Genomic DNA, 72,089 nt, shown 5'->3' with positions numbered 1-72,089 from the left:
TATTTTTAATCATTTAGGACCATTCCATTATAAATATAAATATAAAAAATACATATATTTAGGGACCATTGTATTAAATACATTATTATTTTATTACCTTATGAGTCTGTGATATATTTATTTTGTGCTTATAAGAACAAGTTGCACAAGAACATGGAAAAATAATCAAATGGTACTCTTTAATTTGTTGTGGTGAATTAATAATTAATTTGTAGCCTAAAGTTTGTTTGTGATGTTTGATAATCGAGTGAGTTAAGGTTAACGTTTGAATTTGTGTAACTTATGTTTAACGTAATTAGTATTACTATTAGAAAAACTAAACTTGTTGTTTCTAATAGTTATTTAGATCAAAATAACTTCAAAAAAATATTATTAAACACGTTAATTTATAGTTAAAAAGAAGACAGAGAAAATAGTGATATTTGTGATGTAAAAGTTAGGAAAGGGAGATAAAATAAGAATGGTTAGGAGGTGGAAGAAGAGGATTAAGAAGAAAGTGATGGATTAGAAAGGAAATGAAGGGGTAAAAACAAAGAGAAATGGAACAAAGCTGTAGGCTTGGTTATTGAAATTGACAAGAGAGAAGAGAGGAAGGCCCCATGGTTCAAAAAGAGGGAATAATAAATGCAAATGGAGCAGAAGGGAACAGAGTTTTTCTTATTTTTTATATTTATTTTCTTTTTTGGCAGAGAAGATGGGAAGGGATTGATGTGAAAGATGAAGAAATGATTTTGTAATCGATTGCTTTATGATTGAAGAAGAAAATATAAAGAAAAAGTAAAAGTTATACATCGGGAAAAGAGATTGAGAGAAGAAGAAGTAGAAGAAAGAGAGTGTGGGGCACCTTACCCTATAAGCCACAAAACCCTTCCTTTTTGTTTAAAAGTCATTCAATCTTTTACACTTTTTTTCTTCTCTTTATCATATATATATATTATTAAACATGTTGATAAAGTGTTTAATACAAACGTTTTTGGATTTGGTGCTTGTTTCATATGATATTCAATAACGAGTTTTTGTCTAATTTTGACTTCCAATATATCTAATCAACCCATTGTTTATTCCACAACACATTTCAAAAATTCCAAATCTCTCTACTATCCAATATTATTAATTATTATAAACAAAAAACCCTCAAGATATGATGTTTGAAAAAAACAATATAAAATTAACTTCTCTTCATTTAATATTGACAACGGTTGAAACTTCTACAAAACATAAATAATGGGGTGAGATATGAGTATTACACTCCCTTTTTTAGAATATTGAAGGCACCTTCCTTTGTTTTAGTTAATTAGACTTAAAAAGGAAGAAAAAAGAAAAGCAAGTGAGAAAGATGAAATGAATGAAAGGATTTTAAGGTAGCTAAAGGGTAGTGGGAAGGAGTGTGAGCTTTCACATCGTGCCTCGTTATGGGGACTGACCCCATTAGAGGTGTTGACATTGTCCTTCACCAAAGTCTCTGACCCCCCTATTGTCTCCTTCACATTTAATTAATTCAAATTACCCTCTCCCTTCAATCTACATAATATACTTCACATTTATGTCTTCACTCTTTTTTTTCTTTTTTCTTTTTGTTTTATAAAGATGGGTGATGATTCCAATATTTCATCAATACTGTCTTTCTTAACTCAGTTAAATTATGTTTACATTGTTTTTTTATCTCTTCATCTCCACCAATAAGTTACACTTTTTTTCATGTCTCTCTTCTTTTAATTTAAATTGTTTAGTTATACTTACGTTTTACGATAATTTAGTGTTATGTTCGAACCAATATCTTTCATAATTTTAGTATGTTGTCGTAATATTCTTTTGGTTCCAACGTTATGATCCAAGGTATGTATCTAAATTAGTTGAGCTATATTCGAATTGAATAAGTATTCTTGACTACTAACACTCTCATCCTCCATCCAAATGAATTAAACATTTGGGTGGAGACGATAATTCACTGCATACACTATATAAACAAACAGTTATATATTAAGAAGAAATAAACATAGTTGAATAATAAAGTAATGAATGACGTGTTAAATTATAGTCCTATTTGGGAGACACATGATTGAATAGGAAGTTTGTCATATATAATGTCACAAGAATGTTGAAGATTTTTCAGTCCATAAATGGGAAGAGTAGACAAATAGTTCCTTTTTCAAGTGTTGTCTCAGTATTTGAGTAACGAGGGCTTATCACTTTCCTCACTATCCCAAGAAAAAATACTTTTAGTTAAATTCATGATTTACTTATAGGAAAAAATAAAATAATTAATAATGTTTCTTTAAAAAGTAAACCATGGCTACATTTGCAAACATGAGCACTCATACTTTAGCCCAAACATATCCTTTGGATCATGAGCTTAAAGTTTTGAATCTCACTCTTATTCTCAACTTTGTACTTTTAAGAAAAAAATTAACATTATTTTATGGGCAAGAAATGTCACTTTAATGACTACATGTATTAGTGAAAAGATTGAATTATAGAAATGTAGGCTTCTTACTCACATGAAATAAAGCTCTAATTAAAAGTTGATTTACATATAATACTATAACTCTGACCTAAAATATCATTTATAGAAAAAAAAAATCACTTTAACAAATAATATAATATTAGTTTAAGATTCAATGTATATAAAATATTTTTTGAACTATTCGTGGAAAGTAATAACTGATTATAATTGCGAAAATGCACACATAACTTAAGTAGAAATATTCTCCAATGTAAATGGCAGCTGTTTACATCATTTTAAACTTTATTGATAAATGTCAAGAATACAAGCAAAGACAATTCCTTCAATTGATACCAAGTTTCTGAGAGATTATATATCTAAAAGAACAATATCATATATCATAAGTGAGACCCAAAAGAAGAAAAAACCTCTAGGTTTTAAGTTTATCAAATTGCCTATAAGTTGTTCTTCTTTTCACACACACATGGGTTTTCTTCTCTTTTTTTTTTTTTTTATTGTTATCTCTATAAAAATAATCCCTAGTTTTTCTATGGACTCGGAATTGAACACTTAATGTCCATATCACAGTTTCTATGGCTTTGTTGGGCTTATCCAAAAGTGAAAGCTTTGGGCTTATGCTCACCTCTGGGCTTTGTTGGGCTACTCTTTGATTAATGACTTCACTAGAAAATTGGTTTATGGGAACTTCTCGGTATGTCAAGATATATCTGTCTGTCCATATATTTTTAAACCGACCCTTTTCGTATCGATATTAAATGGGTAATTGTAACGGATGACCATTTGAAGAATAATAATTAAGGATATAACAACATTTAGAAAAATTGCAAATATAGCAAAATTATCGCTTATATTTACGTTTTATATATATATATATATATTATTTTAGAATTAAAGGCTACGTGATGTTTTTTTTAACATTTCAATAATTTTATTTCTCCAAAGACTCCAAATGTTAATTTTATTGACAAATTTTAATAATGTCATAAAAATATTTTCTAAGAAAAGAGGAACAAAACGTAACTAAGATAAAACCTTAACTTATATTTTTCTACCCGTTGTTTGTTATCCAACAAATATTTAGAGAAAAAAATGGAACAAAGTCGGTTATCTAAATTTCCACTCCCAACAATATTTCATGAAAAAGGTATTATTATTTATTTTTTCTTTTTTTGATGTCATTTTTAAATTCACATTTACATTGCAAAAAGTAATGTGGAAATTGCTAGTCTTTTCTTTATTGTTACAAATAGAGTGAGTGTTATTGAAGCATCAACGAAATATTCAAATATTTAATAAACATTTTTTAGTATGTTTATTAATTATATAGTGTTCGATACTCTCCTATATAAAATCTCTAGATCCGGTACCGTCTCCAACATCGTTTATAAAGGTTCATAAAACATAAAAAATAGCTATCTATTAAGTCTAGTAGGAATATGATTACTAATAACAATTTCTACCGAATACAATCGCAAATATAGCAATTAGAATCAAAATATTAATATATATACATAGCAATATTTCAAAAAAAATTACAAATATACGTTGTCAGAGTCTACCAATAATAAAAATCTATTACTAATAAACCAATATTACAAATACAAGTTTATCTTTGATAGACTTTTTTATATTTTTAATTGCTTTTAAAATGTTGTTTGTACACTTAATTATTATTCTTAAAATTGTTGTTGTTCATAATATATATAGTTACTCTTGGAGTAACTTAGTTTCGAACTAGAACTAAAATAACTTAATTATTAATCTAAATAAATTTTATATAGATTTGAGAAGTTTACCAATATAATATATTTGTTGATACATCTTTCACCAACATTGATACTGTAATTCTTGGACCAAACTATGTATAATGGTGGAAAATGACAGTACTCAATCTAATTATAGTTTAAAATTTAATTATGATCTTAAGCACTGATAGTTCTATATATTCCACCCTCTATAATGGTTGAACTTGAAATAAGCTCTATATATTATCTTTTCCAACTATAATAACTTTTGTACCTTTTCAATAAACCAAATTGAGAAGGGCACGTTATGAGTATAGATGTTAGATTTATTTTAAATACAATTTTATCAATGTGACTCATATGCATTATATGTTAATTTTATCTCTTTGGAGTCTATTATTTTATTAGGTTCATTAGGTAAAAAGATAATACCCTAATTAAATACCATGTGGTATTTATGTGTCTATAAATAGAATTTTAGGGATTGGTCTGCCCACTACTTCATTCTTCTTTTCAAGAAATCTAATTAAGTTCTAAAAGAAGGGGAAGTGAAAGAAACACAATTCTTCAAGAAAATTATTCATGGATCAATATATGTTATTCTTTAATCAAAGTTAATTTGTAAAATCATCTAGTTCAAAAATCTTGACACTTATTGTTACATAGAATATAGAATGTTGAAAAGAAAAGTTACATTGAATAATTTTATATATCTATGTATATGTATGCAATTTCTTTTATTAATTAAATGGAATGAAGGCAGACTAAAATCTTCAAGACATGTGTCAAGGAAAACATATAATAAATTAAAGCTAATGTCAAATCTGATCATGATAATAGATATGGCTAAACTGATGAAGGTGTTATAACATTGATTAATGGTAGTTAGATAAATTGGTCTCTTAAGGACTCATTTCAAGTTTTGAATAATGTGGTGTCAATTGATTGATTGTCACTAGGACAGCAAAGTATTCATTTATGCATGGAAAGTGTCACCAAAAAAGGCCTATTATAAATAGCTGATCAATTTCAACCAATTTTTAAGTTGTTTTTTCCTTGTGTTCACTTAAGAAAGATGTCCCGACGTGATCGCTACGCGGAGCGACTGACCTTTCCGTTTATTTAATTTTAATAAATAAATAGTTTTAGAGTCACCACCAACTATATTAGGGTGTGATTGCTCACCAAAAAAAAATAAAAAAAAAAAATCGTCTACATAAATTCATGAAATTTAAATTCGAGAGTCAGTTGTGTGTAGGAAATTAAAGGTGTTAGCACCCTACAACACCCTTAAAATGGTTACTCAATTTTATCTTTTAAACTAAATTATAGTGGTTCACAAAACAAAGTTTTTATTTAAATGTCCCAAGTTTATCAATTCACATCAAAGAAAATAAAACTCAAGCATGAATTGATAATTATGGGTGGCATAGGAGCCATTAAAAAATGAAGTTTATTTTTGTTTTAAAAGATTTTTTTTTATTCACCTTAAGAGTATTAAGATACCAAAATTTGATATTTTAATCTCTATCATAGGTGTTTAATGAGAAATTTTATGTATCTAAGAATTAATAAATTCATGAAAAAACACTACTTAGTCTCATTTAAAATATGAAATGTGTTTATTTAAAAACAATCAATTAATTAAATTTCAAACGGAAAAATTTTATGTATTCATGGAATTTAAATTATAAAATCCATAAAAAAATAATACTTTTTCTCCAATTTACATTTTTATATTTAAATTGAAAAATGAATAATAACAAAAACAAAAACAAAACATTACGAAATTTGAAAAATACTTGAAGGATAATATGCTGAGATAAAATAAATACATGAATAATATAAGCAATATGCAAAATGCACAAGATGATTAATTAATGTAGGATGCAAGATTATTAATTAATACAACAAGTGCAAGATAATTAATTAATGCAGGAGAATGCAAAATAATTAATTAATTCAAAAGGATGCAAAATAATTAATTAATGCAGAAAGAGCAAAATAATTAATTAATGTAAAAAGAGCAAAATAATTAATAAATGCAGAAATAACAAAATAATTAATCAGACGAGACCAGAGTAATGAATAATTAAAAGATGATGTCAAATGAGTATCAAATAATAATTAACAGTAGAATGCCAAAATAGGTTTAACGCAATATGCAAATAAATAATCACAGTAGCTAAATGAATGTCAAATAATTATAATAAGATGCATATTGATTAATTAATTAATACATCATGCAAATAATTAGAATGAGTGAGTGCCAAAATAATTAACGATATGCACATAATTAATTCAGAACTAAGAGTGCCAAAAATTAAAACGGTTAAATACAACGTGTTTTCAAGTGCATAATTAACACATATGCCAAATAGATAATTATTAACGCAAGATACCACATAGATACAAGCAATTAACACAAAATGTAAAATTGGTGCCTAAATAATTAGAAAGATAGCAAATAAATCGACATGCCAAATGGATGTCAAATGGGTGCTAAATAATTAAGACAACAACCAAATAATTAATACATCATTTAATTAAGACAGCAACCAAATAATTAACACATCATTAACCAAATGAAATAATTAACATAACACCCAAATGAGTGTCAAATAATTAATCCAGAACTCACTGAATAATTAACCCAGTAGCCAAATGGGTGCCAAATTAATTAAGGAGATGCAAAATTCAACAATCAAAATAATCAAGTGGCCAAATGGATGTGTATTTGGATGTGCATAAATAACTGTAAGTAATTTACACACAATGAATGTGAGATGGGTGTCAAATAATTAAAATGATGCAAATAATTAAAAGAGGTCAAATGAGTGGCAAATGATTCAAATGATGCAAACAATTAAAAGAGGTCAAATGGGTGCCAAATGATTAACACAACAACTAATTAATGAGTGATTTAAATGAATAATTAAGACAACACACAAATGAGTGCCAAATAATTAAACCTAAATAATTAAACCAGTATCATCAAACATGAATAAAAAAAAAACTTACAGGTCTGCCTTAAATGCATTAATTACAAAATGTTCTGTGTTGATCCTCTTCACCTCTTCACAAAAAAAATTTCCTTTTACGTGTCCCCCTTCTCTATTAAATAATATTCCTAGCAAAAAATCTCCCTAATTGAATCTTCTCCTTCTCTTCTTATAGGGCAAGATTTTCTTTTTTTTAAATAGTGAAGTGGAGTAGTTTTTGATAGTGAAGTGGAGTGCAGCACAGAAAGGGGAAGAAGGTGGAAGAGTGGGAGAATGTGAGAGATTGGGAGAAAGTGGAACACGGGATGGTTGAGAAAAATAGGGAGAAGAAAAAAAAAACTTTTACTTTTAAATTTTAAATATGTTTTTATTTTTATTTTTGTTTTAAAACATAAATTAAAAATTTAAGAATTAAGATTTAAAATTTAAATTCAAATTCAAATTCAAATTCTTTTTAAAAATAATAAATAAATAAATAAATGAAAAAATAAAAAAGGCAGAACAAAATACGGTATCTACAAAAGAATGGAGAGAATTTCAATATTTTTAGAGATTTACCACGAACATGAATCCAATAAGGAATTTCAAGGAAGAGCAAGGAAGTCTTGGCTAAGGAATTACGAGAAGAAACTAATTGATTGTGAGTAGTTCTCCCTAAAATTGTTTTCATAAATAATATGGTTTCTAATATGTTTAAATCCTTAAATGTATTTCTATGGAAACTCCGAGTGACATGCATGATTTCTCTTATGTCTTCCCACTTCTTAAAATGCATGTGATTTATAAATGATTTGATTTTGGTATGAACCGAATGATGACATGATATGATCTTGTGTACCCTATGCGATGAGATTCCTCACACTTGCTGTGGGTTCTAGTGTGGAATATTTTATCCTTGTTGTGTGATCTTAGGATAAGATGCTCTATTCTTACTGTGTGATCTAAAGTAGAATGCTCATACTTGTTGTGTGATTTGGTATGTGATGACCTTTTTTTTGTAGTGTGATCTAACTTTGGAAGACGCGTTATGCATGATGAAATTGATGGAAACTTGCTGAATGTGTTATTGCACATAGCTACAACTCGACAAAATAATATTAGTAAACGCTTGAGATGAGTAAAGGGTACAAAGATGTAATCCTAATTGTTATTACACTAGAAGAAAAACTAGCTTCTATGACAGTTCAATGCAACCCAAACTAAAGAGAGGGAAGAAAAAACTGTCGTAGAATGTCAAAACACGCGTTTTTGGCGGGAAAAAATGCTGTTTTCGGATTCTACCTTTCTGTGACAGTTATTTGATGTCATTAAAGTTAAAAACATTAAGTAATTGATTTATTTAAATTTATTAAAATATAACTTAATTTTATATTCCAAAAAAGACAAAACTCACACGCCCTTCTCTAAATCGTCTTCCTCTTCGACCCTCACTCCGCCGACCAGACCATCAGACGAACAACCACCGTCGATCTCTGAAAATGCCGTCGACCGTCTCCCAACGTTGTTTGTCACTGCCAATCGTCGCCCACTGTCCATCTTTGGAACCAAGCGCCCGCCGTCGACGTCGGAGACATTTACTAAGGTTAGGTTTTGTTACTGTCTCTAATTCTTCTTCTTCTTCCTTTCCATTTCTTTCTTTTTGTTGTTCTGTCTCTGTATTAAAACTTATTTGTTGAGGAACACTAGTTTTGATTGAATTTTTTTAAGGGTAGATTTTGCTTTACCAAAGATATGAACACCAGTCCATATTAAGCCATGGAATTCTTTGATTGTAAAATCTTCACCAAAATTTTCATAATTATTTTTGATGGCGTCATTCCAATTGTTTGTTAGTGCCGATTTCTTTGCAATCTTTAAAATTATTTTCTTTGTTTTCAAGAATTTGTGTAGGTTGGTGATGAAACATTTTGGTAGCTTACAATGTGTTTGATGAAATGCCTCAATGAAACATTTAGTTGATTTTTGATTGATTTTTGTTCGTTCGAATTAGGAAATTAAGGCCAAAGGAGATGTCATGGCTATGGGCTGAAGCTTTGAGAAAAAAAAAATGAAAAATGAAATGTGAGATCTTAAACTTTGATGGTGTGTAGGGTCTTTTTGTTTGTCTATGCATTTTCCAAGTGAATTTTAGTACTTTTGATTTTTCTATTGATATTTTGTTTATGGTTGCTATTGAGTTGCTTTGATTGAAGGATAGAGGGAAGTGATTATTGATAATTATAGGTATGTTCTCGCTCCCTTTCTTACAATAAGGATAGTAGCAACAAAAATTACTACATGTTCTATATTGAAAGGAAAGACAAAAAAATGATGGTGAATTAAGATTTATTTTGTATGGTAGAATTTTATTTGCCACTTACCATGCTAGATTTTTCCAAGAGGAGTAAATTTGAAAATGTTGAAATACACCCTTTGCTTGAGACATAAACCGCGATGTATGTTATACACATTGGAAAGGTATGAATGTGTATGTTGAAACTTAAGCCTATACACTTTCCAAGGGAATTTATGTATGTTATCTATTTGGTTTTTGGCTTTAAGTTTTTGAAACTTAAGTCTATACACTTTTTTTACCTTACTTTTTATCAACGTTTTTAAACTATATTTTTTTCCTATGACTACCTTATGACATTTTGAATAATTGATTGAATTGAGGATTAGCAGAAGTTCTCTTACTTCAAGGACGTTGTCGTTATTTGTTCAAGTAAGTAGTGTCTACCTCCCTACCAAAATACATATTCAACTATTGTGGTTTAAAGTATATTTTGTATAGTTCTAGTCTCGTTGAAAGTGTTTTAGTCTAATTAGTATGGTATATTAGTAGTATATCAACGTTTGCTTGAATTAATATCATCTAAAATCTCCATAGTAGTTCTTTCCTTACTTTGAAAGATCTTGTTGTTCCTTTCCAACAATAATGTTGGAAATTGGGGGGAGGGCGGATTAAGGGCTTTATGAGAGTTATCAACTCAACTTTGTCAAATTATCATGTAAATGGAGTACGATTTAATCAGTGAACATTTTTTCATACTTAGGGCTTGAAGAATCCTTGAGAGAGTGACAATACTTCTTGAATTTTTATGAAAATGCAACATTGAAAAGGTATTACTTATGAGTATTTATGTTCAATCTTATTTTGTTGTGATCAATTGAGATGCATAATATGCACTAGAAATTTGTTAAAGTGCTAGACTTATATGTTTTTTTGATAGGGTTGGAAGGGCTCCAAGGTACGTTTTTAACTATTGAATTACAATGAAAATTGTTTGGACTTATTAGTTCAAAGTTTAAATTGAGTTTAGCTTGTGAAACTCAAAGATTTCATTTGTAGACTGATTATAGATGTTGGTGTGGAATAGTTTATCTTGCATGTACCTAACAAAATGATTATGTTTGCTTGATTATATTTCTATTTGTCCATTTTCTTAAAGGTTTTGAGTGAACTCAAGTTTATGGTAGATTGGGGTACATTAAAGTTTATTGAACTTATTCTTCATTGTCCCATTACATAATGTCCTATATAAGGTGTGTATATATATATCTTGTTATATTTTATTTCAAGTTAAACTAAGTGAATAATGAATCTCATTTCATTCATTTTTGCTATTTGGTATCTCATCGTATTTTTTTTTATTAAATGAAGTTTGTTTAATGATCAACAATAGATTAAGATATTATAAACTCTTTGTATTAGTAAAGAAGAGTGAAGGGGGGATTTGAAAAGATTCAGAATTAGCCCCCATTATAACCATATCGTTTTTAGTTTGGGACATTTAATTTCATTTCTTTAGTATTGTCTTCACCTTCAAGAAGAAAGGGTTGAATTAACAAGTTTTTACAAAGGCGAGCATATAAATTCTAACCACCAAGTTTTTGTCTTATCATTCTTTCATTGTCCAACAACGTTTTTGTTGTGTTTTATTTTCTTAAGTCAAAATGTGCACTACTTCTGTGTATCTTAACTTCTGCCTTCTCCTCAATTTGGTGGTTCAGTTATGTGTTGGGAGCTATTGAAACATATAATGTTGTACCAGCTGCAGGGATATTTATAGGTAATGATGAGTATTTGTTGTTTTAGAGTTAGACTACAGACAGAACTTATTTGTATCTAGTTAAGCCTTTTTATATTATTATTAGTTGTGAATTTCATTAGTTTTCATTTATCACTTGGATTTAGACAACATTTTTTAGTTTCTAATTTCTATTTCTATCAAGGGTATATTTGTCTGGTATGTGAGGTTTTGATATAATTTTACATGAGGCACTGTTACTCTAGTTTATTCTCATAAAGACATCATGTCCTTTTGTTTACAACATATAAAATTTGGTGTTGTATGCTGTGGGATTCTAGATATTTTCCATATTTAGTATTATTGTATTAGCAAGACATGCTTAATTAAATTATATCAGAGATACTTGCTGCACTATGTTGATAATTTTGCTATTGCTATTGTATTGCAGAGACTATAGTTTTCGTGTTTTAAATTTAGCTACAAATTCAAATCTTCTTTAGCTATCTGCTCTACTAGACTTTCTAGATAAGTATTGGTGGTAGATTTATATGCTCACCCTTGTAAGTTTTATGAAAATGTAATATTAATATTGAAAAGACATTACTTATGGGTATTTATATTCAATCTTATTTTGTTGTGATCAATTGAGATGCATAATATGCACTAGAAATTTGTTAAAGTGTTAGACTTATTTGTTTTTTTTTTAATCGGGTTGGAAGGACTTCAATGTACGTTTTATTAAAGCAAATTTGATCTTTATTTGGCTAGGTTGATGAGTTTCCAATTTCAAAAGTCTACCTAAAGCTCTATTGTTTGTTTAACTCAAAAGTAAAAAAAAGTAAGGACTTGCACCGAATAGAGCCATGGTAAGTTTCCAATTTCAAAAGTTTACCTAAAGCTCTACTGTTTATTGATGAGTTTCCATAGAATTTTGATGGTTTGAGAAGAGTTGTGGAAATTTGGGACAATACCACCCTCCTTACTTGTATTTATTCTCATTCTTATTAAGTTTTTCTAACTACGTTTCTTTGGTCCCTCAAGAATATGTCAAACTGTTCAACTTTAAGAACTACAAATTGTCATACATGTATTGTCGTAGAGTTTTTGTTGTAAGGACTAGGAACGACCCAACTTTAAGGACTACAAATGGTTATTTTGCTCTACTTTAAACATTGTGAACTTTTCATTGATGAAATTTGCATACCTTGGACATTTTCTTTTTGAAGTACCTTTCTTACCATGGACAACAGTGCAGTAAGCCTAGGGAGGAGGAAACTTCTTCTTTGGCCGGTCTCACATTTTTCAATGTAATAGGTTTTAACTTAAGAGTAGAGTATGTACAGATTCTTAGAGCTAGTATTTACAATGGGATAATAAACTAAATTTCATCGGAGAAGAGTTAACCAAAGAATAGCTAATGTTTGTTACTATATTTAATTTTGAGAGTTTTATTGCAAGAAACAAGGGTGAGAGAGTGCTTTGCATTCTTATACTTGAAGCTTCGATCTCATCTCACTTCTTGCTTTTCTGCTTGTCATGCTAAGCTTCGATCTCATCTCACTTCTTCCATCGTGTACATGTCTGAAGAAACCTCAACCCAAGTAACTAGGAAAAATTAGTTTGTGAGAATTACTTGTGAGAACAGGATTATATATTTCATGGTTGACATTTTGTAATTGACATTTTGCACGTACAAATGAACAACATCATTTCTATTCATGAAAAATATTCAGGAGTGGTTGTATATATATTGGTTTGATGTGCCCTAAACCTCAACCCTATCTAGTGCTTTATGCACACATACACACACACTTGAACTCTCTATATTTGTCTCTTTTTGTCTCCATGAATAATGAGAAGTCAATACAAACAGATGAATTCTTTGTTTGGTTCTCTTTCTCTATCTCGATGTTGGGGAAAAACTAAATATTTGAGGCATTGATTTCAGGAATTGGTGCAAGGGTTTGATCAAGAGGCTGCTGCAGTTGTTTTGGTTGCTGATATTAAATTCTACAAACGCTCATCAAGTACATGGTTAGGAAATAAGTTCTTGATTAGAAACAAGATTCATAATATATATAATGTTTCTTTTACATTCACATTACTACATGGTAGTCCTCCATTTTCATCTTTGTTGTGGTAATGTTGGTTCACAAATATAGTTATGGATGCTTATATTCATGTTGTCTTTGTAGGTTCAACCGGAGTCGACAACTTCATGAGTTTTCTTTCAAAGAACATTTTCAGAGACGAACATTCTCGGTTGGTCATTTATGCTTCTGCAGAAAATCTTGTTAGATGTATTCTAATGCTATTTAAAATATTTTTTGATTAAGGGTTGTGATTTTGTACTTGTAAATTGTTGACACTTGATTGGAAATGTACGAATATTATAAATTGTATTATATCGTATATATATTAAAGTGTTGGCTACTTTTTTCTATATGGGTGTAAATATTATAAATTCAAAATTGTCATTCTCAGCTACATTATTGTCATTCAAATGGTTCGTGTAATGGTAGAGCGGCAAGGAGAACAGGAAAAAACTGTAGTAAATTGAGAAATTTGCAACAGAAAATAAATGACGTAATAAATGAATTTGTGACAGTTATTAATTGTTGTCAATCTAAAAAGGATGACAGTTGTTTAATAAAATAAATTGTCACGATTCCCTATATGTGACAGGAAAAAAATGTCGTCAATAGCAAAACAATGACATTTTTATACAGAAAAACTGTCGCGATTAACAGATTCATGACAATTAAAAAATGTCACAATAAATGAATTCGCGACATTTATTTAACCGTCGTTAATACACAAATGATGATAGTTATTTGTTGTCATAAAATAAAATATGACAGTTATTTGACGTCGTTGAATTCTAATTAACGACATTTATTTCATATCATAAAATAACTTATTGCGACAGTTTTTAAAAACTGTCATCGAAGGACTTTCCATGACTCCCGCTTCTATGACTGAAAATAATTGTCGCGAATTTCGTTTACGACAGTAAATAACTGTCGTCGTAGACCACTTTTCTACTAGTGTTAGTCCTCTCAAGGAGCTGCCCGTTGGTTTCCTTCATCCCTCCAAGAAAAAGTTGATCATAGCAGTCGTCAGCGGTTCATTACTTTGGAACAAATGTTTTGGCTTTTTAATAATTAGTCATAAATTTTGAGCGATTTGTAATTTTATCATTAATTTAAAAAATGATGTAGTAGTTTGTGATGTGTCAAAAGTTCTCACAAAACAAGTACAACTAACAATTATAGTTAAATATAATTTATATCCTATTTTTTATTAGGTTGACCATATGATATATCATCATAAAAAGAGAATACTAAACGATATCCAAATACTTTTGAGAAAAACAGAAAAAAAAAAAAAAAGAGTGTTCATATGAGATTTTCAGATAAATTTAAATTGTTGAGTTGAACTTGTGTTGAAGTTGATTATGATACGATGTGGTTTATGCTCTAGTATTTGACCATTTGATTCTCTCTCGGTTGAATGTCTATAGTTGATTTGAGGAAGCGGAACACGATGTTGTTGAAGTTGAAGTCTTGGAAGAAAACTTGTATCAGCTTCAAAAGAACTTTAATTTTCGAGGGTGGTTGGCTTCAAGAGTTAATGAGTTTTTTTGTTCTTGAGAGAATTCTCTTTGGATCTTTTGGAGTAAAAATTTTATCTCCTTCACAATTGAAGAGAACTCCTCTATTTATAAATTTCTATGGTGGACTTTATAGGTTTCGACCTGGTTGGTCGATGAATGAGACTCATGGACTCAACCACATGAATTTGGGCTATGTTTAGCATTTGGGCTAAATTAATCTTATTTCGTAGGCTTAATTGGACTTAGTCAAAATACATAATATTTATTCAGACTAAAATAATTAATTTGATCCAACGGTCATAACAAAAACACGTGGCATTTTAAAATTTAGCCTAAGTCTTCAATTTCAATTTGAAACACATGTCAACTTTTAATCCGTCTCAAATTCAATTATATGTATTTTTTCGTTAATTAATTTAACAAAAGATGTGACAATTTATGATTGGTCTAAAAATTTCTCATTCAACCACAAGTAATGCAATAATTTGGTGATAAATTTAAATTAGACGAAAATGAATTAGATGTTTATCATCGTAGACTTGAGTTAGTGGTACATATCATATCAATAATCATTTTGACAGTCCAAAGTAATAGATGTTAAATTATTTGTGCCAAACTTGTAAATACTTTTAGATTAATATATATTTTTATATAAAGATTGTGAGGGTGAAAGGTAAAACCCTCAATCCCATGAATTTAAATGGTAAACTAAATTTATTTTAACAAAATAAGATTTAGTATTAAGTTGGAAATGGTTTATATTGACTTGCATGGATACTTTATCGACATAAATGGAAGTAAATATGTTGCCATTTGAAGAGAAAGACGGTTTTATTTGAAATTTATTACAATTTTAATTAACCTTAATTATATCATTATTTTTTTCTTTCGAGGAAAAAAGTTATACTTATTATTGTTATTCTTATCATTATTATTATTTTGTTTGATACATTATTTGAAACATTCAATTAATTGCATGGCATGGCAGTTGCATGAAATGTAACGTTTTTTGACGTTTTCTTTTTTGCCTCTATTTTAGAGATTCATTCAGGCATCCCAATTCCATTCTAGAAGAATGTAACGATATCCGTGTGTCCAAACTGTAGTTTTATACTAGTAAACGAAAAAGGATCGAAAATATTTTAATGAACGAAATAGTCTTTACATTGTAATTAGTCAAATATGAAGCATATATAGCTCCACTGCTTTAAGTATGCACGATAATCTTGAGGTCTAACTAGATAGTGAACGAGCCTATGAATAAGTTCCTATTTCTATGAATCAAGAATAATTTTCATTCAACCGAGCCAATTTTCGAGTTCCGTTGAAAACTAAAGGGATTAATTTTATATTTTAAAGGGTAACATCTAAAGCTTGTTGTACCCAATCTTACTACAAAACTACTACTGTATTGAATTTTGATGGTATTGTCTACTTTTAAATATAATATGGAAAGAATTACAACACATTTTTGTCCCCCTTATTAATGTAGTACAACACATCTTGTTGTAGGGTGGCACCTTCGTCAATCATTAAGTTTGGTCATCACCTTTTGAAGAAATTTTGTTGCAATAATTGTATTGCCATTTGATGCTTTTTTGTCTTCGTATAAGAATATTATTGGCTAACCTCCCACATATTCAAGATTTTAGCATGATTTAAAATAGTTATTATCTACTTCATCAACTATACCATTATATAAAAAATCTTCTCTTTCTCACCCCAAAACTATTTACACATCCCTCTATCTCTCACCTATTCATATTTCATTATCTCATGCTAATTATTTTGTATCTCTTTCAACCCATTTTCCATTTCTTTTTCATTTACAAACCTTTGAATATAAGTATCTCATTCTTTTTGTTTTCTATTGATGTTCATAAGTCACAACAAAATGTTAAGGTTGTGAACAAAAAATCAAATCATGTTTTTATTCTTTTCTAATTTTTTTTTCTTAATTTTATTTTGTTTCCTATTTTTTATATCAAAATATGTTTATGTATATTCCTTTATTTATAGATTTATGTGATACCTATGAGCAAGCAATCGACACAATAAAAAAGATGCAAAGAAATTGAGGATGATTTAAAGATGAAGAATGTAAAAGTGAAGAGACAAAAGAGAGAATGGTCAGAAGTGTACGCCAAAGAACTAGGTTTTTATATTTTTTTATTATTGTTTTGTAATTAAGTATGTATTTTATGTAAAGATGTAGGATGTGCTTACGATTATAGTATATTATGGATCTTATAATTGATGGATTGAAAGGAATAAATTGTCTTTTCTATTTATATTATTTCAATAATATATTTTCATTTAAACTTAATTATTCATTTCAAAACAATAACTAATTATAATTCTTGGAAAATTTGTTAAATAACTATGAATGTAAAAATATCACATATAACAAAATTCAACAAATTTAATTTTCAAAAGTATAAAAGATACATCATTTAAAAACAAAAGGTATAAAAGATACATTACTATTGTTATCTAACTTATTGGATAGTGAGTTTATTGAAGAAAAAATGTTTGCATAAAAAGAGTATTCCAAAATAAAAGTGGAAAATGGAGAGGATTAAAAGTGATTTTATGTTAATGTTTTAATGTTTAATGTATTTTATAAGATATAATGCATTATGAAGAGTGTGATAAAATGTGTTTTACGTTATATGAACATTTATACATGATTTATAAGAAAATAAATTCCATGCGAAAATAAATTCCATGCGATTTATGAATGTTTGATGATGAGATTTGAATTGTGTTGAATCGCCTAATGCGTTGAAATGATTGGTTTTAGATTCAATGTTTTCCTAATGAAACTCATATTATTTGTATTGCATGATTTAGCAAAATGATTTGAAACTCGTTAAGGTAGAATTTCATCTATTAAAGGTGTTGATAAAAACCCCACTCATAGACATTTTCGTAATCTTTCAAATGTTTAGTTTTATTTCTCCTAGGTAGCGAAGGACATCCAGTGTTACACTTATAGCCTTTGATTGCCTATTATGCCACAAACATGATACACATCATTTTGGTTGTTGCAACTGTCAACTCGCATAGTATGTAGAAGCTAGATGAGAAGAATCAAATTGTGTTTTGAGTTTGTATTTAGTTTATTTTGAAGAAATTTTGTACCAAGTGTTGAAAGTACTATGTTGCTAAACATCAATGAAGTCTTGTTATTTCAATTGAGTTCTCATTTTTCATTCAAGATTGTTTGTTGTAATTAATCCGCTTATTAGGCGTTCTGTGTGTTATCTCACAGAGAGAACTCGTAGTTAATCATGTCTCCACTTAGTCGCATAGAGTGGCATTTGGAGCAGAGCATGACACTCAACGCTTCATTAAAAATATATAAACCACACATTAGCTTTCCATATTTCCTTTCATCAAGAACATGAAACATTCCCACGCATAGAGTGCAATAATTTGTTATATCAATAACATCCATTGGAGAATTTCTCAGTTCATTTCTCATTGCTTAGGTTGGTAACTACTCAATACGCTTGATAAGGATCATGATGTGGACATGAAACATTCCCACGCCCCATGTAAGGTCCTGATCATGTACCACTAAACGCAACAAAAACCTTGAGACAGTGACACAACGAAGAAAATTTCGACAGTAGAATATGCTTCGCGAATAAATTATGTGTGTGCAACCTGACTCAAAGAAGAAAGTCCGATTGAGGAAAATCATTGCAGAGAAATTACTCGGATAAGAGTGTAGTGCGTGAGGAAAAGCACAAATGGAGGAAAAAGGGCGACAAAGAGAGAAGTACTTGTTTAAGTTAAATTGTGCAGATGTAAGCAACACAATAAGAATGAGTGACGAGAAGAGGCTTATATTTGATGTCAAGAGTTAGGCGATTGCTTGTGTCAAAAACATGCTTGGGGGGTTTTTGTTTTGTTTATTCAAACCTTTCCTTCATCAATCTCTTGCCCAAGATGTGGGGATTGTGAATGTGATTGTTTTGAAATTATGATTGTGCTTCATGGGACTTAACATTCAAACTTATTGTAGAATGGTTGTTGTTTGTTTGTTTGGTGGTATGACGACGTGTCATTGAATACAAATCATTGCATGCAAAATTCTCTCTAATATTCTCTTCATCATGTGAGTTGACATGATCATTACATGCAAAATGCTCTCAATGTCTCCCACCACATACTACTATGTCCGCAAGTGTAAGTTTTCATATTGCTTGTCCAACTGTAAATGAAACAATAGGTTAACCTAGGTGAACCAAGTCGAACACAGGAAATTGATATCAAAGCTTAGTTATAGGGTCTACTTATCAGCTAGGCGTTATAAAATATGAGTAAAAAAATATACAAATAATCAAAACTACCTAAATATCTTAGAGATGCTATAAAGTTAACTATCTTAGGAAAAATGTAGGAAAAGAAAGAAAAAACTATGGAAAGAAAAAAATCGCAGTAAAGAAAGAGAGGGAAAATGATGAAAAAGAAAGACAAACCTCGAGTGTTTTTAAAAGAAGACTAGTTTCATTTTGTTACACAAGCTTTATGAAAACTAACCAGTGTCAGAAAATATTTTGCCAGTTTGTTATATTTATGAAAATTAACCTAAAATTAATATTTCTTCCATTTTAGCGTTTTAGACTAGATGTGTATTACTAAAGTTCATTATTTCGTTCTTACAGTTTTTGGACTGGATGTGTAATACTAAACTCGAATTTATAATATTAAATATTTAAATGCAGTAGAGAGTATATACTAACTTTATCCAACCTACCAACAAAACAACACAGTTGAAAGACCACAAGAATATCTAAAAAGAAGAAGAAAGAAGAGTTTATCACACGTTTTATATTCTATTTTATTTATGTAGTACAATGATTGTGGGAGATAGAAGATGGAACTTACATCTAAGCACTACAACAGAAAGTTAATGATTTCAATTAAGGTTGAGTTACTCACATTTGACTATCAAATTGTACTTAAACTGATGAGTAGATTTAAAAGAATAACGCTAACTATCTTTTGTTTGTTGCTAAATCATGCATTGACCAACATTGTTTCTATAAAAAGCCCTCTAACGCTCCTCTCCCTCCATAATTCTCTTTCCCCTTTCCTGTTCTCTTCTTCTTCCTCCATCAATTCCACCTTCACTAACCAAAGGGGTCTCCATGGCAGACACTACTGTGATAATCATCGGAGCGGGCCCTTCTGGTCTTGCCACTGCCGCTTCTCTAACCCTTTCATCAATCTCATACATTATCCTCGAAAGAGAAGATTGTTCCATCCCCCTTTGGCGAAAACACTCATATGACCGCCTCCGCCTTCACCTCCCCAATCGGTTTTGCCACCTTCCAGCCATGCCCTTCCCTTCCTCCGCCCCAAACTACCTTCCCAAGGTCAACTTCCTCGACTATTTGGACCGGTACGCCGACAATTTCAGAATCCGACCGCTGTATCGCCGAAATGTGGAGGCAGCAGAGTTCGATCACCCAGAGGGGAAGTGGAAGGTTAGAGCTAGGAATTTGGACAAGGGTGAAGTGGAGGAGTTTCGGAGTCGATTTTTAGTGGTGGCGACGGGTGAGACGGCGGAGGCTTACACACCAGCGGTCCCAGGAATGGAGGGATTTGGCGGGGATTTGATGCATTCAACTAAGTTTAAATCGGGAAAAGGGTTTGAAGGGAAGAATGTGTTGGTTGTTGGGTCGGGAAATTCAGGGATGGAAATTGCTTTGGATCTTTGTCTTCATGCTGCTAATACTTCTGTTCTTGTTCGAAGCCCGGTAATGCCATTTTTTCTTCAACGTTGTTTTTAGATTCATTTTCTGTCTTTCCGAAAATTTATAATGTAATTCATATGCACTACACAATGATAACATAACACTATTATTCATACAATTCAAAATTAAATATATTTTGTTATATAAAAAAAATGTTCCTATTGACTTTGTACGTTTATTAATTTTAAGTTTGGAAAATATATCTTTTTACTTCCTACGTATTTTAAAATAATGACACGACATTCTAAATTTAAAATATTATTTTAAACAATTAAAATTTAGAAACTAAATTAAAACAAAGATACATTTGAAAAGCTTTAGTATTCCAATTTTCATATGCTCGTGTACGCTAACATGTTCAATGAACTTCAAAACTTGTTTGTTATATTTATCGACCTTTGATTCACTCAAAAATAATAATTTTTAAAATTAAACCACTTATTGAACATAAAATTAAAATTTTTGACAGTTTAATAACTATTCTATTTTCTATTTTAATATTTTGATAATTATGTTTATTTTTCTTTACCATGATTGATTTATGTCACTTTTACGTAGAATAGTTGTTTAATTGAAAAAATAAAAAAAAAATAAAAAATAATTATTTTAGTTAATTTTCAAATTTTGATTTGGTTTTTGAAAGCGGCCGGAGGTCATTTTATTTTTTGTTTTAGTTTCTAAAACTTATTGTTTCTTTTCCTTTTTTCATCGGGGTTTATATGAATCTTAGGAAGAAAATATTATCAAAAGTTCACTAAAATAATAAAACTAATTATTTTAATTTTAAAATTTTGATTTAATTTTTAAAAGCATAGTTAAAAGTATTAGATAGATTTACGGATTACATAAATATTTATAAACTTAATTTAAAAACTAAAGTTTTGAACATTTAGAGATAAGTGAAACATTCGAATTCGAAGGATAAACTTGTGATATAACCCCAACCAAAAAGTTCTTAAGTTACTCTCTACGTTTAGTTGATTATGATTTATGTCTATATGATTATTAACTCGTTCTCAATAAATAAAAAACTTGGTTGGATGATAATTTTTCATTAGAAGTCTTAACTTTACTCATCATACTCAAACTAATCATTAACAATTCTCGTAACGTTCATTGAAAAATACCGATACATAATAACTTAACAAATAATAAATAATATCCATACAAATATTTGGGATCCAAATTCATGAAAATTTAATATTATTCTTTTAGGTATTTTGTTGTTTTTTTCCCATTATTTATTAATCATGTCGGCCATTTGCCATTGTTCCCACATTTTCTTTGTCTAATATCTTTTTTTCTTTTTTCCTTTTGTCCTTTTTCAAAATTTGATTATTTTTCCTCACTCTCTCTTTTAAAATAACAAGATCCAGTTTTCAAACATATTATTTTATATTTTTTCACTTTTTGGTTTTCTATTAACAAAAGATATTAAATAAAAAAAGTTTACCCATGCAAATACCATTATGAAATACCATTAAAAACAAACAAAAAGAAAGCAAAAAAGTATTTATGAAATTTAGTCTCCTATTTAACAAATATTTTATGAATGTCATAACATATAGTCATGGACTAGATTTAACTTTTTAAAATACAAATATAGGTGCATTTCATGTCGAAAGGAATGATGACGTTGGGATTGGATATGTTGAAGTACAATTTGCCAATTTGGTTTGTGGATTCATTCATTGTGATGCTCAGCAAACTAATTTATGGAGATCTCACCAAATATGGAATCAAAAGACCTCTTGAAGGGCCATTGTATATGAAAGTCAAGTATGGAAAATATCCTATAATTGATGGAGGAGCCCTTCACAAAATTAAATGTGGGCAAATTCAGGTATATATATAGGTATATATACTTAGCATATTAACTAACTCTTTTTTTTTCTTAAGCCTATAAATATTATGGACCTTAAAAATTAATATATCAATATAAGATTAGTGTATATATGAACATTATCCTTGCCTCCTAATTTTGTAGGTATTGGGTGAAGAAATATCAAGCATAAAAGGGAACAATAATGTAGTGTTTAACAATGGAAAATGCTATCAATTTGACTCCATCATATTTTGCACTGGCTTTAAAAGGTCAACAAATCTTTGGCTCAAGGTAAATTTCATTTACCAACTTCCCATTGCTTCCTTTTAATTTTAGGTGAATTAGAATATTTTCTTTTAATGGTTAGTTTTGTAAGAAATTACAAATGACAAACACGTTGAAAATATTTAGAAACACAGTAAAATATTCCAGTATAGCTAGCTACGATAAACCTTGGTAGACTATTGTTTATGTTTATTTGTGTCATGATAGACATACATAGTAGTCTACCACAATTTGTTGGAGTCTTTTTTCACATAAATTGCGATATTTTACTATATATTTAAAAACGATATTAGTTTATTTCATTTCATTTCAATTTTTAACTTATTCACTTAACATATAGAATAATAACATATAAAAGTGAAAGTATGTGGTTGAATTAGACATAAAACACAAATTTAATTATATCTAATAGATCAATAAGTTTTATAATTTTTAACTTTTTCAAGTACATAGAGTTATACATCTGTTGGACTGTTTTGAAAGTTTAGCAATGACCAAATCAAATGATATAATTTATTATTATGAAATATATGAGGATTGAAATCAACCAAAGATATAAATTGATATTTGATGCAGGGAGATGAGTATCTTTTGAATGATGATGGACTACCAAAACCATGTTACCCTAATCATTGGAAAGGAAAGAATGGGTTATATTGTGTAGGACTATCAAGAAGAGGCCTCTATGGAGCTAGTTTAGATGCTCAAAATGTTGCTAAAGATATATCAACTCAAATCAACAAGTTTGGATACTAGAGAGAAGGAAAAGATAACTATGATATTTGCTTATTCAAATTTCTACTTCTTATTTCTTTTTTCAATTTATTAGCTACAAATTTAAATATAACGAACTCACGTTGTCACATGTAATTTTACATGGATATTATCGATATACTTGACTCTAAGGTTCAGTCCAAGTTTATTTTAATGACTTTACATTACAACTGAGAAGATAAGTTCTTTTTATATTAAATGACATTTCATCGATCTTATATCTTGATATTTTGGTTAGATATATCAACGTCATTTTCCAGTTAAAAACCTCTCACTTTGGAACTACATAGACAAAATTAGAAGGAAATGTTTCAAAATGTCACATTTCTACAAGATGTAAAAGAGTTTAATTTGATTATATGAGAACATTAGAGTATTTTATTTGATGCTACCTCAAAATTTCAGTGAATAGGGTATTGATAGAGTTAGAAGCAAGGTTATTCCAAATGTCACATTTTAAATTTATGAAAATATAATATATTGATGGAAATATCTGTTGGAGATTTACAATATGGTTTGACATTATATTTTTGTTAATTTGGTTTGTTGAATTGCACAAAGTCTTTACATCAAGTTTTAACATTAGAAGATTCTTCTGTCAATACTTTCTTTATTTGGAATTATGTGGTTGCTTTATTTTATCCAATATCTTTACTAGTTTAGGACTTTGACTGATTTTCTTTTCGGAGCTAAATCTGTTTATTTAAGAAACAAATGCACGACGCTAAATGTGTACTTATATCGATACAACTGTGCTATACTAAATGCCTACTTTTAGCAACATATTGTTTATCACTATTTATTTTTTACAGCGGCATTATACATTTGTCTATAAATGTTAAGTTTTAGTGACAAACAATATTATTGCTAAATGTTAATTCGTGACCATTACAAACATCTTTTGAAACATATTTAAGCGTTAGTAAAATCAGTAATTTACGTTACTAAAAATTGGATAATATTTAAAAGAAAAACTAAGATTTACTCGAGTAAAAATATTTTATTAACAAAAAAAATAGTATTCAATTTAGTATATGAACGTAATGTTAGGCACTATTATTAAGTAACATGAATTTTGCCTCAAGTTTACATAAGAACTTTGTCAACAAACTTCATTAGTTTTAGAAAGAGTTCAAGTAATATTAACATAAGCTATAATCAAGTTAAGTATACAAAGTTAATCCCAAACACTGGTATCACTAGTTTGCATAACAAAATTTCCTACAGAAAGTCGTGGTAGCATGAAATAATTTTTTCAAACAAAATTATAAGATACCAATCTAAACTCATTCTATTTCCATCCAAAGTCAACATCAAAATCTTGGAAAAAGGACTAAAACAACACAATTTTGGCTTCATATTTCAAAAGTACAACATATCGTGAGATTTCATGTTAAACAACATATTTTTGGTTTAAAATTTCAAAGTGCTAAGTGGCCATAGTTTCATTGTTAATTCATGTTAATCTCATTAGATCTAGGGACAACTTTGCCTCGAGTTTGTCCACATAAATCCTTAGGTTTCCAATCCCGAGGAATCTCAAGGCAACTTTGCCCTTCGTTTGTCCACATATATTCTTATGTTTTTAATTTTGGAGGATCTCGAGGCAACTTTGCATGGGATCATACTACATTCTGAAAAAGTTGACAATATCATTAACATAATGTTTATGTAGTATGGTCTCGAGGCCAATTGAGGCAACTTTGGCCCGGAGTCATACTACGCAATATTTGAAATTAACAATATTATCATTAGCATAATGCTTGTGTAGTATGATCTCAAGGCTATCTCGAGGCAACTTTGACCTTGTATCATACTACGTAATGCTTGAAATTGACAATATCATTGACATAATGCTTATGTAGTATGATCTTGGGGTCATCTTGAGACAACTTTAGTCCAGGATCATGCTACATAAAAGCAGTATGTGAATAATATTGTCAATTTTCTTAATTATGTCAATGATCCCAGGTCAATGTTGTCCAAATATCGTACTATGTAAGGATAAAAGGAAAAAGAATCGAACAAAATGAAGCAAAGTCACTCAATCATGTAATTCTACGCTAAAGAAACCGTCAACCCACTATCCCAAATACAATAAGGATGCATGAAACTCAAAAGAAAACTCAGGCACGTAAAAGCATAATAAACACAAATACAAAACAAAACTATGGCAATGAGATCAGAGGGGGAGGATGTCAAAATCAAAAGCACTGAACTCAAATACACAAGAATTCAATGGCTTCAGAAGTTCAGGTAAGCCGGTCATGTCAGGTTTATGAAACAAAAGATAAAGAAATTAAACTTCTGAACAACAAACTTTCACTCGAAAACTTCTATTGAAAGTTATTTGAATGTGCAGTCCTTTCTTTTCTATCTTAGGCAACATAACATTCACGAAGACCAATGAAATTTCAGAGGAGGCAGCAAGAGAAAATAGCACAATAGTCTAGCAAACCTTCCACAAAACGATCCCATCTTGTTTGGCACTCAAGGAACCACATAATTTCAGAATTGAGATCTATAAAGATATTAGAAGGTATATGTACATTAAAACTAAAACTGCTAAACAATTCACTAATCCAGAATAGAGATCTATAAAGAGATTAGAAGGTATATTTACAGCATAACCACATTGGTAATCAAAATTCAAAGTCATTGGCCCACCATGGTTTATTCTCATCAATTATTTTCCAAACAAAGTAGGAATGCTGGTATACAACTTAACAAAAATTAAAAACAGAATGCAAGGTTTAGACATAAGTTGACAGTTTGATAGATAAACTTGCTACTTCATTACACCAAAAATATTCCCTACCATATAGACCATTCTCAACACAAGAGTAAATAGAGTTTCCTAACCAATCATCCAACATTCTCACTACCATTCCACTGCTCAATAAATCAACAATATTGATCCATCGATTAGTAAAACATAACTTACAACCAATCCCCACACGAACAAAATAGTAATTAGGAAACCATCAAAACAAGCATCTTAAGAAGAAAATCAAATTGCCCCTTGAATCAAGAATGTTGCAGCTCACGTTCATTAGGCTTTGAAATACCTAACTAAGTTAGCCCATCCATCTATGAACAACCTTAGTTTGAACTAAACAAAGCTCAAATACACATCTATGACTCTGGAGGATATAGTCATAACAATACATAATGAGAATCATTTAGTACTGTACAAAATTAAAGTAACATACCTTTTTCCACTAAGCGTAAAAATGTTACAGTCCCACTTCGATAAGTGAATGAAAGTTTGAACGTGACTTAGTATTTGCTTCAGATTTACTCTTAAAGTCCTCTCGTTCCCATCAATCACATAAATGAACCCAATCTGAATCTTGGCCACTCATTTGTTGGGAAGGGATGCTTTAACTTTCAAAACAATCTAAAAAAGTGTATAAGTATTAATTTGACACTCAAAACCATCTTTAAAATACCTAGTAAGTATCCCTTTGAGGCTCAAAGTAATACTTAGTCACAAAGTAAAACACCAAAAAAAAAAAAGTTCTTAAAAAATGTCTAACTATGAATGCATCATAAAAGTACAAGTGTGTCTTCCAAAACCAAAAACGTAACTTAAACAACATAGCTAGAAGTAGCTACCATAACTGTAGGATAGCTACCAAACACGTGTATACTTATACATATAAAACAACTACCATTACTACAAGATAGCTAGGTAATAATTCAAACAAGGAAGCTTATGAATAACCAACCTGCATAAAGTAATATCAATTACTTAGTCAACCTAAAAGATGCACTTTTTGGTAGGTCGTTGGCAAGATTAAAATTAATGACGTGAAAATAGATCTAAAGATTTGAGTTATTATACAAAAGAATTATGATTTTACACAAGGAATGCAATTAGGATATTCAAGAGAACTATCGATAAAAAATTCTATGCTTCAATAGATCTTCAAAAGAATTTGTAAACCCAACTTACTGACAAGGGATAATGAAGTAAAGTGAAGTCATGGTCGAACCCATAGGAACTAGTTGCTAGAATTATTGGAATCTAAATCTCAAACAAGAATTGATTAGTAACTTCAAGAACACAAAAATAAATTATGAGAATGCAATCTTGTGAAGTAAAGAAAGAAACTAAATTCAAGTGCAATTGAGGAGACATTATTCTTCAAAAACAACAGAGATTTTTTAAGAACTAAACAAGCAAAGGACGTTGGGCATGATTTTCATTTGCTTGAGAAAACATAATTATGCCAACAGCTCAAGTTAATCCATTTATTGACCTTCAAGTTATTGACCTTCTCTTAACATAACATACTTGGTTAATCCATTTAAAGTAGTGCTCAAGTTATTGACCTTCTCTTAACATAACATACTTGGTTCATTGGATTTCATTTTCACAAGTTTTCTCAAAAACTTTATATTCCTGGATCTAAATTATCAATTTTCATCGTCCAAGCCTCACAAAACCATGAAAAAGCTTTGACATCGAAGAGAATATGCATCATTGAAGAGAAAAGAAGAAGAAAATATGGAAATCAACTGTTACAACTAGCCAAGGAAATCTGGATTTTGTGGTTTTTGAGGAAAGGACTTTCAAATGCAAGATACTGTGGAAATCATAGCATAGTCAATTAGGCCTCCATCAATGCTCTGTTTCAAGCATTAATACAAACAGGAGACCAAATTTGTAAACAAGTCAACAGAAACACCAACCTTCTTATGTAAAGGGACAAATTGCAAAAATGTCATTTTGACCTAATATTATTTTTAAATGGAGAAATTTTATTTGTTAATTAAATATCGTTTTGAGTTTTTTTTTTTTTTTTAATCGTCATTGCAACATCTTAATGATGTTGAAATAAGTATATTGATGACTCGTCACATACTTATGGATATCAAATGAAGACCACAAACCATAATTGAAACAATTGATAAAAGAACACAAAAGTTAGTAATCCAGTTCGATGATTCACCACCTACGTCTGGGGCAGTGTGTCCATGAAAGATACTTCACCTAACATTGAAATTTAATTAAATTACAATCCAATACTTATCTTTAATAACCGCTATAGTGATTCTAGAAAATATTGGAGCCTAACGAGAAGGTTCTTTGGTCAACCGTCAGTTTTGAGTTTCTTGTCAAGAAGCTACTTGAGAAGTTGTAGTGTATGGCAAGGTTGAGCTGAGGAAGAAGAGTTAAGAGTTTGAGGTTTAGATACAAGTTAGTAAAGCCTCATTTTCTTTGTTTAAGAAGATCTAGAGCAAGTTTTCTAGATTCGGATGTTGACTTGAACTCTAAATCTATACAAGATCTCGTTTTTAGCAAGGAAAGCTTGTAGAAATAGTCTTCAGTGTGGAAAGACCATCCAAGAGCCCGAAGAGATCAAGGTTAGTAAGAAAAGAGTTCTCTTGTGTGAAAAAGAAAAAAGGTGAAGAAGTTTTCTTTATTTGGAACCCGAGACTTACTTGAGTTTTCTTGTTATTTTCATAAGTCAAGAACCTAGCCAAAAGTTGTAAGTAACTAAAATTGTTTTGAAATAAATTTATAAGATTTATTTAAGAATTGATGTTTTAAAGCATGCTTTTGAGTTTAAGAATTTGAATATGCTAGATTTATGAAGTTATTTACAAAACATGAGTTTCATGTTTAGAAAAGAGATATGAGAAAGCATGATTGAGTTAGAAGTTCTAAAGCATTCAATTTGAGAAATGCTTTAAACATGAGATTTATGAGAATGTGTTTGAATGTTAAGTTTTGACAAATATTTGAGCAATGAGATTATGTAAAGCAAAACTAGATTTGAAAAGGACATCGTAGTAGTCTAAACGGAAGATACCGATGAGAGAATACTAGTAGTTAAAGAGCTTAAGTAATGCTAAGTTAAGTGAGTTAAGTTGGTTGTTAAAGTTATTTCCAATGTGATATATTGTGAAAGTCTCTTATGTTCATAGTTCAAGCTTTGGGTTGAGATTGGTTTTAGAAGTTGTTCCGCTTACTAGGCATTCAACGTGCTATCTCGCAGGAAGATACATGTTGAGCGTCTAGATAACACGCTTCCACTAGGTCGCGTAAAATAACTTTTGAGGTGGAGCATGACATATCGAACAATCACTACTAAAATTTTGGAATTTGGTTCACATGAATACTTTGTTTTTGTTGACATCATGACATAAGACCATATAAATAATATGTGGATATGGATAATTAGAAATAATAATCAATTTTACAATACATATACTGACGAACATAGAATGTTGTAATAAAGGTTTATATATATATGTCAACACACAAAAAGTTAAAAAGAAAAACATTTTGGTTGCATTATTTTTTCAAAATCAAGACCCTTTAATGTAGTCAAGTAAATGTTACAACTAATTGTTATGATATATTATCAATAAAGATAGAACATAGAAATATTTTTTGAGTGAGAAAGGCTTACTAAGTGTTAGAAGGTAGTGCAAATATTACCTAGGTTGTTTAAACAAAAACTTACTAAAACAAAGCTAATTAACAACTAACAATTAACAATTAACAATGTTTAGTCAATACAATCAATTTGTTTTTTAGTTCTCTTACACAAATTATTGTCCCCTTAAAATCATCTAGAATGAAGAAAATGTTTTTTGTAACAAGATTTCTCTTTTTGGTGTTGGTGTGGGTGGCATTTGTAAAAGAAGTCCAGTTGACGAAGGCAGCGACATGCGACCCAAATGAGAGTAGAGTGTGTCTTTTGGCATACACAATGTCGACGGCGCCATCATCATCTTGTTGTGACGTGGTGAAACAACATAGATCATGTTATTGTCAATACAAAAACAATCCAAAGTTTTAGTCTTATTTACAATCTTCTGCTACCAAAACGATCATCTCGCAATGTGGAGTTACCATCCCCTCTTGCTAGATTCATCATTATTCAATTTCATTATTTTCAATCTGAAATGAGGATAACAAAAAAGTTATAAAAGATGAAAGTTACGTATTTAGATTCTTTTTTCTTCAACCTTTTCATTTTGTTTACAAAGTTATTTAACAACGCTAGTTTTTGTTACAATTTGTTTACTATGGAACTGAATTTAATTCTTTTATTTTTGGCATAGTTTTAAAATATCTCCTTTGGTTTAAGAACTTTAAATATTGTCGATATCTTTTATTTTAAGAATTTAAGTATCCTCTAATTAAGTGTTAAATTAACTTTTATAAACTTAATTAACATTGTTTGATAATTTATCAAATGTAACGATCGATTAAAAATTAAATAAATTCAAGGAGAAACACAATTTTGGTGCATCTTGAGGCTGTGGTAGACTAAGATTAAAAGAAAGTAAAGGTTTAAAGCAAATCTTGGGCCACCTTGGTCTCGAGTTCGATCAAGATTGCAAATAAAGAAAAAAAATTCAAAGCTTTTGGTCCATCTCGAGTCTGTGCTTGATCGAGACTGGAAGAAGGAAAGGGAATATTAGGATTCTTGGTTGATCTCGAGTCGATCTCTACCAAGATCACTTAAAAGCGCGTGACAGATAGTGACAAGATCAGAATTGATATGCAAAAAGTAAAGAATTATGCAAAGTATATAGGGAAGGAGCTCAATACGGTCATCAATAACTTATCTCATTCGAGAGAAAAGATAAAGCACTTACTGTTATCTTTTGACACATGATAACCCGCCTTTTCCTAACCATACAACGAGGAGATTGCAACAATACAATCTAGTCGTCGAATTTACCATTTGCATGTGTCACAAAAATGCACAATATGTGTGGCAGAAGCATCCAGAGGTTGCTGGTCTTAATAAGGATAGTTTACTTATAACTCTAAAAAACAGATGAGATATAAATCATAAATTATTTAACTTCAACTATTTGGGTCCCAAGAGGCCAGCAAGTATGGCGAATCCTCCAAGAGGTTGCTCACCTTAAGAGGTTGCTCACCTTAATTCTTAAGTGAATAAATGCTTGGTATTGCCAGAAAAATTTAAAAACCTCTTATTTTACATTTAGCTAATTAAACATTCCTTCAAACCACGCCTAAGAACACCAAGTTCATGTTTCATCACACTTCACCACCACATTCACCTTACTGCTCTTATTCACACCTTAGCGTAAATAATTATGAAAACCCATATTGTGCATACACATTTATACTGTATATTTAACCGCATATGATTTAAGACGTGGGATAGATTCATTTAGGAAACTAATTCCTTGTGTTCGACCCTAGACTTACCAAAAAACCTCTTTTATCGCTTGCACTTTGGCAAGAAAGAGGAAAACTTGTACTAACGTTCATCATCATGCATGTAGCAACGCATAGGTAGGATATACACATTTTATTGCATAACCCTCACCTAGACGCCATGTTAGTTGAATTATTAGAGCTTCACATGACATTTCCACGAATGATCTTTACACATAACGCATAACGCATATCGCATAAATAGTAAAATAAGTAAAATCACCCAAGTTTCATATATATATATGCATCAAATAGTTCTACTATTAGATGATAAAAAAAAATTTTGATCACCACGTCTCTGTTATACTATTTTTATTTGGTTTGAGTAGTCGATTCGAGTTGTTCTCTTTGAGTCAAAGATTTAATATGTTTTTATCGTTTTAAATAGAATGTACATATGACATATACATAAAAGTTTATTGAAATGACAACGAGTTTATTAAGACCACATTTGTTAACTATTTGGTTTTTAGTTTTCTATTTTTGAAAAAAACTTATAAATACTGCCTCACCAATTGATTTCATTGTTTTATTATTTGTTTTTCTTAGATTTGTCTTGAACAAAACTAAGTTAATAAGTGGGAGAAATTAAAAAGGAAGTTTTTGAAAACATATTATTATTTTTTTGAATTTGCTAAAATACAAATGATAAAAAAAAAAACTAAGTTAAGAAGCAGAAATTAAAAAAGTTCTTGAAAGCATGTTTTTGTTTTTTGATTTGCTAAAATCGAAATGATAGTTAGAAAAGACAAAAACTAAGATAACTAAACCAGTTACAAAGAAAAACAAGAAACAAAACTTCTAACATCTAAATGATTATCCAAAAATCTAAATACATAATCGTACCAAAGCTATTCACTAAATTAATTTTTTATAGTACATTAATAAGTCACTCGCTGAATCAAATGGTTATCAACTAAGACTTAAATAAATACGACAGTTTATTTTAATGAGATAGTATCTTGAAATTCAAGGACTTGTTAATCCAAGCTTTCCAACCATGACTTTCCTTTATCGTCATCCGCTTTGGGGTTGTGCCTTCCTTCTTACACAACACAAAGTTTCTTGCTTGCTTTGATCCTATGGCTTCATTTGGATTAAGAGCTGCACAAATTAACAAGTGAAACCATATATCATGTACTAATATATAAGTTTTATTATTTCTTTCCGTAGCTACACATTTAAATTTTGAATATATATATATATATATGATTGATTAAGTCCAACTTGCAAAAGAAATTTTGAATATATATATATATATATGATTGATTAAGTCCCACTTGCAAAAGCTAAGCTCAATATAAACACACTTCAGTTTAATTTATTTGAATTGAAGCGTCTGTTTGTTTGTGCTTTTATATCAAATTCATAATCATTATATTTCATTAACTCAAGAAACTTTTCTTTCTTTTTGTTTTTGAAATTTATGCAAGAACTTAAGTCTGATACTTAATAAAATAAATGTAAATCATGATAGCAAAACCATAGAAAATAGACAAAGTTTTTTGAGAACCAAATAATTATCAAACAAGCTTTACAATTTCATGCATCAAAACTCATCAATTAATCCTAAAAATCAATCCAAAAGAGTAAAATGTAAGAAGCTAACAAAGGAAAATCATGGAAAGATGAGAAAGAAAGTTATTAGTTTGATAACTCTCTTTTGTTTATCTTTAGAAAGGTGTCTTAACTATAATTTATCTTGTAACAAACTTTTTCGAACTAACACAGCTAAAATAATATCGCTAGTGTGTACCTATGTTAGAAGAGTAGAGAAGAAAGTTGGTAGGATCGGTGCCAAGAAGAGGAAGACGAGCTTGACGAGCATATGATTTGAGAGCAATATGAATAACTTCACAAACTAAATCTTCTTCCTTTACCACAAATCTTAATGGACCTGAACTTCCCATAACATTTATAGTGATCAACACTCTCTTTATTTCCTTCGCATCATCTCTTCTATGTTTATTATTATTGGATAAACTTCTCTTCATTATCCCTTTTGATCTTCAAATATTCCTCTTTTGTTTCTTCCCCTTCAAAAACCCAATGAAGAGATGTGAAAAGAGACAAAATGATCAAAAGAGAACAATGGAGTGATTCATTATTGTAGGGGAGAATATGGGAATATTTATAATAGAATTTTGAATATTTTATGAATTTTAAATAAAATTGGTCGGTAATGAAAGTGTGGAGGATGTGTCAACTAATTGAGATATTCAAGTATATACATACAGAAGATAGAAATTTAAAGTAAAGTTGAACTAAAAAGGGCGTTTGTGAGAGGGTGATTTTGAAGGTAAGAACAATTTGAAAAGAGTGATTTGAGATGGATTAATAGGTAACAACCAGATTTGCCAAACGATGTAAAGGGTTAGTATTTTTTTATGATTATTTGTTACTTCTGAAAACGCAATCCCAGAAGAAGGTAAAGTGAAGGGCTGGTGGACAAATGAAAAAGATGAGTTTGTGACCAACACCAATGGGACTTTGACATCGCTTCCACATATGTTCTTTGAACAAATTTACTTTAAATTGGAATTAGGGGTACCCCAACAAGAATTTTATGATTTATTTTTCTTTCCTTTTCTTTCAAGTTAAAACAAAATGTGTTTGTACTACCTTTCCAAAATACTAAATTAAAATGTATTTTGAATGTTTAAAAGGTTAATTTATTTTAATTTGTATGAAAATTTCGACTACCACTTATGACGATCCTTGTTAATCAACCTTCGACAATTATTGCCAGCCAACCACCCACCATCGTCTTTGTGTAACCGTCCCAAGTGAACTACCAGGCACCATTTTGCATGCAACTGTGACCGTCAATTTATGTATATCGTTTCCTTATACCATTGTCAATCAACCTTTGACAATCGCTTTCTTATAACTACCACCAAAGCTAAACTTCAACTGACCATTTTCTGGCGACCATTGCTAGCAAACTTTTGGTTATCGTTTTTCTAACTACTATTTTTTGCTGCCCACTAACGGTCAATTTTAGTCTACTATATTTTTGGCAACCGTTGTTGGCCAACCTCCAACAATCTTTTTCTAACCATCATTGTTGACCAACTTCTGATCAACATTTTTCAATGTCTGTCATCTGCCAACTTGTAACAACTGTTTTTCAATAAGCATTGTTGACCGTTTCTTTTCACCATTTTTTGACAACCCATTTTCATTAACTATTGCTGACAAACTTTTGACGACATTTTTTAATGACCATTTTCAAGTGACCGTCACTAGCATACCGTTGGCCATCGTCAACCACCATCGGTGAACCGCTGGCCATCTTTTCTGGCAATTGTTTTTCGTCAACAACTTACGGTCAACTTTTGTCTATTGTTTTTCCTACAATTGTTGTCGACCAACCTCGAATTATCACTTTTTGATAACCATCATCCTCCAACTTTTGATGATCGTTTTTCAGTGATTTTCACTAGCAAACCTCATATCAGTATTTTTTTGTGATCACCGTTTCTCAGTGACCATTGTCGGCTAACTCTTCTTGACCATTTTACCACAATTGTCGCCTACCATCTCCAACCACCATCTTCGACAACCGTCGATAGCTAACTTTAAATACTTGCTTTTTCAGCAACTGTGTAGCTTACGGATCTACCTCGTGATTAATGCTTCCAACCTTCAGTCTTTGGTTTCTTAGTGATTTTTTTCATACAACCATTGATGACCAACTTTTAACAACTGTTTTTTAGTTACTGTCGTTGGCCACCTTCGACTACTATCCTTAATGACAGTCAGTCAACTCCAACTATCACCTCCACGGAAAAATTCTTTGATTGTAATTTAATATTAGTAAAAAAAATTTAGTATATAACATCAAACAAACAACGTAAAACACTCATGAAAAAAAGGTGTCAAACACATATATGTGTTTTAATTTTATGGAGTTTTTTTTTTTTTTTTAGAAAAAGTGTTTAAAATGTCTTAAAACAGTTTTACCTTAAATCATTCCCACCAAACGCAAAAATCTCATAAATGCAATTAAAGAAAGAGGGTTAAGTTTGACTTTTTCTCTTTTCTTATTGCTTTGAGAAATTCTAACTCTTTATCTTTGTACCTATATACTTTAATCAATTAAGTGAGTTCTACATAGATGAACAAGAAGTCACTCATTTACTAAACTATAAATTTAATGGTCATTATTGTTGAAAAAATGATTTTTTTTTAGAAAAAAGACAAGAATAAATTGACTACCTTCGGCTATTATTCATCAATTTAATAAAGAAGGAGAATCCCTTTTCATAGAAAAATAAGAATAAGTTTCAATTATTGACATTGTTAATTAGAAATGGTGACCAATAATTGATTATAAAATCAGAAATTATGAAAATGTCATGCCTTGGTATGCATTATAAAATGGAATAATAATCCTAAACATGTCCCTTGCCCCCCCGAGGGAATGCCCCTTGCCCACTTATTTCATGAGTTAATTGATGCAGTGAGGAAGTTATTTAGGTCAACTTCATGATTCTACAAAGGAAATCTATTCCAAGAACAATGTTCTATATTCAAACAGAATGATCCAAAGCTTCTTACTACAACCTCAAAATTGGTTATTTATAGCTTTACAAAGAAATAAGACTAATTAACTTATTCATTTTTGTTGCAAATCGTAGCCGATAATAGAAATGTTACAACAGTGAAGAACAGCAACAACAATAACAGCAACAATAGTGAACGACAACTATGATAAAAAAACAATATGAATGTACAACTGAGTGTTAATGCTTGGAAACCTTTTTTAGAGAACTTTTGGAAGTAATGTTTATAAATTGATATATCAAAATAAGAGCGTGGGGAGCAAATCATGGATCATAAAAACGGTAGAGCAAATCAATTAAAATGTTCATAAAGAAACGAAGAATTTTCGCGAAGATATTCACGTATCTATGTTTGCTTATCTTCTCCATCCTTCCAAAACTTAGGTGTCCCTAAGGGACCAAATTTGTAAATCAAATAATGAGTATAAAAGGAAGTTTTCACATTTAAAATTAACCAATGTGGAAATGCATTTGAGAATAAAATAATATTGTAAATTCCTTTCCCAAATTTTTCATCCTATAATTTTAAAACTATAATTAAACACTGATAAAATATAGATTAAGAAAATATTAATTATTCTATAATTCTTTTCATCATAGAACCTAAGTGTAACACCCCAAAAATTTGAGGGTTACTTAATTATCTTGAATAATTTATGATTAAATTATGGAAGTTAACAATCTATTTGGTGTTATGTGTTGGATTAATTAAGTACATATGTACGGGTATGTAGATTCAATTAAATATTTTGGTATTTGGTGGAGAATGTTATTAATTATATAGTTTTTGTTATATAATTAATAGAGGAAAATTGATAATTATATATTGGAATATAATTAGTGAGAAAAGATGATCGAATTATTTAGGAAAGAGAAGGGGATTTAGATAAATATATTTATTTATTATAAGATTTTTCAAAAATATAACGAAACGGCAAAATATTTACACTTTATAGAACAATTTTGAAAACAGAAAAAGCTCACAATCCCACAATGAAAAATACCAAAAATGCACCAGTCAACATGCGATTTATTGGTCACATATGCACGTGTAGTTCTTTTTTTAAACATACATGATACACAATTGTGTAAGAAATGATACACGACCTAGGTAGTATATAAACACAATCGTATAGTTTTTTTAACAATGGAAAAAATGCTTCAAATCTCTAAATGGTCGTGTTAACCATGCTAAAACACATGTGTTGACTATGGTAAGTGATCGTTTAAATCATATCCGTACGATCATGTAGTTCCTTTTAAATGATGGGAAAATGACTTCAAATCTAAATGATCGTGTTGATCATGATAAATGATCATATTGACTATCATAAGCGATTGTTTAGATTATATCCACAAGATCTTGCAGTTCTTTTTAAACAATGTAAAAAGGGCTTCAAATCTAAACGATCATGTTGACTAAGTAAGTGATCATTTAGATCATATCAAAGTGATATTTAAACGATATTGATATTCTAGAAGAGGAGGTGGAAGAAAGAAAGAAAGAAAAAGAAGATGAATAAAAATGAAATAAATAAAACCTGAAAGAGGAATGAAGAAATCTATAAGAGAAGGTGAATAAATCACAAAGAAAAAAAAGAAAGAGAAGTGACGAATTGATCGAAATATCAAGGCAAATATGGAATTTATGAAAATATTTTACCCACTTGATGGGCTTTCCATTTTTTAAATATTTTGATGTTTTGTTACATTTATGAAAATTAACATTTATTATATATGTTTATTTAAAGAAATTGAATTAAATAATAATAAAGTTGTAACACCCCCAAAATTAATGTAATTTTAAATTTAATTATCTTAGTTTAATTTAATTATGTTGGAATGATTTGGGTGTTATTTTAGATAATTGGTGAGAATTGTTTGATTATGTAGAAGTTAGGAGTAATTAAATGTTTATTGGAAGAATATTTAATTAATTATTGAAATTGAAATTTTCGGTTGAGAAAGAATTGATTTTAAGTTGAATTGAGATGATTTTTGGGTCATTAATCAATTGTTACATTACTATTTTCTAGTTATTGGGTTCCCCGACTGTTTAGGACCTATTCATTGGAAAACTTTGACCATGACTGTTGGTAAAGGCTTGTTAGCTAATCTCGAGGTAAGAGATTCTACCACTAGAATTTTGCAAATATAATTAAAAACTTGCATGTATTTGTTATTATGCATTAATGTCGCTAAGGTGCATAATGTGACTGATATAGATGACTAGTATGAATGATGATATGTATAACTGATATGCTATGACTAATATGTTATGTCTGATATGTACTTATGATGCATGATATATTACTCACATGATAAAGATGTTATGATTGATATTCATGCCATGTTATGATATGTTACATGTTATGGATGAATGTTCTGTTAACTTTGTCTATTAGAGTCGTACCCATATAGGTGTCCCTGGGGATTACCACCTCTTTATGACTGTGTGAGTTCGATGGGACCGTCAGTATGTCATGATATGTTTTATGAGTAATCCAACGGGGTCACTTACAACCTGATTCTCTGCGGTGTTCCTTTAAGTTCATCGACAACCCAAATGTGTACCCACGGGATCATTGTAGAGCATGTGTTTCAGAGCACGATAGTTTTGGGGTATTTTCTCATGGGACCCTATGGAAAGTTAGCAGGCACCTAGCGAGACTAGTAGTGGGTCCTTTACTGAGTATATGCTCATTAGTTCTATGTTTAATTTTTCAAGTAGAGGTAGAGGTAGAGGAAAGTTGGCAAATGACAAGAAGTGATCGTGACTTGTCATAGGGAATATTTTATGTTGCTTCTATCTTTCATGTTTTCAATATTTGACTTTTATTATTTTATTTAAATTTATCGAACTTATGAATTACTTTTATGTTATTTTCTTTAAAAGTTAGATAAGGCTCGAACTAGGACTAAGCTTTCTAAAAATTATTTCTATCTTTCCAAATTATGAATTATATGAGTATTTGAAATTTCAAATACTCAAATTATTTATTTAGGACCTCGGTTTCCTCTTTTTTATTTAAATGAAATAAAATTATTATTTACTTTCGTAGTAATAACCTCAACTTAGAATAGGGGGTCGGATCTTTACAAAAGTATTATTAATTTTATTGTTATTTCATTATAAATTAGGGTTTTGCATTAATTGTGTATGAAAGGACAAAACCTATTCATCTTCTTCTCCAAGATATCTAGCCACAAGCTCTCTCTTACACACTTCTTCTCCATTGTTCTCCCCTCATGCCGCTAGTATGTGTCACTTCGTCCAGCCTCGTCCAGATCAGTTGTGTGTTGTCCTCTGCCACCGCAGCTCAGTGGTTTTAGTTAAGATTGGTGAGTTAGGTGAGTGTTTTGAGTCTTTATTGTGGAGGTTTTTATTATCCATTACGCTAATGAAGACTCTAAATTAAGTTTATTGATTGATTAATTTAGGGGAGTTTTCTTGATGTTGAAGTGCATTTGGAGAACTCTTGGCTTTAGTTCGTGGATATCTTTCAAGGTTGAGTTGAATTTTCAAGCTTCTTTTTAGTAAGTTGGTAAGCCAAAGTGAATTAAATTAATAATTACAGTTGACAAAATGGTTAATTGAATTTTGTGGTTTCGTTTGTAGCAATGAACTCAACATAGCCTAAGGTAAATGTTCTACTATTGGGTCCCTGATTGAAGGTTGGATTACCATGTGATAATGGTGATACAACTATGCATTACCTTTGATATGTTTGTGATGTTGAATAATCTGTGTCACCTAAGGTTACTGTTAAATTGTGAAGTGTAGTCATTAGAGTAGGCTAAGATGTAAAGGATAATCATTTGCATATGCTTACTGTGGGAATTGTCTATGCATGATGTGAATTATGATGATTGTTTACATGCCTAATTTGTAAGATCTGTAGTTAAGATAAGAAGTAAAATTTGACTAAGTGTTCTAAAAAAGGCGTTTTGGGTGGTCTGCATAAGAAGAGGTTGGTTAAGGTTATGCGACAAGATTTTTGAAAATAGAGGTTGGTTAGTTCACGAAAAATGTTATGCGCAAGAAGAGGTTGTTTACTTAGTTCTTTATTTCATGAAACACCTTAGTTTCATAAAAACACTACTTTCAAAAATCTTGTTGCATAATCCAATTGTTAATTTCATGAAATCTGATCGTTGTTTTTAATCTCATATACATGTTATTTGAGTTTTCAAAAATCACATGAAACTTGATAATTATGAGTTTTCAAATAACATGTATATGAGATTAAAAACAACAATGAGATTTCATGAAAAACACTATAAAATCCTACAAGTTTTATGTGATTTTTGTAAATGAAATCGAGTACCAAGTACACTACTTCTTTCTATTTTTTATAATAGTTTTCCCTTTTCTCATATTTTTGTCCTTTGTTTTCAAGGTACCCTATTTTTTACAATTCTTTTCTTAAAAAAGCATTATTTTAAACTTTATCCAATATCTTTTTAGGTTGATTTTTAAATGTCCCATCTTTTATTGGTCGCTATTAAAATAAAATAATGAACAATAAAAAAATGAAGTTTATTTTTCTCTTCGTTTCATTCTTTATTGGTTCTTTGAGGGTTTATACATATCCTTTTTCTTTTAATTATTATTATTGTCTTAGTATGTTCGTGTTGTAGACAGAGAGCATAAGAGGAGAAAGATGGATTAATTAGAGCTTGAGATCGATCTGCATGAAAGAGAATATAAACAAGATCGAGAGGTATGAGCATGAGACACTAGAAGAAAAACTGTCTACTATGACAGTTATGTATATCAAAAAATGAGAGAGAAAAAAGAACTGTCACAAAATGTAAAATTTCGCATTTTTTGCGGGAAAAGACGGAATTTTTCGGATAATACATTCCGCGACAGTTATTTGATGTCATAGAAAAAAACATAAAATAATATTTTTTATTAAAAAAAATAATAAATAAAGATTAGAAATTTAGAAAATATTTCCCCAAATCATAAACCCTTATTATTTTCCCCAATTCTTCCGCAAAATCTCCATCTCCAATATGATCGTCTTCCATCTCCAATCCGACCATCTTCTGGCCTCGTCACCATTCGCCCCTACTCCTAGCCGTCTGTTCACTCTGGCGTGGCCATCTATTCGCTCCGATGTGTCCATCGTTTTCGTCTTCTCCGGCGCTGCCATTCGTGCCCGTCGTCACCTCCTCTGCCGGTAAGCTTCTATTCCTTCTCTCTTTGTATCTCTCTCTTTGTGAATATTGTGTATTTTCCTTTCATAAACATTCCAACAATCCAATGTCTTTATACATGAGTTTCAACTACCCCTCTTCTTCTTATCCAAGTCAGAAGAAGAAAAGTGAAGGAGGGGCGAGTTTTTTTTTTTTTTTCATGGTGGAAGTTTGAATTTTGAAAGTGGGTGTACAAATGTCGCTTCATTATCCTAAGTACACGAAGAGGGATTATGAGAAAATGGAGGAAGGTAAGTTGAATTTGCTTCTAAAACAATATGGACTCTGTTTTGATGGTACCCTTAAGGGAAAAGAGCATTTGCTATTGGGATGTTCTTATGGCCTTAACAACTTTGAATTTACCCACCATGTGTTTGATGAAATTCCTAAAAAGAAAAAACTATTAAATTTTTATGAACTCCAACTCTGCCCTTGGTCTTGATTGTCACATCTTATGTTTCTATGAATGTTTCTTAGTGTGCTGAGAATGGTTTTTCAGGATTCAATATTTAACAAAAACGTCTACATGCTAGCAAGGTTTGATTTTCTCCATTTTTCTTTGAATTGGTGCTTACCTAGTGATTTTAAGATATGATTTGGAGTAGTTGTGTAAATGACTGATAATTTGTGGGGATTTTCACTTAATACATTTAGGATTTTCGTTAGGTTTTATCTTGTTGTACTGTGGACGGAGGAAGAACATAAGTTTTCCTTGTTGGGATTACAACAAGATTTCTTGATTGATAGGATTTTGGAATCATGCAGAAAAGTTGAAGTATTCTCTTATTTATTTCTTGAAATCTTCTAAAAAAGAACATCATCAATCAATTCTATCTTGAAACTTAAACAAGATTTTTTTTTTGTGAGATTATGAGAAAATATGATATTAGTTTGTGCTTGTAAGGTGTTTGACGATATGTGTCTGAAGCTTTAAAAGTTTTTTTCTTTTTCTTTTACATTATGCGAGTGTGCTCTATGATTTGATTGTTACACACACTAAAGCCTATTTTTAACTTAGTATATTAGACTTGTTGTAATGAAGTTTAGTTTGGCAATTGGCAATTCACCATTTAGAAAATTGTTTGATTTGTTTTTATTGTGCTAGTTGCTGTCATTTTGCAGTTTGCACAAGTATTTGTAGCTAAGTCATGTCAATTCATCTATATGGTGCATAATGGTTTTTTAGTGTACACTTTCCACCCCTCTTTCCTCCTTTTGGATAGAAGTTGCTCAAAATGTTCAATCTCGTGAATTAATTGTTTCCCTGTTTTCATAGGCAGGAAGCGTGGATGTTCAATTATATATACGTTTGTTTAGGAGCTATTTTTGATACCCTGAAATCATTTGATTCATAGACCTATTATCTTTTATGCTATGAGTTGGTCTAAATGTATATTTTGTTGTCTCCATTAGACTGAGGATCCACTATCTTTTCATTGTAGATAATATATGGGTCCTCGAAAATGTTCTGCTCAGTTTTCCTGATAATTTATGTTCCAGACTTATGATGGAATGATTATTGGAGAACATTCTAGGGAATCAGATCTAGATGTAAGTTGAGAACTTTATGTTTAGACTTTGGATCGAAGAAAACTTACCAATATCCGTTCTGCTTGCAAAGATGAAAACATGAAGAGAAAGGAGAGTGAAAGCAGGTGAGACCGATATGTATAAGAGAGTGAGACATGTATGAGAGAAGATCAAGCGAGAAATGAGAGACTTTAATCAAGAAATTTGGATAAATAATATAACTCTTGAAAATATTTAGTGAAATAGTGTAGTTTTAAAAATATTTACAAAAATGTGGTAATGAACCCACGACACTGTTTTTTTATTTTTTTTAATTCAAATTTCGTTATTATTTTCTACGTGCTTCTCTCTCCATCCTCGTAATATGAAAATTTTGGACAAATATTTCTAAATAATTAAATAGTTAGATAAACCATATTGAAATTTCAATTCATTTATAGATTATATATTTTATATACATTCATTTATTACTAATTTTATGAAAATTTATATTAAAAAAATATGATTCTTGAACCATTTTTTAAGTAATGACCCGTAATTGAATAAGTAAGTGTAGATTAAAATATTTTTCATAACTAAAATACATTTATTTACAAGATAAAAGAAAATCAATGAATTCCACAACCTGAATGTCGTCGACTTCGAATTGGTTGTCACAGTCGACTTTGAACTTTATGATGTTCTAGCTTCTCTCGGTTCTTTGGTTCTTGTTGGTATTCTTATCGATCTGATACCTCTGCAGGTGCTTCATAGTACATATATTCGTTATGTTCTCCATGGCCACGTCCGTGTCCATACATGTAAAAAGTTGATGGGCTGACATTCATGTATAAAGATGATGGACTGACCCTTGAATCATAATATCATGTACCGATCTCATGATCACAATATCTTACTCCAAATATTGGTATCATCATCATCAAACTACCATAACCAGTTTGGTTCCGTGTCTGTGTCATAGGAGACCCTTCTTCTACATTATGGTAAACTTCTTCGAATTAAGATTCTTCCACTCGGACATGTCTCTATGAACTGGTGGAGGTACAACAGGTAGATCATACATATTATGTATCTCCTCCACGTACCTTTCATTATTATTACATATATCAAGGACTTGTTATGGATCATCTGCAACATCACAAAGTCTTGTGTTGTTCGATTTTTGGAATTGTAAAAAAATTTAGATGTCATCGATCCATACCTAAATCCGCCATCATGTGCTTGAGTCTATTGCTTAATATCAATGTCGTCGAAAAAGCTCAAACAGTTGCTGTTAATTCGCCTGATGTTTTCAATTGCTTTATTAAATTTTTGAATTTGGAATTGACATCCATACTATATACATAATTTTTCAATGTATTAAACTTAAATCTTTTATTGAAGTTGTCGACAATTAACATGTAAAATCATAACAATAAAATTATAGATCCACTGGTAACATGTAAAACCTTAAATAATGTTATATGCATATAACATAATTTTAATATCAAAATGAAAGCACTAATAATATTTTTCTAATTAACAGTTTTCTAATCATAACATTATAAACTAATATTAAATAAAAAGAAACTTACGAATTCAATAACAATTATACTTTTTCCTTAAATTGATATGATTCTTTTTTGTTTTTCTGCTATATTAATCCAATCCAAGAGAACTACAACAAAAAAATATTTATTATTTAAAATTATTTTTCTTAAACATATTTATTATTTTATTCTTTATTTTTCACTTTCTCTTTTTAATCTTTACCCGAAGATAAATTAAAGTATTTAAACAAATTTATTATTTTAATCTTTATCGAAAGAGAAAGTTTTCAAACTTATTTTGAAACTTTCTTAAACATATATATTTTTAAATTTTATTCTTCATTTTTCATCTCAAATATATGTAGGTAAAAGAAAAAAAATGAAGGATTGATTCAATTTATTTTCAAGTAAAAGAAAGAATTTATTATTTTATGATTCAAAAAGGAAATAGATCGAGATTATTATTTGTTAGGGCCTATATCTTGTTTTGAACACCAAACGTTTTCTTTTTTTAATATTGGTAAGATCTTCAACACCCACCCGAGCTATAAGTATGTACAATATTAAACTAAATATTTTTCCAACTACAATAAATCTTCCACTATAATGTTTAAATAACTAAATATTTCACTTTTATATGTAATTGGGAAGGAACAATACCCAATTTTAGAGGAACAATAAGGAAATTAAAATTTTCACAAAATATTAAAAGACAAGGTCTTGGATTTAGTTTAAATTTTAACAATAATGTAACATAAAAGTAAAAAAAAAGTTGAATTTAAAAAAGAGGACATATTTGGATTGGATCCATCCCCAACCCAAAGGGGAAACACACAATGCTGAGGAATTGAACTTCCAAGTACACATTTCCAATACAAATCGACCTCGCCGCAAAGGGGTCGGCCATTTTAAGGCTTATAAAAAAGAACCCACCAATTTTCTAGCACTTCTCTGCTGGGCGGACTATTTACAACTCTTGGTCATAGGGTTGGTTCTTTCCTTCACAACTTCCCTCTTCTTCTTCCTTCAGATAAACAAGAATAAACCCGTATGTTGGCTCCTCCTATACGTTTCTCTCTGTTTCTTTTCATTTACATTCCTTTCTTTTCCTCTGTGTTGTTGATGTTTTATTCCCCTGATGACAGCAATCGCCGCACCGAACGTTCTTCCAGCTATGGCTGACGAAAATCACATTGAAGTTCCTGTTCCTGATGATGGGGCTCCTGAAACCAGTAATGGGCATGAACAGGATTCTGTCGAACTTGCTCCGACGTCACAAAAGGGTGAAGATGATGTTAAAGGTGAATGTTTTGTTTCCAATTTGGGGTTCTTGTTTGATTCTGATTGTTGAATGAATAGAGAATCACGCTACAAGATTTTTTTTTTTTTTTTTTTTTTTTATCGTTCTTAATAGTTATAGCGGAAGTTTTCAATGAAAAGATTAATCGTTTGGGGATAGGTTAGCTTTAGATTAGTTTCAATTACCTGTGAATGAAAATGGGGTTTTAAGGAGAATATTGAAATTACGTTTCTAAAGAAAGATTAATTTCAATTATCTGTGTATGCAGATAGGGTTTATGAAGAATATTGAAATTACATTTTCAAATGAATATTAATCTTTTGGATAGATTAGCTTCAGATTAGTTTCAATTACCTGTGTGTGCAAATGGGGCTTTAGGGAGAATATTGAAATTACGCAGTTGTATCTGTGTTTCTTGATTAAAGCTTGCTTAGTTTTAACTTTTAATCATGGGTCGATCTTTTAAGTTGGATGCAATTGGCATTTATGATTTATTGATCCTTTTGGTGCTTTCACTTTGAAGGTCTTTTATCCAGTTTCATTTATCACTGTCTGTGTTTCTATTTTTTTCTTCTGAACTTTGGAAGCTGAAAATTTCTAAGAAAACTTCGTTATTACCTTTTGTTGATTTTAGGGAAGATAAACACCATAAAGATTACTTTGAGAGAGATGTCTTTTGTCCTTGGCGTTGTCTTTTCTAAGTGTACTTTGGAATATATAAATCATCTTTCTAGCTTTGTCGTTTTGCTAATGGGTATCAAGGTTTGTGGTGTTACTTCTTGCATGCTTCTGATATTTAATTGTGTGATGATGATATATGTTATAGCAGTAGTTCTCTCTTTTGGGGTTAGCACGGTGTGTGTTGAATGATTGTCTATCTGTTTGCTTTCTTATTCCCCTCATTGTGTTGTGGAATATTTGGTTGGAATTGGCAAGATAGATTTATTGGGTATTGATGGGTTGAAGGAGGATGTTTGGAGTTGGAGTTTTAGTAATTGCTATTTGTAGTGATCGTCTTTAATTGATCACCAAATGCTGCACTGCTTTTTGTTAATTTTCTTGGTTGGCTTATTTATTTATTAAGTTTTATTATATTTGGTGGTTCTCTTACGTACTTCCATTTATCATAATGAAAATTGGTTTGATTGTAAGAAGAAAAAGCTGAGACTCTTCTTCTCTTCTGCATGTAATATTTTTTCATAGTTAATAGTTTTCGTATTGCAAGTATTAAATAGTAAATTTTACTTAATACCCTGTAGATTGATTACTATAATAGATATGAATCCTATCAGGTTGAATTGTTGAGATTTCTACTTCCATTTTGTTAATGGTTTTATTGATGCTTTTACCAAACTGATATTTCTCCCTTATGTTGCAGAAGGGACAAAGAAAAAGAAGAAGAAAAATAAAAGCAAGTGAGAATCATTATTTTTAAATCAACTGCTTCTTTTGTGTGCGTGGATTCCCCTAGGTCTTGGAATTGACAGAGGATTGCAAGGCTATCTTATGGTTTGATAACTTTCTTTCATTAATAGGAAAAAGAAAGAGGCCCCTCAACAGACGGATCCACCAACTATTCCCATCACTGATCTTTTCCCATCTGGGGATTTTCCGGAGGGTGAAATTCAACAGTACAAGGATGAGTGAGTATTGAACTTGATTCCAATTCTAAATGCTAATAGTTTTCTTGCCAAGTATTATTGATCAAAGCATATATTGTTTTTGGACTGGACTGAAAAATCAAGAGTGACATTTTGAACAGGTATAGATACACTTGTTACTTATAGGTCTTCTTTCAAATTGAATAGAAAATATAGCAGGGCTCACCAGAAAAAGAAACAAAAAGCTTCTCGTATGTGTTTGTTTGTCAAGTATATTTTACATTTGTTGTGTAATTAAATGAAAATGTAGGGTCCCCATCTATTTAGTATTGACTCTCTTTGTTTAGAATTCTAGTTTTCGTGGGTGAAACCTTGGGGAGTTCAATGAGATTTTTCATGTGGAAATAAATTGAGGTGCGTGGGGGATCTCACTTGATTAGGTTGTGGTGGGAGGTTGTTTCGAAGCTGGTGGAGGTTGGAAGTTTAGACACTAGTGGCCTGAGATGACGAAACAAAACCTTATTGGCAAAACAGTTGTGGAAATCCTCCAGAGAATCAAATGGTTTGTGGCATTGGAATATTCCGTATGACTACGTTTTTTATGGACTTCTAATGATGGTTGAAAGGCTCTACAATCAATCTATGGACTGCTATTGTGTTGGGCCTTTTTTCCCATTGTTTGTGAAGTGCTCAGTTGGCCGTTGGGGACTCGGGGATGGGTCTATTCTTATTTTTGGTGGATTGGTGGGTGGGCACTAAACTTGTCTATGAGTTATTATTGTAGTTCTATCATTTTTCTGAGAAGAGATTACATGAGCCTTCCCCCTTGCTTTGTTTTGGTTTACACACTAATTGTGTTTTTGGAGGTGGTGAGGCTTCTTTGGAGGGTTTAAGTAGAAGGGGTTTCGGTTTTGGAAGCCTAATTCTTTGGAGGGTTTCTCTTATTGCCTGTTCTTTCTTATCCTTTATTCCCTTTCTCTCAGTCTGGGGTCTCAGTTTTTTCCTCTATGTGGTACGTTAACGTCTCCAAGTGAGGGAAATTGTTTGGTCTGCAAGTCTTACATGAGAGGATGAGTGCAGCACCCATGATTATATCCAATGATATTCTTCCTCGGTTTTGCAATTGCAATTGTGTGTTCTTTGTACAATGCAGGAGGCTCTAGATCATCTTAGGTGGGGTGGGCTGCTTGTTAGTCTACTCCATTCCGAGTCGGTGCTTTAGTTTGTTTAGATGGGGTGGGCTGCTCGTTAGTCTACTCCATTCCGAGTCGGTGCTTTAGTTTGTTTAACGTAGTTGTAGTGTGTAGCATAATTAGAATAGTCGATCTTTGATTGAGGAGATTGTGATGAACTCTCCTTTGGAAGGTGAAGGGAGATCTTTTTGTGTGGCATGCCTGTAATTTTGCTGCCTTGTGTGGCTTGAGAGATAGTTGGAATTTTAGAAAGATGGAGGAGTCTTTGGAGGAGGTGTGTGAGGTGATGAGATTTAATGCATCCATGGGTGTCTGTTAATGAGATTTTTTGTAATTATCTGCTTGGTTGAGTTCTTTAAAATTGAAGTTCTTTTTGTTGTTGAAGACTCCTTATGCTTTTTTTTTCTTGTTGTATACTTTTCAAAAAACAAATCCCCCTTGTGTACTTTATTGAGTCAAAAGCAAGAAATTGACTTACAATTCAATAGGGGTTTGGTTGTCCAGCCATTCATTACAGTATATGGAGATCTCTAAAGCTTCTCCATTATGCCATGGTACAAAAGTTAACACAGGGCTATTCATCAAAACCTTGTTGTGTCTGAAAACTTAAAGCTAACTTCTAGCTATGAGGATTCTTTCTCAAATTTTTTTATAACTGACTCTATTTTTGTGGTTTCTACATCAGTAACCTGTGGAGGACTACATCTGAAGAGAAGAGGGAGTTGGAGCGCCTTGAAAAGCCAATGTACAATTCCATTCGACGAGCAGCTGAAGTTCATCGTCAAGTAATGTAACTTGATCATATTAATGTTTACACTGGGAGGATCTGCCATGGTTTGCAACTACTTAACCTTTTTTGTCCCTCTTATTGCTATTAGGTAAGAAAATACATAAGAAGCATAGTGAAGCCAGGGATGTTAATGACTGACCTGTGTGAGACATTAGAAAACACAGTTAGAAAGCTAATATCGGAGAATGGTTTGCAAGCAGGCATAGCATTTCCGACTGGATGTTCTTTGAACTGGTAATAATATAGACATGGGATCAATTGCATATTTCTTTTTTTTTTTTGGAGGATTTATTGATGGTTTAGGATTCTTTTCTTTCAGGGTTGCTGCCCATTGGACCCCTAACACTGGAGATACGACTGTGCTTCAGTATGATGATGTAATGAAATTAGATTTTGGAACACATATTGATGGTAAATTTTGTTGTTTCAGTGACTTTGCTGTGAAGTTGTTATTGTATCTTGTGGATGATTTCATATTCGAGGAGTCATTGAAACTGGTTTATTGGTGACTGCAGGATGCATAGTTGATTGTGCATTTACAGTTGCATTCAATCCTATGTTTGATCCACTACTCGAAGCCTCACGTGAAGCAACTAACACTGGCATTAAGGTAACAGTGGTTTTTAGGTCTGCTGGCGGTCACTACAATATTTTGATTACTCAGCTTTGATGAAGTATATTTTCTATGGAATAGTTTTAGACATTTTGATGACCTATTTTTGTGTACAAGATTGTCATCTAATTATTTGTAGTAGATGCAATTAGTATTTTAGAATTTTCTTCCAATTTTTTTTATAGTAAATGCAACTCCATAGCAGTTACGTTTTTTTTATTAATTTCTAAATGGGGAAAATGGCGTGTAAATGTTGTCTTCTTGACGAGGTGAGAATCTTAAAATGATACTGAATGCATATAGAAAAGTGCAAATAACTGAAGTGCTAGCTTCATAGTACACAGATAGATATAAATAAATTACGAAAAACATCACCTTCCTCTGAATGTAGGATTTGTCAAATATTTATATTTATATGTATATATTTTTTATGAGAACTTAGATATTTAATTTTGAGTGTTCTGTGCACCAACAAAAGGCATTATTATGCATCTTAAGACAAAAAGGACGAAAGGAACGAAGGTTATTGTTAAAAGCAGTTAAGAAAATAGCCATGAGTTATGTGGAAACCCAAGTATCTAGAGAAAAAATGGGATCTGACTTTCTTATTAATTCTCATATTAACAAAAGATAGAAAGGGAAAAATAAATAGACAACAAGCTTATGATAAAGAAGGAAAGGAAATTAGGGTAAATTCTTCCTTGGCCAAGCTCACTGATTCTAACACATCCCCTCAAGTTGGGGCATAGATATCAATGAGACCCAACTTGCTAACAATTGTGTCAAAGCTTTGGAAGCCCTTTGGTGAGAACATTAGCAACTTGTTGGCTCGAGGGGATGTAAAGAATGCATATGCTACAATTGTCTAGTCTTTCTTTAATGAAGTGTCGATCGATCTCCACATGTTTAGTTCTATCATGTTGAACTAGATTGTTGGCTGTAAGGCCTGTGTCTGGAATAGAAAGGGTCACTTGAAATAAGAAGTGATAAGAAGGATTTTTTAAGATTTAGGCGTATGCTTTCAAGTAATGACACAAAAGTAGGCGTTCTAATGTCAGAAGAGTTAGGCGTTTTGATGCTTAACGTGAGGTGATGCCAGGCGAGGAAAATTTTAGCATTTCAAGGAAATGTCAATCCTGATTAACAGTCGATTACGTGTTAAGTTTAAGCTTAAGGATGACCTGATGTTATAAGCTGACATGTGTAAAGTTGTAAGTAGGAGCTGGCAAGTTAAGAGAAGCTCATGTGACTAATCTGACTCAATGATGTAGCCTAAGTGACCTCAAGGAGACCTCCGAGAACCAAGTTGTGGATCTTTTATTAGAATGAATAATGTGTTTCATACAAGAGGAGAAAACTCCTATTTATAGAGGTCTATTACAAGTGGGGGTAAAAAGGGAATTAACCTAGAATATTACCTAATTACCCGATTAACCCTTAGCTTTCTTACATTATTCTACTCCTCCAAAAAGAAAACTCGTCCCAAGTTTTACAAAAAGAAATTAACGAAGCAAAAAAAAAGAATGAAATAAACTTTTTCAAGGGAGTATGACCAAACCAACCTCCTACGTTTTGAACAAAAATATTATGATCAAAGGGATAAACTTGAGACAAAAAATCAAATATGGCCACTAAAAGATGAACCTCTCCATTAGCCGTAAACCCGAAAAAGATGTTTACTTCAATCTTACTCAAAACTGTATTCAAAGAATCAATTTCAAAAGAATTAGCTTTCGAAGAAAAACCTTCAAAAATCATATTTTCTTTATCATTCGCTTCAAGTTCTTCTACGGTTTGAAAATTTGTTTCCACCGCAACCAATGTGCTGTTGTTCTTATTTGATTTTTGCTCGGTGTTTGATACTTCTTTTTCATCTTCTTGGTTGAATTTTTCTTCACTTGTGACCATTTCCAAATCAACATTTTCCAATTCTTGTTCTTCAATTTTAACTTCAAGATTTTCTATTTGAAAATTGTCCAACTGCGATTCTTTTGTTTTTTCTTTCATATATGAAACCCATCCCTTCTTGAATTCTTGAAAATGAATTAATAGTTGCTTGGTATGTTGAGTCATTTCCCCATGAACGTTGAATTTCTTTTGTTGCTTTCTTTATTTCCTCCAATGCTATGGGATCAAAGTAGTCATTTTGTTGGATTTTTTAATATGTTTCAATCTCATAGTGGGTATAATACTCATCCATTGATTTTCTTGAATCAATCTTTCTTGATCGTGTTTCATAACCAAAAGAGTATTTGAGTCTTGAACGCTCTTCTTGGATGGTAAAATTTCATTCTTGATGATTCTTGATGATTTTTAATTCATCCAATTGCCAATCTTTACGTTGATTTCTTGAAAAATGGATATGATTGGATTGTTGGGCCATTTTTTTGATATTGTCGCCTTCTTATTCCGTTCCAAACTGCCTTAGAAACATCATTGGAGTCACTAGAATCACTAGAATCAATTTTCCAATTTGGATAATGATAGTTTCTTTGAGAAAATCGAGAATGGTCAAAATTGGAATGTTGAAATTCTTCTTCCGAATCACTTGAGTCAGGACTCCAGCATTGTTTATGGGAGTAAAATTGATTTTCTTGTCTATACCTTCTGCTGGTTTTTTTCTTGTATATCTTCTTTGATCGATTGAAGTCCATTATTGAAAAATCTTTGGTGTCTTCTTTCTTTCTTGGAATTTTAAGGGTTCCCCCTAATTAGATGTGTTGTTTGGAAACAAGCACAACACTCAAGGCTCCCTCTCGTGATCGACGCCAACAAGAGTTTCCCGGTCTTCCACTGGCAGCAGTCAATATTAGCCCAGACAGTTGCTCTGATACCAAATTGATGTAGCCTAAGTGACCTCAAGGAGAAATCCTCCAAGAAACAAGTCGTGGATCTTTTATTAGTATGAATAATGTGTTTCATACCAGAGGAGAAGACTCCTATTTCTCCTCCTATTTATAGAAGGTCTATTACAAGTGGGGTAAAAAGGAAATTAACCTAGAATATTACCTAATTACCCAATTAACCTTTAGCTTTCTTACATCATTTAAGATTAGTATAAATAGGGTTGAACGATTAAAAAAGGTGTTATTCTGAGAATTTACTAAGAGAAAGTGCTAAGTGTCATCTTGAATAGGACCAATCAACACTTTGCAGCAATTGCACAAGGAAGGAAGAGATGGTTGAGAGTGCCTCTTCAATTTGGCAAATGAAGGCAACAAATTGAGGGGGAGATAGCTGGTTAATATTTGGACTTCTTTGGTGTCATGGTGGCTTCTCTTTCTCTGAATGGAAGTTTTGTTCATTTTTTTTACTAAAATACAAAAGTTCATATTGGTTGAAAATATTTTTAGTTAAACAAATTTTGATGAAGCACAGAGGCTATCTATCCAGTTAATATCAATGAATGCAATCCAACTATGAAAGAGTTCGATAGAATATATTTATTCTATGTTTCCCATAGTACATTTATTCACTTACAAATTGCATCACAAAAGCACAAGACTTTCAATTATTTATCTTCCAATTGAATTTGATGGTTTCTTGTATCCTCTATAACTTTACTCTCTTATTTCTTTAGGAGTCTGGAATCGACGTACGGCTTTGTGATGTTGGTGCTGCAATTCAGGAGGTCATGGAGTCATATGAGGTTGAAATTAATGGAAAGGTGTATCAAGGTATGAGTGTTGCAGTTGTCATCAATTCATCTCTTCTGTATGATATTTTAGCAGTGTTCTGACCCTTTCTTGAAGCATCTTATTTTGCGTAAAACGTTCTGACGTTTTTTTTATAGCATGGGTTAATTACTAAGGAAAATCTTTCAAACAATGTTTAGGAATTATTTTTTCCATCCTCTCTGGCAATCCTCTCTGGCAAGACAACTTTTTCCATGAAAAAAATATTTCATGGAGAATTGATAGTGAAGGCCAAAAGCTAAACCATAGTGATAATTGATAACGAAATGGGATATTAAACCTAAAAGTTCTGAAGATGGGCTATGCCAAGAGTGTTGATTCTTGGCCATTCCAAAATCTACCCCCATTCTCTTTCTCGGCCACTTTGAATACTTTGGTTTTGATTGTATGAAGCCTCTCCTACATTGTTAGACTCTCCTACATCGTTAGAGCTTGCTTAATTTATTGGGTTTATGTGTCAAGGAAGGCGTAGAATGCTTAGAGATAGATGATCTCAGTCGAGAATCTATTCGTTTTGTTAATTGTAGATTCTTTCATGAGGAAATAATGTATTTAATCGGTGCTCATCATCTTAAGCCTATTTTATTTTTTTTTTTAACTTTGCATATATATGAGATATGTTTCTTGTCCTTGTAGAATACATTTTAATGAACGAATTATTTCCTTTCCAGTCAAAAGCATTCGGAATTTAAATGGACATAGCATTGGTCGTTACCAGATCCATGCTGGTAAATCTGTTCCAATTGTGAAAGGAGGGGAGCAAACCAAAATGGAAGAGGGCGAATTCTTTGCAATTGAAACCTTTGGATCTACTGGTATTAATTTATGCAAGCTTGAAAGTAACTGTTATATGTTAGGGGTTTCCCTTGTTGATACTTCAGATAATCTGTATTTTATCCAGGGAAAGGATATGTTAGAGAAGATCTTGAATGTAGTCATTACATGAAGAACTTTGACGTGGGCCATGTTCCACTAAGGTTGCCAAGAGCCAAGCAATTGTTGGCAACCATTAATAATAACTTTTCAACATTGGCATTCTGTCGACGGTATTTGGATCGCCTTGGGGAGACTAAGTATCTTATGGCATTAAAGAATTTGTGTGATACTGGCATTGTTCAGGTGCTCCTCTTCTTCCTATTTGCTTGATACCTTTGATCTAATATTAAGAGATACATAGTATAAATCACCTTGAACCTGGAGCTGTCTTGTTTCTTTTTCACAAAGAGGAAAATTTCAATCGTATCAGTGTGCACCGAGTCACACTATTAGCAAATTAAGTCGTGACTTCACATACCCCCTTGCCTTTAGGATATCATTGTGCTCATTCTGAATATGCACATGATGCTGGTGACTTTGATATGGAAGATGGCTGGTGTTTTGTGATGCTCTTAATCAATTGATGGTCTATCATACATCAATACTGTGTGGAAGAGGAAAGAAGACTAAGGGCAGGACGTGCGTGGAGAATTGAAGTTGGGTAATAGAGTCTGTCTGTTAATGAGTTGGTTAGAAATGTTAGTGTAAATAGTATTTTAGTTTTGGGGGAAAGTTAGTTAAGAATTTGGTAAGGATAGTTCACCTGTTCATCCTTGAGAGATAGGGTAACAGAGAGGGAGAGTCTGGCTGTTCGAATTGAGGTCTTCTCAATTCGATTCCTAAATTCGTACTTCTTGTATTCAATTCAACATATTATTCTATCAATAAAGTTCTCTTACTTGAACACAAGATTGGGACACAAATCTGTTAGTTCTTTGATTGAGGTGTTCCTCCCCCCTTTCCTAGGAAAGAGTCCTCTTATGTTTGGTCCCTTGTAAAATGATGCAAATAACTTAGTCATACCAGTCTGTCTTTTATTGTAATCACACATTCGATAGTGTAGGAGCTGGGTTATAGATTTATTTGTATTAATTTCTACATTTAGTAGCTTAGTCGTCTTTAGTTGTACTTAAGTCGTAGATTATTGGAGAAGTTGGGAGTCCCACATTGGAAAAACCAAGGGGACTCATATTCCATATAAGATAGATGGGTTACTCCTTTCATTGTCAATTGGTTTTGAGATGAAACCCCATACTATCAAATTTAACATAGATACATTTGATGAATTTAATATGAGTTATTAATCCTTCAATTTTCTCAGGCCTATCCTCCATTATGTGATTCAAAGGGCAGCTATGTTTCTCAGTTTGAGCATACCATTTTACTGAGGCCAACCTGCAAAGAAGTGATTTCCAGAGGCGAAGACTATTGATAATGTAGCACAAAAAGTAGCCCTCATTTGAAGCCTCTTATAGTACACTATGGCTTCTAATTATTTTTAGTATGTTTTAATTGGAGTCTTCTTCTATACATTTTGATGGCTAGCATCTCTATACATAGGCATTTATAAATTTCAATTACATACTATAATATGTTAACGCTTATTTAGTGTCTGTCTGCTTTTTGAGTGTATGAGAGTTACATTACAGACCATATTTAAGATTTTAAGTTGCATCTTTTTTGTATGAACAAGATTTATATTTTTGGTAAGTTAAAACGACTGTCAAATATGCTTATAAAAAGAAGAGTTTGCAAAAATAGCAAAAAAAAATTTATGATAATTTGTGCATGTCACCTATTGTTTCAAAATTGTAAAAATAGCAAATTTAAAAGTAGTGTCAAATTATCGTTATATTTTTTAAATTTGTAATGTGAAAAAAAGGTGTTATGATTTATTTTTATATTTTTTTTTGTCATCTAATGTAATTTTTCTAAAAACAAATAAATACCGGTTGAATGTTAAAAACATTAGCACAATCTATCATCAAAAGTGGGTTAGTTGCAATGTAACACAAATATAACGATGATCATGATTTGTCATTTGTCTAAAGGGGTCATTCAAATCATATGTTATGGCTTAGTTAAATTGTATCTCTTTCACGTTCTTTTGGCCTAGTTGCTTTGTTAGGGTTTTAACAAGTAATCCTAATTGATGTTTATTAGGAAAAGTTCAAACATATTATCATGTTGAGATTCTTCGTAGAAAAATAGCAAATGTTTTTTTTGGTCTTTTATCTTAAATTGTCAACTTACCATTTATGAGGGGCTTGTTAGAAATAAATGATTGGAATCATTTGTGTAGAGTTTATTGTTTCATTCATTGACATGTCTTTTAAAAGAATAATACTAGTTCCCTTGTTTGCAATCTCGCCTAAAGAAAAGTCTCGAGGTAAAAGAGATTGGGAATTTCACATCCATGTAGTCATATACCAAAACTAGACAATGAAGTAAAATTTAAATGTTACATATTTCTGCTGCAATGAGTCATAGAAGTCTCTAAAGTCCAAGGTAAAAGTTTTGTGATGAGTTAAGTTGAAGCGAGTTGTTTCCGTTACTAGGCATTTGACGTGACAATATATTTATATTAATTACTAAAAAGGTTATTAATTATATAAAAAAAATTATTAACCAATACATAAACAATAAATAGTAGTAGAATAACTATAAAAAAGAAAAAGAAATCACAAAACAAGCATAAACTTTCCAAAATCAAAACTAAGTTTGGGTAACTGTAAAGGTTGGAACTTTAAACCAAGATCCCAAAACTCACTCGCTTTCACTGTTTGATTTGATTGTATCCGCTTCCTCATCTGCCTCTCTTCTTCTTCGCTACAAATCTACATATAAAAACGGCGAATTTTCTTTTGCAGATCAATCAGCCCTTCATCTGAGCTTCAATTGCCAACAATGGGGTTGGGTTCCCTTGCTTCCAGAGTTGTCAAGCCTTCATCCAGGCTTCTCACCTCCCAAAACCCTAGAAATCTCCTCCATTTTCGACCCATTTTCTCCACTACTGAGCTTCACAACGCTGATGCCTCCGCTGCCGCCCAGCCCCAGGCCGATCCTGCTCCGCCTCCTCCTCCTCCTCGCACCCCTCTTGCCGGCGCTCGTGTTCACTTTTCCTCTCCTGAGGATGCCATCGAGGTATTCGTTGATGGGTACCCTGTCAAAGTCCCCAAGGGTATGACGGTTCTTCAGGCTTGCGAGATCGCTGGGGTTGACATTCCTAGATTTTGTTATCATAGTCGCCTTTCTATTGCTGGGAATTGCCGTATGTGTCTTGTTGAAGTCGAGAAATCCCCCAAGCCTGTTGCTTCTTGCGCTATGCCCGCTCTTCCTGGTATTTCCCCCCTTTTCTTACGTAGAATATGGTTAATTGACTCCTTGATTTTGGTTTTCTTATATTTGTATTATGTTAATTGATGAAAGATTTATTGTCTGATGATATGTTTTTTGTTTCTGTGATGCAATTAGAGCAATTACCGTTTACCAGAGTGTTTCTCATTCCCTTTTTCTTGCTATGCTATCAGGACCACCATTTAGACAGTAACCGTGATTTTCTTTCTGGATATGGTTTTTAGATTGCATACTTCACTTTTTCTGGTTGGGTTTATTTTTTGTGTGGATGATTCACTACATATGTGTAGGATACTCTGCTTCTTCCATTTAAGGCAATAGTGAGATTCTTTAAATAATTTAGTTTGTGGATGGTTATATGGCTTATGCTGTGTATTCTTGAGTAATGAATGAGAAAATAATTTCAGAATGCGCTCTATGTATTTTCTATCTGAAAGAATTCATTGTTTGTTTATTATGTGGATAAGATGGTAATCCATTCATTTGAATAATCTGCTTCCTAGGAATGAAAATTAAGACTGATACCCCACTGGCAAAAAAGGCGCGAGAAGGAGTGATGGAGTTCTTGTTGATGAATCATCCATTGGATTGCCCAATTTGTGATCAGGGTGGAGAATGTGATCTTCAGGATCAGTCCATGGCATTTGGGTCTGATCGTGGGCGGTTTACTGATGTGAAGAGATCGGTAGTGGACAAGAACCTTGGTCCCCTTGTGAAAACTGTAATGACACGATGTATTCAGTGTACCAGGTCAGTTATGTAGCTTACATATTCAATGGATGATAATTATTTGATTTAGAGCATTTTTTTTTCTTTTGGGAAACTTCAAATCGTATAATTTCAACAGAATTAGTTGCATGACATGGATTTGTGACATTTGGCTAAGAGTTCTTCGTTTTCATTAGCCATACCATGTAAAGTGTCCATGGCTTTTAAGAAGGTGATATGAAAATTGCCGTGGAATTATGGACTTTACAATGAAACCAAGACTGGATTAGTAGCTCTCTTCCTAGACTCCTAGTATGAAATTTGTACCTTGGTTTTGCTAAATATTTTTTAAAATCATTTGTATGTTGCAGACTGTTGCTTCTGTTAAGATAGTAATTGTGTGTTTTTCTGATTGAAGTTTATACCCAAATTTATTCTATAGTTTTGAAGCTACCTTAGAACTCAACGACTACGGCCTATAGAACAATGCCTGTTCAAGTAAGGTCATTCTTTGAACTTCCAATCTTCCATGAAGGCTTTTGAGAGATTTTTGTTTTTTCAACTCTTTTTTTGTTCAGAATGTCATGATAGAATTATTTCAATCTGCTTTGTTTTGTGTACTTACTACTTCTTGACCAATTCCATTAAGTCTTAGACGTTTCATTGAGGTTAGTTCAATTCCATTAGTTCTTAGACATTTCATTGAGGATAGTTTCATTGAATTGCTCTGTAATGTTGCCAATTTTTTGAGCTTAAACTTTTTAGGTTAAAACTTCTGACTGGGAATAAGTAGCTTTCTTAACCAAAATCTTCTTATATCAAGAGCAAATGGAAGAGTATACAATGGAATTAAAAACCAGCCTCCACAAAAGGAGTCCACACCCTAACTACAGAAAGGGACTCCAATCCAAGAATAAAATAAAGCTGACAATTACAAAAAGTTTGAGAAACTAACACCCAAAAGAGGTAACAAATCTAACAATTCTATCGGGATGAAAATTTGAGCATCAGTTTTCTGAATGGCAATTTTGTTTAGAATTATGGACTTTTGGAGTTGTGAATTTTTTTATTTTCATCCCAAAGATTGAAAGAGAATAGCTACCCTCGAATAGTTTTTACCACTCTCACCTTCTTTTCATCCCAAAAATTGAACTTTCTGATAGAACTCCAATTTGAAAGACTTTATTCAATCAGCAATCAGCCATTGGCTTTCCCAGGAATCAACGAACAAGCACAGGAACTCTGCTTTCTCCTCGAGAGATAACCCTAACAACCAGAATGAACTCCCCAACCTACCTTCCCTCTTTTTCAATATAACCCCGTACACAACTCCTAACTAACTGTGGTCCCCAGACACCTCATCAGCAGCCACACTTCCATACACACATGCTTTTCCCTTCACCCCTTTCCTACAATACTCCAATATAATTTGTAGCATGACACTTTCCTTTTGAACTTCTAGATGCCTCTACCATATTATACCAATAGAATCCCATTTCCTCGATAGTGTTTTTGACTTTCTTATTTGCTCCAATGACTACTAGGACATGGATTTTCCAGAATTTAAAAACTATAAGAAGTGGTTTTCAAGATCGATTTTATTTTTTTAAGTTTGGATGAGATCTCAAAATTCTTTTCATAAGTTGTATTGTTGTAAAACTATACAAAGACACTATTATTAAAAAAGCTTCATTTGAAAAGATACTAGAAGTAAAATGACTTAGGAAACAAGCTATAATTATCTGGATCGACACTGTGATGGTCGTACTGTGGAGATTATGGACCTATGGTACAAAAGAGAATAAAATAAATAAATAACATAAAAAATCAAATGAAAAACTTGTGATGTTTTTTCCTGACCTTGATGGGAACTTGGAATTTTCTCCTGCTTGGTGTCTAATCTCAAAATATTTGTGTCATTATTATTTATGCAAATCCTTGTTAGATAGGAGTCCTATTTGTATTCTCCTAGGCTGGTGGGGGTACCTCGTCTTGTTTTTGTACTTTCTCCCTTCCATTTGTAAAATCTCTTGTTTCCTAATAAATAATCTTTTTTTTATAAGAAACGGTAAATTATGAATATATGTTTAAGGCAAATGATATTTGTACCCCTAAACTTTGAGGATTGTATCAATATAAGCCCTAAACTTTGGAAGTTGTATCCAAATCCAATTAAACCCTAAACTAGTTAGTATATTAATTTAAAATTTGAACTCTCATAATTGTACCAATTGAAACCTTTAACTTTTATCAATTTAAACACTCCATTTTTATTTTTATTTTTTTTATATTTGTGAGTGTTTGGGACGCTTACATGCACCTCGACTAATCCCACGGGACTACTTGTGTGACCCTACAACATTTGGGTGTCAAAGAAACTTGTGGAAAATTAATTCCTACGTAGGTGGTTACCATGGATTGAACCCATAATCTCTTAGTTAGTTGTTGAGACTATGCCTCATTTTTTACAACTAGACCAACCCGTAACAGTTCACTTCATTGTATTTTATTTGGATACACTTAGGGAAATTTAGGGTTTAAATTGATAAAAATTTATTAAAGTTGCTTTAGTTGGTTCTGCTTTTTCTGTTATTGGTCTATTCATTCTACCAAAATAATTGATTTGAAAGACCTCCATTTTTCTTTCTGAAGGTGTGTAAGATTTGCTACAGAGGTTGCTGGAGTTCAAGATCTTGGCATGTTAGGTCGTGGTAGTGGGGAGGAAATTGGGACATATGTCGAAAAGCTAATGACTAGTGAGCTCTCAGGAAATGTCATTGATATTTGTCCAGTTGGGGCATTGACCTCAAAACCTTTTGCATTTAAAGCCAGGAATTGGGAATTGAAAGGCACCGAGACCATTGATGTTACAGATGCCGTTGGATCCAACATTCGAATTGATAGTCGTGGTCCGGAGGTTATGCGCATTGTGCCTCGGTTAAATGAGGTAGGTTTGGTATCTTTCTTGCCCGCTACCCTCACTTACCCATGCCAATTGTATATTTCTGTAAAATGGTCATTTACTGCAACTGAAGAATGATTTTGCATATTTGTGATCAACTAGCAACTTTGTTGTTTGTATATCTTTTCTTTTCATGTGATCCTATTTGTAGGGAAGAAGTTCTTAGTAAATAAAAGGAAAACAAGAAAGCAGGGGCTATGCCCAAACATGAAACATCAAGTGGCTCTTTGTTGGAGAATTTCCCCCTTAGGAATGGGGTTTCAAAACCTGTCCCATTTCTGGGAGAAGAGAAAATTTTGGAACCTTAGTGACATGACATACTCTATTACGATTTCCATGGTTTTCTTCCATTGAATCATATGGACACTTTCTTTTGGAATTTAATATTTACTTTTAGTGAAGTTCCTAGAATTTACAATTTGTTGAATAGAGTGCAAAGTTTAGTTTTAAAATATGAATAACAAATCAGATGTGAAGTTGGACCTTTCCTTTCTCACTTGGGTCTTCCCAGTGGTCACAATCCTAGATGTTTCCAGTTTTGAGAACCTGTCGTGGAAAAGAATGAGAGGTATTTATCCTTGTATTTATTTATTTTAATCAAAGGGGAGCAAACTTACTTTAATAGAATTTCCCTTGGTGGAATCCAAGTTTACTTGTCATCTTTGTTTAGGATCTTTCTTATTGTTTTATTTATTTATTTTTTTCAAGGAAAGTATGGCATTTCATAAAGAAAATTCATTATTATGTTAGAACAGCGATTTCTCTAAATTGGAGATCTAATTTACAATTCTTGATAATGCCTCATCATTTGTTAGACTTCATCAAAACTTAACCAAGGAATTTCTGTACATTCATATTAAAGGAACATAAGGATGGTTTGCTTTGCCTTTTGATTGATGACTATCTAGCTATCTTTAACCTTTTGTGGAGACTTGCAAGCTTTTGAATCAAGTTTGCTAAACTCACCAATTACTCTCCAGTAGGCTTGCAGTATACGAACAATTCATACTGATGCATAAGTGCCCTCCAACTACCATTTACAGGATATTAATGAAGAGTGGATATCAGACAAGACTCGCTTTTGTTATGATGGCCTTAAGAGACAGAGATTAAATGATCCAATGATCCGTGGTGCTGATGGACGCTTTAAGGCTGTCAGCTGGCGTGATGCCCTTGCTCTGGTTGCTGAAGCTGCCCATCAGGTTAAACCTGAAGAAGTCGTTGGAATTGCTGGAAAACTATCTGATGCTGAGTCTATGATTGCTCTGAAAGATCTCTTAAATAGGTTGGGATCCAATAATGTATGGTGTGAAGGAAATGGACCACAACCTAATGCAGACCTGCGTTCTGGGTATATCATGAATACTGGTATTACTGGTCTTGAGAAAGCGGATGTCTTTCTTTTGATTGGCACTCAGGTACGTTCATATCCTTATCATATTCTTCCGGTGACTTATTCTACTCAGCTTGTTGAATTATTTTTACACTACTGTTATTTTTAGAACTTCAAATATGTAGCTTTGTCTATATTAAGTTACATTACATTTTTTAAAAAAAGTTGCTACATTTTTATTTCAATGTAGTAACATTTAACATTTTTTCGTTGGCTTGTGCATTTTTATCTCTCCTTCCCTTGTTCTCATTTGGTATTACCTCTCCAATTTCGGGTTCTGCTTTTGGTTTTTTGGTTTGTTCCCTTCATTGGGTTTTACCCTACTGTACTCTTTGGATATTTCATTCATCAATGAAATGTTTCTTCTCCAAAAGTAGAAGAACAAAAAACAATAATGTTACTAGTTTATTTTGATCCGTTATTGACTTACAATCCACATCACTATTACTATTCTATAAGTATTAGGCATTGGAAATTACATTAGTCGTCTTTCTGGTCTTCTGATCTTACTCTTAATATATTTCTTATCATTTCCCTAACTATATTTCTTATCATTTCCGTAACTTCCGGTCATCTGTGTTCATTCTTGTTGCAACTTGTAATGTGCATAGATCATGTGTACTTGTAGATAATTGTGAGATGATAATACGATATCTTGTTGGATTGATGTTATTATGTGTTTTAAGTATTATCCTTTCTCCCTCACTGTTTCAAACTAAACTTGCAGCCAAGGGTTGAAGCGGCTATGATAAATGCAAGAATCCGAAAGACTGTAAGAGCAACTCAAGCTAAAGTTGGTTATGTTGGCCCACCTGCCGAATTGAACTATGATCATCAACACCTTGGAACAGGACCTCAAACACTTGTTGACATAGTTGAGGGTCGCCATCCATTCTGCTCGATCCTCAAAAATGCCAAAAATCCTGCCATTATTGTTGGTGCTGGACTTTTTGAAAGAAAGGACAAAGATGCAATCTTTTCTGTAGTTGAAAACATTGCCAAACAGAATAATGTGGTCAGACCTGACTGGAATGGTTACAACGTATTGCTTTTGAATGCTTCCCAGGCTGCAGCCCTTGACCTTGGACTCGTGCCAGAATCAGTAACTAGCATTGAGTCTGCAAAGTTCGTATATTTGATGGGAGCTGATGATGTGGAACTGGAGAAGGTTCCAAAGGATGCGTTTGTGGTTTATCAAGGACACCACGGGGACCGAGGAGTCTATCGTGCAAATGTCATTCTCCCTGCAGCAGCATTTAGCGAAAAGGAAGGAACCTACGAAAACACCGAAGGTTGCGCCCAACAAACACTGCCAGCAGTACCAACAGTTGGTGATGCACGAGATGATTGGAAGATCATTCGTGCTCTTTCTGAGGTAGCTGGTCTGCAGCTGCCATATGATTCGCTCGGGGCAATAAGGTCCCGGATAAAAACTGTAGCCCCAAATCTCTTGCAGGTGGATGAAAGAGAGGCAGCTACATTTTCTGCTTCAATTAAGCCTGAAAGCACCCAGAAGATGGACATGGCTGATTTTGGGAGTCCCATAGAAAACTTCTACATGACTGATTCCATTACAAGGGCTTCAAAGATTATGGCACAATGCAGTGCTTTACTATCTAAAAAGTGAGATTTTCTTTCATTGTTATTTAATGTTGTAAGATTTACTCTTTTGCCTCTTCCACCCCATGTTTTTTTGGGATTTTTTTTCCCTTTTTCTTAATTAAAGTCTGTACAAGGCTTCTCTTCTTAGACCAAATATCTGGAGGAACGCCCTTTAGTGCTTCAAATAAAAGTGACCGGGCTTTATTTGTTGTTTCACTGTAACATGTTGCAATGGGAAACCATTTCTGTGAAACGATGGCATTCGGAGTTTGGTTCTTCACCATTTTTTCCCCTCTCATATAAAAAGATAACTTTCTTCATGTTTCATGTTTCATGTTTATATATTTTTTGTATTCATGACTCGGTGGATAACATAGCAAATTGCTTCGAAAGGATGGTGGATATCGTTTGCAGATGGACTGACTAATAAGGTGGGCTGTGAGAGACTTAAATGGTAAGAATTAGAGCTATTGTTGTGCATTGTACAGGATATCAAATTTGTGTTGGAACCTTAGTACTGGATCTTCTTTCATCTTGTGGGGTTCGGTAGTAGAATGAAGCATTTCTCGTTAATTACCATCGTAGTGATATTGCAATCTAGCAATGGTTATTGAACATATAATTTACTGAAATCTATGTAGTTATATATTTTTTGTTTTGTTCTTTTAGCCTTTCATCTCCAAGTTAGGATGATAGACTGTTCTGAAGTTGCAAAATACGATAGTTTAGGCCTTCACCTTTTTAATTTTTATAAATTGAAACATTGGAATACTTCTATGATTCTAACCATATATCGAGTTTCTTTGTTTGAATTCTTTTTTTAAAAAAAAAAAAACCTAAAAACAATTTTCTGATTTTAAAATTTGGATGAGAATTCGAATAATAATTGAATTTTTCTCGAGAGTAGAGCATTTCATTTAATCTACATAAATAAATAAATAAGATAAAAAAAATAGAAAAAGAAAAGAGGAACAAAAGTAGATTCTAATTTTGAATTCAAATTTGTAGAGCCTATACAATTATCTGATTGTTGCTTATTTATTTAGGAGGGATGAAAAACTTGGTAAGTATCCTATGTAGGTTACCAATCTTTCTATAACTTTCCTTCAATTATATGTTATTACATTCATCCTATTGAACTTTATAATGTAATTCATACATAGCATATTCTATAAACAGAGGTATGTGGTGCCTTTGTAAAAGATACCATTATTGAGTTCAATTGTTCTCTACTTTTTCCCTTCTTCGTTCTCTTGAGTTTAATTGTTCTCTACTTTCTCTATTCTTCGTTCTCTTCTTTTTGTTGTTTCATTCTTCTTATTTAGCTTCTTTATTCTTTATTTCATAATATGTTATCATCACGAGTCTCTACAATTTTATCATTTGTAAAAGGTAGGCTATAAAGTATTAGTTTGTTTTCTTGTTTTGTACTTGTGAACATTGCATGAACTATTCCATGTATACATTGTGCATAGTTTAAATGTTTGTGAATATAATCTTTTATACCTATTATATGTTGTAATTTTAAATATTATGTTTACAAAATTATTGTTTGTTAAAACTATTGTTAGTTATAGGTTTGGTTCATATTAATTTATTTATGATTTATGTGATTGTTTTATGTTTGATTCTTATTTCAATTATTTTAAGATTTATGCATAGTTTATGTCTATAATTTAATTGTCTACTTTCTAAAATTATAAGTTTTGTAATTGTTTTTATGATTTATGATTTAAATGTTTTTATCAATTTACCTAAGCATGATGTTTTAAGATATTAGGTATAAGCATGTTGTAAAATTAATATTTTTGGTGTGTATTGTTGTCACAATTTTTCATAATATGATATTTATCTAAGTTGTTGTATAATGCATGTTTAACATGTTTATTAAATTTCTTTGTTATAATTTTACAATGTCAAGTCTTACTAAGTTAGAATTTCTAGCTCTTGATATCAATGGTGATAATTATTTATCATGGGTGCTTGATGCTGAAATTCATTTGAATGCCATGAATCTTGGAGAAACGATTAAAGAAGGAAACACAACTTCGAGTCAAGAAAATGTAAAAGTCATGATTTTCTTTCCACATCAACTTCTTGAGGGATTAAAGATTGAATATCTTACGGTAAAAGATCACTTTAAATTATGGTAAAGTTAAAAAGAAATGTATGATCATAAAAAAAGTGTGATTCTTCATCTTCATGAGGGATTAAAGATTGAATATCTTACGGTAAAAGATCATTTTAAATTATAGCAAAGTTTAAAAGAAAGGTATGGTCATGAAAAAAGTGTGATTCTTTCTAAAACTTGATATGATTGGATGTATTTTAAGGTTGCAAGATTTTAAATCAGCAAGTGATTATAATTTCGCATTATTTAAAATTTGTTCAAAATTATTGTTATACGGAGAAAAAATTACTGATGAAGATATGTTAGAGAAAGCATTTTTCACATTTCATGCCTTGAATATGGTCCCGCAGCAGCAATGTCAAGAAAGAGGGTTTAAAAAGTATCCTTAATTATATCATGTCTTCTTGTGGCTGAACAAAATAATGAGTTATTAATGAAAAACCATGACTCTCGACCAACTGGAGCAACATTATTTTCTGAAGCAAATGCTGTATTTTCAAACAATAATGATCGAGGTCGAGGTTGTGATCGTGGTCGAGGTTGTGACCATGGTAAAGAAAGAACTAATTATACTTTTCGTGGTTATAATTATTCAGATTTCAAGAAAACCACAAATGATAATCATAGAGGGTTGACTCCACAAAATAAAAAATTAAAAAGTTGTGAAAATCAATGCTTCTGTTGTGGTATGAATGGTCATTGAACTCGTACTTGTCGTACATCCAAGCACTTAGTCGACCTCTATCAAGCCTCAATGAAGAAAAAAGGAAAAAATGTGGAAGTAAACTTTGTCTATCAAGATGATGTCTGTGACTTTTTCCAATATGACATATGGATGTTGCTGACTTCTTTGAGTCTCCTGAAGAGAAAACTAATGCTAATGAAGGAGTAACAAATACTTTCTTTAATTATGAGAATGTCTAAAACTGACATTTACATTATGTTTTTGTGTTTTCTCTATTCAACATCTCATAGTTTATTTAAATTATTTATATTTTAACGTTAGTTTTGTTTTTTTATTTTACCATGAGACTTATTTTAATCATTTTTTTTATGAAGAGTTATGGACACTTCTTATATTTTGGCTGACTCAAATATGAATAATGAAGACTTATGTTTGGCAGATAGTGCAACTACGTACACAATACTTAAAAGTAAAAAGTATTTTTCTACATTGACAATGCTTAAAGCAAATGTCAATACAATATCAGACTCTATAAACTTGATTGAAGGTTTTGGAAAAGCAAATCTTATTTTGCATAGAGGAACAAAATCCACAATTAGTAATGCTTTGTTCTCTAATAAGTAAAAAAGAAACTTATTGAGTTTCAAAGATATACGTCAAAATAGTTATTATGTTGAAACTAATTAACAATAAAAATAATATAGAACATCTTTATATTACATTTATTATTTCACACGAAAAACGTATATTGGAAACACTGCCTACTTTTCTTCTGGTTATATTATACTCATATATGAGTAATTGAAACATATGCAACTATGAACTCGAAGTTCATAAATTTAAATATGTTTACTATTTGGAATGATCGATTAGGTCATTCGGAATCAATAATAATGAGAAAAATGATTAAAAATTCTCATGAACATCTGCTAAAGAACCAGAAGATTCTTCAATCCAATGAATTATCATGTGTTGCTTGCTCTCAAGAAAAATTGATTATTAGGCCATTACCTACCAAAGTGGGAGTTGAGTCACCTACGTTTTTAGAACGAATTCATGGTGACAAATATGTACTCATTACTCCACCATGTGGACTATTTAGATAGTTCATGATTTTAATTGATGCATCAAGTAGACGGTCACATGTGTGTTTATTATCATGTCAAAACCTTGTATTTGCAAAATTACTCGCTCAAATAATCAAATTAAGAGCACAATTTTCCGATTATACAATAAAAAAAACATTCGACTTGATAATGCTGGTGAGTTTACATCCCAAACATTTAATAATTGTTGCATGTCAATTGGGATAAATATTGAACATCCTGTAGCTCATGTTTATACACAAAATATTTTGGCAGAATCATTTATCAAACGTTTACAATTGATTGCCAGACCATTACCTATGAGAGCAAGACTTTCATTATTAGATGCATTTACAGATACTAAGAAAGTGATCAAATCATATACTTTAGCTGCAAATGCTTTATCTAAAATTGAAATCCCAATTCAGCAAGTTACTACAATTAATGAACTAGCGTTGTAGCAAAAGCGTGGTAAACCAATAGGTTCAAAGGATAAAAATCATCGAAAAGGAAAAATGATCAATAGTCAAAATGACTTAATTGACAATAGAAACATTCAAGAAGAAGTCCTGGACATAACAAATGGTAAAAATGTTGAAGAAACTCAAGTATATGAAGATAAAAATGAGATCTCGATAAATTATTCCATGATAGGAAAAGATGGAATAAAACTAATGTAGTTGTGGACAACATTTTTGCATACAATGTTGCACATAATATCATTCATGAAAATGAGGATTCTGAACCTAAATCTGTTAACGAATGTTGTAATAGAGAGGATTGGCCCAAGTGGAAAGAAGTCATCCAAACAAAATTGAACTCACTTTCGAAACGTGAATTTTTTGGACCTATAGTTCATACACCAACGGGTTTGTGAAAAGCTTGATATGCATCTTATGAATGTAGTTACAACATATGTGTATAAATCTTTGGAAAATGAAATCTATATGAAAATTTCTGAAGGATTTAAGATACCTGAATCATATAATTCAAAATCTAGAGAATTATATTCAATCAAATTACAAAGATCATTATATGGATTGAAACAATCAGGACGAATGTGGTACAATCGTTTAAGGGAATATTTATTGAAAGAAGGTTATCAGAATAATCCAATTTTTTATATGTTTTTATTAAGAAATCACAGTGAGGATTTGCTATTATAGCCGCATATGTTGATGATTTAAATATAATTGAAAATCCTAGAGAGCTTTCAAAGTCATTAGAATATCTTAAAAAGCAATTTGAGATGAAAGATCTTGGTAAAACAAAATTTTGCCTTGGCTTGCAAATCGAGCATTTAGTCGATGAAATTTTTATTCATTAATCGACATATACAAAAAAATTTTAAAAAAAATTCTACATGGACAAATCACATCTATTGAACATTCCAATGGTGATTTGATCACAATCTATTGAACATTCCAATGGTGATTTGATCACTAGACGTGAAATGTTATTTGAATGAGATTACATTCATACATAGGTTAAAATTAAGAATAACCATGCATTGGAAGTTTTAGCACTTGCATATGGAAATTTGTATTGGTGAATATACCTTTCATTACAATTTATTATATGGACATATAGTTGTCAAATGCCAGAAAAGCTTGTAAGATGGTGGAACACAAAGTGTATGAAAGTGATACTCACAAAATGTTGGAATATATTGATAATATATGGACAACATAATATTTAAAAGCCTAGGAAAATACAACCCTAAATTGAGCATGTGATAGAATCGACCAAATGAATTTATTAGAGAAATGGATTTTTTTGGGTGGTCAACGTTATAGTATTGTTTTATTCAATGTTGCCAAAAAAAAAATAAAAAATTCTTATACAACTATAAAGTACAAATTAATATTTCGAAAGTGTTTCATCTCCACCTTTGCTATTGTTGAATTATATATATACAAAAAATTATTTATTTTACATTGAACCATGGACGTAGTCTATTTTAAAACTGTTCCAAGGTTCTCATTTTGTGATGTTTTGTTACGTAAATTTTTATAAATATATCACCTCCATAAAAATAAATAGATAATAAAAAATAATTCAAATTATATACTATTAATCGTGGTCAATACAATTGCATGTCAAATAAGCTACATTGGCTTTATTTATAAATCTACCTTGACAAGGAAGAAAGTAAGAATTTTCGTAGTAGTCCTTGATATCTTGATGAAAATAAATGTTATTATTTTTCTAAAAACAAGTGTACTTTGCTAGGGCTATCATAATCCTATATACCTTAACAAAGAAGTATTTCAAAAAGGTTGTATGTCGTTTTTTTTTTTTTAAGTCCGACTCGAACTTTATACCTCCTAATCAGATGTTTTATATGAATTTAAACTATATTTGTATTAGATAATGAATGTACTTTATTATTTTTCTATATTAAGGTACAATAAAAAAGTTTCGTATAATATATAATACAAATAATAATTTTCATAATAATATGAATAAAACGTATATAGTGGTTTTCATGGAAAGATATACCGAAAACCAAAAAGTCAAAAATTTGAATCACTCAGTTGAGACGATGTTAACCTAAAACCCATGTGAAAAGAAAAAGTAGAGTAAAATGTATTCGGCATAATAGACAAAACCATGGAGGTGCAAATTTACAAGGGCCCTAAACATAATCTATACAACAATAGTATGCCCATGAAAATTAATATAATATAACATTTATTGAAGCCCAAAAGCATGTATAACACTCACATGATGATTTAAATATTGAAGACCATACCCTTTAGGACAACATGAGCATGTCTCCAACATTTATTCCATAAGTAATGGTGGAGGGATGTGTAATCACACGAAGTTCCATTCAACTTTGTCTTCCATTTTATGAACAACTAAATCAAAGATCCATGTTACGTATTTTGTTAATTTTTTTCAACTTGCTCTTAAAACTTAAACTTGTCAAAATGAGCATAACTCAACTAACGTTAAATATGTAACAATAGTCTCAAAGTTATATTAGAAAAGTATATATATATATTGTAATTAATCAATCATGGTAGTTATTTATTATTGTATTTGTATTTATGATGTAAAGTTTGTGTAGTGTAGGTAGGTGTCAATTTTTGAAAACTTAACATTGATTTGGAATATGAAATTTGGGTGACCAAAGTATGGTGGAAGGCAAGCCATCTTGTAAACGAAAAGAAAAGAGGAGGTTGATTGAGTCAAAGGCAGAGACATGGTGGTCATGACTCATGCACCAATTTTGAAGTTGGGGAACCTTATCTTCTTTATTCATTGGGGTCCAAAACTTAGAAACATCATCATCATCTATTGTTATTATTAATTTATGATTCATTTTCAAAAAAGAAAAAGAAAAAGAAAAAGAAAAAACCATTTATTGCACAATTTAGCAACTACTTCCCTTTGTATTATTGTCTTTGGATTGCTTTTTCCAATTTTTAAACCACACGTTTATAAGAGTCAAAGGGAATATGGAAACTGCATTGTTAGAATTCACAAATTAATGGACAAAATCTCAATTTGTTTATTATTATTATTATTATTTTAGATCACCAACTTTAAAAAAGGTTGTCTGGCCAGGTTCTTACATTTAGTCATTTCATTTCTTTTCCATTAG

At 31.3% G+C, this 72,089-nt stretch overlaps 4 protein-coding genes and 1 long non-coding RNA gene across 6 annotated transcripts; 4 read left to right on the top strand and 1 right to left on the bottom strand.

Moving 5' to 3' along the window:
• Nucleotides 1-19,887: 19,887 nt before the first annotated feature.
• LOC105434854 (probable indole-3-pyruvate monooxygenase YUCCA10) lies at nt 19,888-23,708 on the top strand. The gene is made up of 4 exons (XM_011652913.2): nt 19,888-20,614; nt 22,218-22,454; nt 22,599-22,727; nt 23,298-23,708. The coding sequence occupies exons 1-4, from the start codon at nt 20,003-20,005 to the stop codon at nt 23,475-23,477; spliced, it is 1,158 nt and encodes a 385-aa protein (XP_011651215.1). The 5' UTR covers nt 19,888-20,002; the 3' UTR covers nt 23,478-23,708.
• Nucleotides 23,709-32,498: 8,790 nt separating this feature from the next.
• LOC116402875 lies at nt 32,499-33,797 on the bottom strand. Its single transcript, XM_031883294.1, has 2 exons — nt 33,470-33,797; nt 32,499-32,817 (listed from the first exon to the last, which is right to left on the bottom strand). Exons 1-2 carry the CDS (start codon nt 33,705-33,707, stop codon nt 32,660-32,662), a joined length of 396 nt encoding a protein of 131 aa, XP_031739154.1. The 5' UTR covers nt 33,708-33,797; the 3' UTR covers nt 32,499-32,659.
• A 7,446-nt stretch (nt 33,798-41,243) lies between these two features.
• Nucleotides 41,244-43,318, top strand: LOC116402472. 2 transcript variants are annotated; one of them, XR_004214865.1, is made up of 2 exons: nt 41,244-41,470; nt 41,605-43,318. It is a non-coding gene; the product is annotated as an uncharacterized LOC116402472 (long non-coding RNA). The 2 variants fall into 2 exon arrangements; XR_004214864.1 differs by having other exon boundaries at nt 41,601-43,318.
• Nucleotides 43,319-45,431: 2,113 nt separating this feature from the next.
• On the top strand, nt 45,432-56,263 carry LOC101207168 (methionine aminopeptidase 2B). The gene is made up of 12 exons (XM_011652912.2): nt 45,432-45,593; nt 45,691-45,846; nt 47,224-47,260; nt 47,381-47,488; nt 49,325-49,424; nt 49,518-49,663; nt 49,749-49,840; nt 49,945-50,039; nt 53,623-53,719; nt 54,409-54,552; nt 54,639-54,856; nt 55,875-56,263. Exons 2-12 carry the CDS (start codon nt 45,720-45,722, stop codon nt 55,983-55,985), a joined length of 1,275 nt encoding a protein of 424 aa, XP_011651214.1. The 5' UTR covers nt 45,432-45,593; nt 45,691-45,719; the 3' UTR covers nt 55,986-56,263.
• Nucleotides 56,264-57,303: 1,040 nt separating this feature from the next.
• LOC101205189 (NADH dehydrogenase [ubiquinone] iron-sulfur protein 1, mitochondrial) lies at nt 57,304-64,895 on the top strand. The gene is made up of 5 exons (XM_004140682.3): nt 57,304-57,893; nt 58,414-58,660; nt 61,271-61,565; nt 62,624-62,998; nt 63,701-64,895. The coding sequence occupies exons 1-5, from the start codon at nt 57,461-57,463 to the stop codon at nt 64,598-64,600; spliced, it is 2,250 nt and encodes a 749-aa protein (XP_004140730.1). The 5' UTR covers nt 57,304-57,460; the 3' UTR covers nt 64,601-64,895.
• The last annotated feature ends 7,194 nt before the right edge of the window (nt 64,896-72,089 follow it).

Source organism: Cucumis sativus, chromosome 3, assembly GCF_000004075.3.
Source record: "Cucumis sativus cultivar 9930 chromosome 3, Cucumber_9930_V3, whole genome shotgun sequence".
Lineage (NCBI taxonomy): Eukaryota > Viridiplantae > Streptophyta > Magnoliopsida > Cucurbitales > Cucurbitaceae > Cucumis > Cucumis sativus.
Note: the sequence above shows the minus strand (reverse complement) of the source record. Positions and strands in the feature narration are given on the sequence as shown.

Coding starts and splice junctions, on each gene's coding strand:
- LOC105434854 (XM_011652913.2), top strand. CDS start 20,003: ATGGCAGACACTACTGTGATAATCATCGGAGCGGGCCCTTCTGGTCTT. Junction 20,615..22,217: donor CTGTTCTTGTTCGAAGCCCG/GTAATGCCATTT, acceptor ATACAAATATAG/GTGCATTTCATGTCGAAAGG. Junction 22,455..22,598: donor TTAAATGTGGGCAAATTCAG/GTATATATATAG, acceptor CTAATTTTGTAG/GTATTGGGTGAAGAAATATC.
- LOC116402875 (XM_031883294.1), bottom strand. CDS start 33,707: ATGAAGAGAAGTTTATCCAATAATAATAAACATAGAAGAGATGATGCG. Junction 32,818..33,469: donor TCTCTACTCTTCTAACATAG/GTACACACTAGC, acceptor TAATTTGTGCAG/CTCTTAATCCAAATGAAGCC.
- LOC101207168 (XM_011652912.2), top strand. CDS start 45,720: ATGGCTGACGAAAATCACATTGAAGTTCCTGTTCCTGATGATGGGGCT. Junction 49,425..49,517: donor CAGCTGAAGTTCATCGTCAA/GTAATGTAACTT, acceptor TATTGCTATTAG/GTAAGAAAATACATAAGAAG. Junction 49,841..49,944: donor TTTTGGAACACATATTGATG/GTAAATTTTGTT, acceptor TGGTGACTGCAG/GATGCATAGTTGATTGTGCA.
- LOC101205189 (XM_004140682.3), top strand. CDS start 57,461: ATGGGGTTGGGTTCCCTTGCTTCCAGAGTTGTCAAGCCTTCATCCAGG. Junction 57,894..58,413: donor CGCTATGCCCGCTCTTCCTG/GTATTTCCCCCC, acceptor TCTGCTTCCTAG/GAATGAAAATTAAGACTGAT. Junction 58,661..61,270: donor CGATGTATTCAGTGTACCAG/GTCAGTTATGTA, acceptor TTCTTTCTGAAG/GTGTGTAAGATTTGCTACAG.